General features: G+C 45.4%; 4 protein-coding genes, 1 long non-coding RNA gene, 1 other non-coding gene and 2 pseudogenes across 6 annotated transcripts; 6 read left to right on the top strand and 2 right to left on the bottom strand.

Moving 5' to 3' along the window:
• Positions 1-11229: 11229 nt before the first annotated feature.
• On the top strand, positions 11230-12662 carry LOC136455191 (uncharacterized). Its single transcript, XM_066455323.1, has 2 exons — positions 11230-11811; positions 12264-12662. Exons 1-2 carry the CDS (start codon positions 11230-11232, stop codon positions 12660-12662), a joined length of 981 nt encoding a protein of 326 aa, XP_066311420.1.
• Positions 12663-19422: 6760 nt separating this feature from the next.
• LOC136453210 (uncharacterized) lies at positions 19423-29655 on the top strand. The gene is made up of 3 exons (XR_010758970.1): positions 19423-19661; positions 26827-27376; positions 29465-29655. It is a non-coding gene; the product is annotated as an uncharacterized lncRNA (long non-coding RNA).
• Positions 29656-35119: 5464 nt separating this feature from the next.
• Positions 35120-39402, bottom strand: LOC136455188 (uncharacterized). The gene is made up of 5 exons (XM_066455321.1): positions 39298-39402; positions 37995-38423; positions 37831-37902; positions 37042-37744; positions 35120-35200 (listed from the first exon to the last, which is right to left on the bottom strand). The coding sequence occupies exons 1-2, from the start codon at positions 39400-39402 to the stop codon at positions 38043-38045; spliced, it is 486 nt and encodes a 161-aa protein (XP_066311418.1). The 3' UTR covers positions 35120-35200; positions 37042-37744; positions 37831-37902; positions 37995-38042.
• LOC136455190 (uncharacterized) lies at positions 35180-36724 on the bottom strand. Its single transcript, XM_066455322.1, has 2 exons — positions 35279-36724; positions 35180-35200 (listed from the first exon to the last, which is right to left on the bottom strand). Exons 1-2 carry the CDS (start codon positions 36722-36724, stop codon positions 35180-35182), a joined length of 1467 nt encoding a protein of 488 aa, XP_066311419.1.
• Positions 39403-40692: 1290 nt separating the features above from the next.
• On the top strand, positions 40693-42525 carry LOC136455187 (receptor-like protein 52). The gene has a single exon (XM_066455320.1). The coding sequence runs from the start codon at positions 40693-40695 to the stop codon at positions 42343-42345; it is 1653 nt and encodes a 550-aa protein (XP_066311417.1). The 3' UTR covers positions 42346-42525.
• A 664-nt stretch (positions 42526-43189) lies between these two features.
• On the top strand, positions 43190-43326 carry LOC136455757 (small nucleolar RNA Z247). The gene has a single exon (XR_010759229.1). It is a non-coding gene; the product is annotated as a small nucleolar RNA Z247 (small nucleolar RNA).
• A 6420-nt stretch (positions 43327-49746) lies between these two features.
• LOC136453209 (receptor-like protein kinase HSL1) lies at positions 49747-51632 on the top strand (annotated as a pseudogene).
• Positions 51633-52468: 836 nt separating this feature from the next.
• On the top strand, positions 52469-59274 carry LOC136455186 (DNA-directed RNA polymerase II subunit RPB1-like; annotated as a pseudogene).
• The last annotated feature ends 4828 nt before the right edge of the window (positions 59275-64102 follow it).

The raw sequence follows: 64102 nt of genomic DNA, 5'->3' as shown, positions 1-64102 counted from the left end.
CGGGGAAGGTATAACTCTCCTCACAATTACCGGAGACGACCACGAACAATCACCAACTCGTGCCGATCCTCCACCGCTGCACCAAGCCGTCTAGGTGGTGGCAACCACCAAGAGTAACAAGCGAAATCCACAACGCAATACGAATACCAAGTGCCTCTAGATGCAATCACTCAAGCAATGCACTTGGATTCTCTCCCAACCTCACAAAGATGATGGATCAATGATGGAGATGAGTGGGAGGGCTTTTGCTAAGCTCACAAGGTTGCTATGTCAATAAAAATGTGCAAGAGAGTGAGCTTGATCCGGCCATGTGGCTTAAATAGAAGCCTCCACGAAATAGAGCCGTTGGGCTCCTCACTGCACTGAACACGGGCCGACCGGATGCTCCGGTCAGATTGACCGGACGCTGGACCTCAGCGTCCGGTCGTGCAATGTGCGCCACGTGTCATCGGCTTCAAACGCCGATCGTCCGATTTCAACGGTCAAGTGATGACCGGACGCGTCAGTTAGAAATTGACCGGACGCTGGACCTCAGCGTCCGGTCGTTTCCAGTAAGCTCCTAGAGACGCATTTCTTCGACCGGACATGTCCGGTCACACTTGACCGGACACAGCCAGCGTCTGATCAGTTACCCTAACTTCTGTACAGCTACGTCAGCTCTGATCGGACGCTGCCTTCCAGCGTCCGACTAGTCAGAGGCCCAGCGTTCGGTCGCATGACCGACACCAGGTATTCACTGCCACGCCTGACCGGACGCGTCGGTCCCTCTGAGACCAGCGTCCGGTCAGTTGTAAAACAGCGAGACTGACACTCTTTCATCTCTATCTCCTTCACCCTTGCTCAAATGTGCCAACCACCAAGTGTATCATCTTGTACGCATGTGTTAGCATATTTTCACAAATATTTTCAAGGGTGTTAGCACTCTACTAGATCCTAAATGCATGTGCAATGAATTAGAGCATCTAGTGGCACTTTGATAACCACATTTCGATACGAGGTTCACTCCTCTTAATAGTACGGCTATCTATCATAAATGTGATCACACTCACTAAGTATCTTGACCACTAAAACAAAATGGCTCCTACATTTTATACCTTTGCCTTGAGCCTTTTGTTTTTCTCTTTCTTCTTTTCCAAGTTCTAGCCTTTGATTATAACCATGCCATCACAATTGTCATGATCTTCATCATTGCTTCATCACTTGGAGTAGTGCTACCTATCTCATGATCACTTTGATAAACTAGGTTAGCACTTAGGGTTTCATCAATTAACCAAAACTAAACTAGAGCTTTCAATCTCCCCCTTTTTGGTAATTGATGACAACCCTTATACAAAGATACGAATTAAAGTTCATTTGAATCCATGTTACTTGTCCAAACATATTTACCATGTGTAAAGAATATGGACAAGTTTCATGAACTCCATATGGTAGCAATTGCTCCTCCTATATATGTGCTAAGAGTTTGGATTGTAGCTTTGCATATATGCTTAGATAGGAAATATATGAGACAATTTCTACCAAATGATGCTAAGGTATAAGAGATGGACCTTTAAAGCGTGATATCAATCGGAGTGCACCATTATACCATCCTTAGCACCATTAGTAACTAGACATACATAAAAACTAGAATACCCCATGAGATCAACATTACAAGTAAGGGTCTAATTTTCATATGATGAACATAAGTCTAGTTATTTTAGCTAGATACCACTTGATAGCTAGATACCACTTGTAAATACATGGGAATGAAATCATTAGATGACCTATGCCTGCTAGATTTTCATTTCATCATTCAAATCTACAATTAGCATATATCACACAAGCATGGATCTTGAACTTTAAAACTTATGCTATGCAAGCAAATATATGAAATGCACATTCAAATGCATCATACAAGTTTATGAGCTTGCTCCCCCTACTTGTATGCTCAAAATTTTTAATTGATCCTCTTTCTTTGTCATATTTTATCTCACCCTTATCTTTCCATCTTTTCACTATCTTTGTACACTATTTGTCATATTTTATCTCACCCTTATCTTTCCATCTTTTCACTATCTTTATACACTATTTCTCTCCCTTTGTCATTAATGACCACAAAGGCTTAAAGTATAGATAGGTTCAAATTATAGATAGGTTGGGGTGAAAACCATGTGAAATGAGGATCACTTTCAAATTTGGTTCAATCGAGATTACTTGCAAAAGATATTTAACTCGGTTTAATCTAAGGATAAGCTTCTTCACACCTCCAAATAAGGGTTATGTTGTACCATATTGAGTTAAAAACTTATAGCTCATTTTATAGATCAAACACTAGGTTTACAAGCCCACAAACATGTCATATGCTACCACTAGATCATTTCAAACATACAAGCAATAGTGATACCATAAAAGCATCAAATTCATTTGATTTTTATGAATGAGCCTATTCAAATATGAAATATGTCTAGATGCACTAATCATGTCCTTAGCAAGGATGTATGCCATGTCAATCAATTTATACCTTGAATTGCTCGAAGAAGAGGCATGTCATATAATGGGGGTGCATCAACACATATTTGAGAAGTCAAGTATGTTCAATTCATTCCTTAGCTTGCAAAACCTCTTCTCATCAAGTGGCTTGGTGAAGATATTGGCAAGTTGATCTTCGGTGCCCACACTCTCTATGCAAATGTCCCCTTTTTATTGGTGATCTCTTATAAAATGATGGCGGACATCAATATACTTTGTTCTTGAGTGTTGAACTGGGTTGTTGGTGAGTTTAACGGCACTCTCATTGTCACATAGCAATGGCACTTGCTTGATCCTAATTCTAAAATCACTCAAAGTAGCCTTCATCTAAAGTAATTGAGCACAACAACTACCGGTCGAAATGTACTCCGCTTCGGCGGTTAAAAGTACTATACTATTTTGCTTCTTTGATGACCAAGACACAAGTGATCTTTTCAATAGTTGACATGTGCCCGATGTGCTCTTTCTCTCCACTTTGCATCTCGCATAGTCGGAGTCCGAATATCCAATCAACTCAAATCTTGCTCCTTTGGGATACCACAATCCAACATTTTATGTATGCTTTAAGTACCTCAATATTCTCTTTGTTGCTTTTGAATGACTTTCTTTTGATGAGTCTTAGAATCTAGCACACATGCATACACTAAATATCACATCTGGCCTTGATGCGGTCACATAGAGTAGGCTTCCAATCATAGACCGATACATCTTTTGATCTAAGCTTCCACTTGTCCCCATTGGTGTACTAATAGCTTTACTATCATCTATTCCAAACTTCTTGAGCATGTCCTTGATATACTTGCCTTGACTCACAAATGTGTCATTCTTCATTTGCTTGATTTGAAGACCAAGGAAGTAGCTAAGCTCTCCAATCATGGACATCTTAAACTAACTTGCCATCATCTTGCCAAACTCCTCACAAAAATCTTAATTTGTTGACCTAAAAATGATATCATCAACATAGATCTGTATTACAAACAAGTCATTTCCAAGCTTCTTGGTGAAGAGAGTGGTGTTAACCTTTCCCAATTTGAATCCCTTAGAGAGTAGGAAATCCCTCAATTTCTCATACCATGCTCTTGGTGCTTGTTTCAATCGATACAAAGCCTTTCTCAACTTGTAAACATGATTGGGTTTCTTCTCATCTTCAAAACCGGGAGGTTGCTCAACATACACAAGCTCAATGATGTACCCATTGAGAAATGCACTCTTCACATCCATTTGATATAACTTGAAGTTGTGGACACAAGCATAAGCTAACAAGATCCTAATTGCTTCTAATCTTGCAACCGAGGCATATGTTTCTTCAAAGTCAAGACCTTCAACTTGAGTGTAGCATTGAGTCACTAATCTTACTTTGTTCCTTATCACTATCCCATCTTGATCTTACTTGTTCTAAAAAACCCACTTGGTTTCAATTACATTATGATCCTTAGGCCTCTCAACTAACTCCCATACTTGGTTTCTTGTAAAGTTGTTTAGCTCTTCATGCATAGCATTGACCCAATCAACATCATTCAAAGCTTCTTCTATATTCTTAGGACAAATTGGATGACACAAATGAGAAATGCTCACAAAATGAAGCTAATCTTGATCTAGTTTGCACACCTCTTGAAACATCACCAATGATAGTGTCCAATGGATGATCACTTGCAACATTGGTTGGTTGAAGCACTTGTACTTGATTGCTAGCATTTGATTGATCACTTGGTTGAGATGATGAACTAGCCATTTGTTGATCTTGCACATTGCCATCACTAGTGCTTGCTTAGATTTGATCATGAGAACCACTAGCTTGCACATTTGAGTTAGAGAGCACTTGATTCTTGTCATCTTCAACATCAATCATCACACTAGGCCTTAACTCATCAATGTCCATGTTTCTCATTGCCTTGACCAATTGAGTGTCTTTCACATCATCTAGATTCTCATCTTCCTCTTGGAACCATTTGTTTCATCAAACTCCACATCATGAACCTCCTCAAGAGCACCACTAGCTAAATTCCAAACTCTATAAGCCTTACTAGTAGTGGAGTAACTAAGCAAAAAACTTTCATCACATTTCTTTTCAAACTTGCTCAATCTAGTGCCTTTCTTCAATATATAGCATTTACAACCAAATACCCAAAAATATGCTATGTTTGGCTTTCTTCCATTCAATAGCTCATAAGGTGTCTTCTCTATCATGGGATGACAATAGAGTCGGTTGCTATAGTAGCAAGCCATGTTAATTGCTTTGGTCCAAAATGAATGACTCACATTGTACTCACTCAATATTGATCTTACCATATCAATCAAGGTTCTGTTCTTTCTTTCAACTAGCCCATTTGATTGAGGAGTATACTTGCCCGAGAATTAGTGTCTAATTCCAAATTCATCACACAACTCATCAATTCTAGTGTTCTTGAATTCACTACCATTGTCACTTCTAACTTTCTTGATAGTTGTTTCAAACTCATTGTGAATGCCCTTGACAAATGATTTAAATATAGCAAACACATCACTCTTGTCAACAAGAAAGAAGACCCATGTATATCTAGTGAAATCATCCACAAGCACAAATCCATATTTGTTTTATCCAATGCTAGTGTATGTGGTTAGTCCAAACAAGTCCGTATGCATTAACTCAAATACCTTAGATGTGCTCATCATACTCTTCTTAGGATATGTGTTACCAACTTGCTTTCTGGCTTGACATGCACTACATAGCTTATCTTTTTCAAAAATGACATCTTTCAAGCCTCTAACTAAGTCATGCTTGATTAACTTGTTTAATTCTAACATGACCAAGCCTTCTATGCCACAACCATCACAAGCTAGACTTAGTGATCAAACATGTTGACAATTGAGCTTCTCTACCATTGAAATCAACTAAGTATAGATTCTCATATCTAAATCCTTTGAATATCAAGTTAAAGCCATCTACACTTATGATTTCTATATCATCCACACCAAATATGCACTTGAAACCAAGATCACACAATTGAGCTACCGATAATAGGTTGAAGTTCAAGCTCTCTACTAGTAGCACATTGAAAATGCTCAAATCATTGGATATTACAATCTTACCAAGCCCTTTGACCTTGCCTTTGTCATTGTCACCAAATATGATACTATCAATCACATTGCTCTTGTTTTCAATGATTGAATTGAACATTCTTAGATCAACGGTCATGTGTTGTGTGTACCCACTATCAAGCACTCAATGCCTTCCTTCGGCTTTACAATTTACCTACAAAAGAAGATTAATTCTTTTTAGGTACCCAAACTTGCTTGGTTCCTTGTAGGTTAGTTACCAAGCTCTTTGGTACCTAAATAGCCTTCTTCTTTGGGCCCACAATTGGTGTACCAATGAACTTAGTATTCACACCATTGACACCCTTATAAAGCATGTAACAAGAATCAAATTTGATTGAAGATACATTAGGTAGCTTGTTCTTGTTAGTCTTGCACTTTTGCTTTATATGCCCAACTTGCTTGCATCTATTGCAAAACCGACCATTGCCCTTCAGAAAGCTAGCTTTGGGAGTGACAAAGGCCGCCTTGCCTTTTTTGGGGTTATAGCCTAATCCCTCTTTGTTGAGAGAAAACCTTTGGCTACCCAAGCACTTTAGCAAGCGGGCATCTCCACCATAGGCATTGCCTAAGGCACGAGTGAGCTCATTCACCTCCTTCTTGAGGGACTCATTTTTCATTTTTAGTGAGGCATCACAAGTGATTCCATCACTCAAAGGTAAAGTAGAAGTGGTAGTGCTACAAGAGAGGTTAGTGGGAGCAACTAAAATGGACTCATCAATAAGATCACATGTTAGTCCCACATCACATGATACGATCACTTGCTCCTTCTTGGCTTCCTCCACTTTGACTTGCTCAATGAGAGATGGGTGAGCCTTTTCAAGCTTAGAGTGAGCTTTGCCAAGTTTCTCATGGGCTTCCATTAACCCATCATGAGTGGCATTGAGCTCATCAAAGGATTGCTCAAGAAATTTTACTTTCTTACGCAATTCTTTGCACTTCTTTCTCTTCATCTCATTGCAAGCGTGCACTTGCTCACACATGTCCAAGAGTTCCTCCTTGGTGTACTCCTCATCATCATCACCATCATTATCATCATCCCTACAAGAATCACTTTCACATTCATCATCAACATCACTCTCATCATATTTTACTTTGGTAGGCTTTGCCATGAGGCATGTCGATGGAGTGTCGAAGATGGAGAGCTTCTTGTTGATGGCGATGCTTGCTAGTGCTCTCTTGATAGATTTCTTGTCATCATCACTAGAGCTATCACCATCCGAGGAACCATCACTATCCCAAGTGACTACATAGCCTCCACCTTTCTTCTTCTTTTGGAATGTCATTCTCTTCTCCTTCTTCTCCTTCTTTTCTTTTTTATCCTTTTTGAGCTTCTTCTTCTCATCCTCATCATTGTCACTATTGTAAGGACAATTTGCTACAACGTGATTGGGGCTCTTGCAATTGTAGCATCTTCTCACATACTCTTTGCTCTTGGTGTGATCTCTTCTCTTTCTTGCACCATAGCCCTTCTTCTTCATGAATTTGCCCATCTTGCGCACAAATAGAGCCATGGCTTTATTATCAATGTCACTAAGATCATCATCATCACTTGATTCTTTCTTGGATTTGCCCTTATTCTTGGATGATGATGAGTTAGCCTTAAATGCTACAATCTTCTTCTTCTTGTCCTCTTCTTCCTTCTTGTCCTCCTTGTCATCCCCCTCCCTTTCCACATGGTACGTCTTTTGTGTTATGACATCACCTAGTACTTGGTTGGGTGGGAGTAATGTCCTTCAATCCTCCTCTTATGATGAGCAATCTCAACATCTCAAATCTTGAAGGTAAGCACATCAAGAATCGATGAGAGACATCATCATCCTTGATCTTTTCTCCTAATGCCTTCAAGTCGTTGACAATGACTTGCAATCGATGGAACATCTCCGGAATGCTCTCATCATCCTTTATCTTGAAACTTGTCAACTTGTCCTTGAGGATGTACAACTTGGTACTCTTCACCGCCGGTGTGCCCTCATATGTTTCCTCTAATCTCCTCCACGCCTCATTTGCTCTTTCACAATCTTTGATTTGCTCAAACACCTTGGAATCAATAGCATTGTATATGGTGTTGAGAGCCATTGTGTTGCATTGCTTGTTGATCTTGTCTTGGTTGGTGGGATCATCGGGATCAATGATAGCATAGTCATTCTCGGTCACATCCCATACTTGATTATTTATTGAACCAAGATACATTTTCATCTTTCTCTTCCAATAACCATAGGATGTGCCATCAAAGAACGATGGTTTGCCCCCCACATGGTTGAACACAACTTGAGCCATAATTTGACACCGAGGTTGTTAAGCCTTTAATCAAACGATGACCACAGCTCTGATACCAATTGAAAGGTCCTAATATGGCTAGGGGGGGTGAATAGCCTATTTAAAAATCTACAAATCGACTAGAGCAATTTGATTAGTATGACAAAAGGCTAAATGCAAACTTGCTCTAGCTCTACAAGGATTGCAAGCCACCTATCCTACAATTCTAGTTGCAATGATAGCTAGACACACAACTTGCTATGATACTACTCACTAAGAGCTCTCAATCTTTCTACTCTAAAGAGCTCCACTAAGCGAACTTAAATAGCAAAGCAAGCTCTCAAATCTAATTACACTAAAGAGCTTGCTACAACTAGTTCGCAAGAATATAAATGAGTGAGTAGGATGGTTATACCACCGTGTAGAGGAATGAACCAATCACAAAATGAATATGAAACCAATCACCGGAAGAATATCAAATGGCAAGAGACAACCAATTTTTCTTCCGAGGTTCACGTGCTTGCTAACACGCTAGTCCCCGTTGTGTCGACCAACACTTGGTGGATCGGCGGCTAAGAGGTGTTTCATAAACCTCGTCCACACGATTGGACACTGCAAGAACCTACCCACAAGTGAGGTAACTCAATGACATGAGCAATTTACTAGAGTTACCTTTCGGCACTCCACCGGGGAAGGTACAACTCCCCTCACAATCACCGGAGATGGCCACAAACAATCACCAACTCGTGCCGATCCTCCACCGCTGCACTAAGCCATCTAGGTGGTGGCAACCACCAAGAGTAACAAGCGAAATCCACAGCGCAACACGAATACCAAGTGCCTCTAGATGCAATCACTCAAGCAATGCACTTGGATTCTCTCCTAATCTCACAAAGATGATGGATCAATGATGGAGATGAGTAGGAGGGCTTTTGCTAAGCTCACAAGGTTGCTATGTCAATGAAAATATGCAAGAGAGTGAGCTTGAGCTGACCATGGGGCTTAAATAGAAGCCCCCACGAAATAGAGCCGTTGGGCTCCTCACTGCACTGAACACGGGCCGATTGGACGCTCCGGTCAGATTGACCGGACGCTGGACCTCAGCGTCCGATCATGCAATGTGCGCCACGTGTCATCGGCTTCAAACGCCGATCGCTCGATTTCAACGGTCAAGTGATGATCGGACGCGTCAGTTAGAAAGTGATCGGACGCTGGACCTCAGCGTCCGGTCATTTCAAGTAAGCTCCCAGAGACACATTTCTTCGACCAGACACATCCGGTCGCACTTGACTGGACACAACCAGCGTCCGGTCAGTTACCCTGACTTCTATGTAGCTACGTCAACTCTGACCGTACGCTGCCTTCCAGCGTCCGGTCAGTCAGTGGCCCAGCGTCCGGTTGCATGACCGATGCTAGGTATTCACTGCCACGCCTGACCGGACGCGCTGGTCCCCCTAAGACCAGCATCCGGTCAGATGTAAAATAGTGAGACTGACCCTCTTTCTTCTCTATCTCCTTCACCCTTGCTCAAATGTGCCAACCACCAAGTGTATCACCTTGTGCACATGTGTTAGCATATTTTCACAAATATTTTCAAGGGTGTTAGCACTCCACTAGATCTTAAATGCATGTGCAATGAATTAGAGCATCTAGTGGTACTTTGATAACCGCATTTCGATACGAGTTTTACTCCTCTTAATAGTATGGCTATCTATCCTAAATGTGATCACACTCTTTAAGTGTCTTGATCACTAAAACAAAATGGCTCCTACATTTTTATACCTTTGCCTTGAGCCTTTTGTTTTTCTCTTTTTTCTTTTCCAAGTTCAAGCCTTTGATCATAACCATGCCATTACAATTGTCATGATCTTCATCATTGCTTTATCACTTGGAGTAGTGCTACCTATCTCATGATCACTTTGATAAACTAGGTTAGCACTTAGGGTTTCATCAATTAACCAAAACCAAACTAGAGCTTTCAGTTGTGTGGCTGTAGATTTATTCTAACTGGTGTATTATAGGGTAGGGTAGATCCCTATAGATAAATAGAGAGAGACCAAAGTGGACAATTCATGTGTGACCAATTAGGGTGAAGTCTTCAGAGTTTGCATAGACTTGGTCGTCCAACACGGCAACATGGCGCGGTTCAACACAAACGTTCGAGATGGCGGTGGCGGCTAGCTACGCAAACAAACCCAAGGGCGACGACTGCTAATGGATTACCGCTAACGCCCCTATTTAGCCTATTGATGAAGTCAGGCTTTGCGTCACGCTGAGTTTGCTATTGAGTGTCGCCGGGTGCACGTCGTATTAGATAATCTACTACTTCAACACATAGCAGGGGAAGGTGGCACCAAAAAGGCTCCCTGCTGTGGTACTATAGCCGCTGCAGAGGCAGGCGCCGAGCGACTCACCTACTGTACTGTAGCCACATGTAGGGGCAGGCATCAAAGTCAACCCTGACGTGTTATCTAGTCACTGTAGCAGTATGACAGCTGTACTAGGACTAGATGGATAGAGTTGTATATATAGTTTACCACTGCAACTTAGTAAAGAGAGTTTAGATTTGCCATCTCCTCTGCAGGGCTCTGGCCAACACTGGTGCTCGTGCTGTGTGTGTTCTGTTCTCCCCTCTTCTTCTATCTCTAGCCATAGCTGTGTGGTCGAACAACGCCCATCGTGGTCAGCAAGATCGGTGAGTGATCGTCTCACCTGAGCCGTGCTCGGTAAGACCAGTGAGTGGTCGACTCACCTGAGCCGGTGATCTTGTATGGGCCAACAAGTGGTATCGGAGCTGAACAAGCGTCGTTGCTGGACTAACCATTGGTGATGTCGAACGGTTTGGAGATGGGCGACAGCAGTGGTGCTGCTGTGGCTGCCTAACCGTGATACGAGGTCGTTGTTCGCACGGTGCGGGAGGTCAGTGGCACCAGTTGGCCGACGCTGACTCGCACCAACTATGGCGAATGGTCGATGACCATGAAGGTCAAGCTTAGAGCCTGATGGCTCTGGAATGCTGTTGACAAGGGCACCGAAAATGAAGAAGATGACATGTCAGCATTGGAAGCTATCATCGCTGCTGTACTGGTAGAGTACAGGGAGCCCTTAGGGGTGAAAAGCTCTACTAAGGAGGTGTGGGAGGCTATTGCAGCGATGCGCGTCGGTTCCGACCGCGCAAAGAAGACGACGACCCAGCTTCTAAAGCAAGAGTACGCCAACCTCAAGTTTAAGGATGGTGAAATGGTGGAGGACTTTTCCCTCCGCCTATAGACGCTCATCAACAAGCTGAAGAGCCACGGTGTCACCATCGATGAAAAGGAGGTGGTCTCTAAGTACCTCCACTCCGTGCCGGCAAAGTACATCTAGATCGCTCTCTCCGTAGAGACGATGCTGGACTTGTCCGCCCTCACCATTGAGGATGTGACAGACCGTCTATGGGTGGTGGATGAGCGCTTAAAGCAGGCGACAGCAACAAAGGACAGCGGTAGGCTACTGCTGATAGAGGAGTGGGCTGCTCGGAGGAACTCTGGGGTAGCCTCCTCCAGCCGTGGTGGCGACGGCAAGCGCCACGGTAAGGCTTCTTTCGAGAGGAAGAAGCAGGTCGACCCTAACGCCTGCCGACGCTGTAGGAAGATGGGCCATTGGGTACGAGAGTGCCCAAATCGTAAGCAAGAGAAGGCTAAGGCTCATCTGGCGCAAGCTGATGATGAGGATGAGGTTACTATCCTGATGGCGACGTTCTGTGCACTGCACGACGTCGAGGCTGAGGAGAAGGTAGAGGTGACGGCGGTGGAAGGGCCTGGGATGGTCCTAAAGGCTATTAACCTCGATGAACCGCGCGCCCAAGTCCACCTCGGACGTGTGGGCGCCGACCAGGAGCAGCGGTGGTATCTGGACTCTGGTGCTAGCAACCACATGACGGGCTCCAAGGCAGCCTTCTCTGAGCTCGACGACGATGTTACCGGTACGGTAAAGTTTGGTGACGTCTCAAGGGTGGCAATCCGAGGGTGCGACACCATCATCTTCAGGTGCCAGAACAGGGAGCACCGTGCGCTAACGGATGTATATTACATCCCACAGCTGCGTATACCGTAGCTGCGTTCAAGCATCATCAGCATTGGCCAGCTGGATGAGCGCGGTAGCGAGGTACTGATCAAGGACGGAGTTCTTAGGATCAGGGACCGGGAGCAACGACTTCTTGCCAAGGTAAAGAGGTCCCAGAACCGGTTGTACCTGCTCGACTTGAAGGTGGAGCAGCTGGTGTGCCTGGCAGCAAGGCACACCGAGGAGCCATGGCTGTGGCATGTCCAGTTCAGACATCTCAGCTTCGACGCACTTGGTCAGCTGGAGAAGATGGTCCAAGGGCTACCCACATCGAGCACGGAGGCGAGCTGTGTGATAGCTGCCTGGCCGGGAAGCAGAGGAGGCTACCGTTCCTAAAGGCGACCAAGTATCGTGCGACGGACGCTCTTGAGCTCGTCCGCGGCGATCTCTGCGGGCTGATCACGCCAGGCACAAATGGTGGACGGTGGTACTTCCTCTTGCTCGTGGATGATTATAGTCGCTACATGTGGCTGCAACTCCTGATGAGCAAGGACGAAGCTGTGGCGACGATCAAGAAGTTCAAGATGCGCGCAGAGGCCGAGAGCGACAAGAAGCTCCGCGTGCTAAGGGCTGATCGGGGCGGTGAATTCGCTTCGGTGGAGTTCGTTGCGTATTGCGCGGATCAGGATATGGTGCGACACCACACCGCGCCGTACTCGCCACAACAGAATGACGTAGTGGAGCGGCGGAACCAGACGGTGGTCGGTATGGCTTGATCCATGATGAAGGCCAAGGGTATGTCAGCAAGGTTCTGGGGTGAGGCGGTGACCACAGCGGTGTTCATCCTCAACCGTGCTTCCACCAAGACCCTGAAGGGCAAGACGTCGTTCGAAGCTTGATATGGGCAGAAGCCAAGCATGTCCTTCCTCCGGACATTCGGCTGCATCGGCCACGTCAGGGAGACAAAGCCGATCCTCACCAAACTGGAGGATAGGAGCACACCGATGTTGTTCCTGGGCTACACGAAGGGTACCAAGGCATACCGGCTCTACGACCCACGCGGAGACAAGGTGCTTGTCTCACGCGACGTCGTGTTCGACGAGAAGGCGGCCTGGGACTGGAACAGTCTGAGCACGGGGAAAACTGACGGCTTCACCAGCACCTTTATCGTCGAGCACTTGGTCATTCACGGGAGTGGAGACGCTGGGGAAGAGGTGACGAGCACTCCGGGAAGGGTGCCAAGCACTCTAGCACTAGAGCCGAGCATTCCTGTGGCAGTGCCGAGCACTCCTGGAGGGATGCCGAGCACTCTAGGAGTGGTGCTGGGAGGTTCTGTAGTGGTGACGACCACTCCAGGACGGGTGCCGAGCACTCCCGTAGCGGAGCCAAGAGGTCTTGCAGTGGTGCCAACCACTTCAAGACTGAGGCTGAGTACTCCTGCAGTAGTGCCGAGCACTGCAAGAATTATGACGAGCTATCCAGGAGTAGTGCCGAGCATTGCATCTGGGGTGCCAAGCACTCCAGGTGCTGTAACGAGCACTCCGGCGGAACAGGGAACTCCATCGACGCCGATCGAGTTTGCCTCACCTCCAAATGACATCACTGAGTTCGTGGATGCCTTCCACGAAGGTGAGGAGGTGCAGTTCCGCAGGCTGGACGACCTCATCGACGGCACAGGGCCCTCAGGCCTGGTGGGTAGGCTGCTCAGTGACCTAGAGCTACTGCTCGTCAGTGCAGAGGAACCACCCACGTTCGCACTGGCCGAGCACGATGAAAACTGGCGACGAGCGATGCTGGAGGAGATAAAGGCGATTGAGGAAAATTAGACTTGGCAGCTCGTCGATCCACCTCCAGAATACCGTCCGATCAGCCTGGAGTGTGTGTACAAGGTCAAGCGGAACGAGCACGACGCCGTTGTCAAGCACAAGGCGCGCCTCGTCGTCCGAGGCTTTGTCCAGCGCGAGGGCATCGACTTCGAGGAAGTCTTTGCGCTGGTAGCGCGCATAGAGTCTGTCCGTTTACTACTAGCTTTGGCAGCAGCAAAGGACTGGCGCGTCCATCATCTGGACGTTAAATCGGCCTTCCTCAATGGCAAGCTAGCGGAGACGGTCTTCGTCAGACAACCTCCAAGTTTCGCCGTCAAGGAAGAGGAGCACAGGGTGCTCTGACTGCGCAAGACACTCTACGGGCTGCGGCAAGCCCCGCGAGCGTGGAACGCCAAGCTTGACGCCATGCTGAGCGAGCTTGGGTTCACGAGGTGCGCAACCGAGCACGCACTCACCAAGCCGCTCGGACGTCTTCGGTTCACGGAGCTGAATGAGATGATCGGTATGGAGGGGGTTCAAAGGTTAGCAGTAGGATTAGGGGAAGAATTATTAGGTAATTTACTGCTACCTTGTGTTAACACACAGTAGGGAAAGGCGACGCCGAAAAGGCTCCCCTGCTGTTGTACTGTAGTCGCTGCAGAGGCAGACGCTGAACGGCTCATCTACCGTACTGTAGCCACATGTAGGGGCAGACGCCAGAGTCAGCCCTGATGCGTTATTAGTCACTGCAGTAGCATGACAACTGTAATAGGAATAGATGGATAGAGTTGTATATATAGTTTGTCACTGCAACTCGGTAAAGAGAGTTCAGATTTGACATCTTCTCTGTAGGGCTCCGACCAGCGCTGGTGCTCGTGCTGTGTGTGTTCTGTTCTTCCTTTTTTCTTCTATCTCTAGTTATAGTTGTGTGATCGGACAACGTCTGTCGTGATCGACAGGATCGGTAAGCGGTCATCTCACCTAAGGGCGCGTTTAGTTCCGAAAATTTTTGGCTTTTGGCTACTGTAGCACTTTCGTTTGTATTTGACAAAAATTGTTCAATTATGGACTATTTAGGCTTAAAAGATTCGTCTCGCCAATTACAGGCAAACTGTGCAATTAGTTATTCTTTTTACCTACATTTAATGCTCCATGCATGTGCCGTAAAATTTGATGTGACGGGGAATCTTGAAAATTTTTGGTTTTGGGTGGGATCTAAACAGGGTCTAAATCGTGTTTGACAAAATCGGTGAGGATCGACTCACCTGAGGACGTCGTGCCTGGAAGCCTGCGGGAGACCCCATGTCTCCATCCCTGCCGGCTGCCTCCCGGGACGGTAGAATAGTATACGTACGTGCTTGGACCGGCCCGCATCGGCTGACCGAGACCGACGACTCGCTCGGCGTGGCGTGCGGGACGGACTCACCGAGTCACCGTCACCGATTCCCCCTTCCTGCTACGGCCTACCCACGGGGTTTCGGGTGCTACAGGCTAGTGCTCCTGCTCCGTCGCTTGTTCTGATTACAGATCTTTAAGCCAGCTGCATTGGAGAACATGTCCAGTACTTCCTTGAGCTTAGAGACTCCACTGGTCTCATCTCTTAGGACAATTAAGGTATCATCCGCGTACTGCAGGGTCACAGCACCTGACGCCTGGTCAGTTGGATAGCTGATGGTGCTTGAAAGTCTTTTAATGAGTGCTTGTAGGGTGTCAGGCCCTATTCGTTTATTTGACTTATGCTGATTTGTTGTATGAGGAAAGCACCGTTCGTTCGTTGAAAAATACTGCTGAAGCAGTGCTGTAAAACAGGGTCCAGTAGAAGAAAAAGGTATGGCGAGATGGAGTCACACTGCCTTAATCGGTTAATCCACGTTTGCACGAAATCCATGGCCCTAGGACTCCATTAACAAGAACAGCAGATCTCGAGGAGTTGAGAATACACCCGCATATCCATCTTCTCCACTTGGAGTTGAAGCCTCGAGCAGCTAGAATAGGGTCCAATCCGAGCCAGTTGACAGTGTCGAATGCTTTTGCAAAATCCAGCTTAAGCACAATAGTTGGAATCTTCCTCTTATATCATGTTTGAACAATCTCAGCTGCATATATAAAAGATTCAGAGATGGACCGGCCCTGCAGAAATCCTGTATGCTTCAGGTCAATTCAATTCCCAATCTCTTTCTGTCATCTGCAGGTTGAAGTTTTGGATAGAATCTTGACACTGCAGTTCTGAAGGCAAATCGGCCGGAAGGAATCAACTGAGACAGCTCCTGGCCTCTTGGCGGCGGCAGCGGAAGGCCAACAACGGGCCTGTCGGGCGGTGTGCGGCGAGTGGGCGTGTGCGGCCAGGCAATGGAGCCGGAGACTGACAGGTCCAGAGTCACACGCCCATTGGCCTTCCACCGCCGCCGCACCCAGTCATCCGCTAGAGTTGAGAGAGAGAGAGGCGGGTGTTCGGCTCCATGGTCGGCTGCTTTCACGAGACGCGCGCTCGCAACGCCGGCCAAGCCGCGCGCGCCTGCGCCAAGCAGAGCCGCGTGCCTGGCTGCGCGCCCACGTCAGGCTAAGCCGCGCGCGCCCGCGCCGCTTCCTCCGCCTGGCCGCACGCGCCTGCTCGCCGTGCCCGCCCGACGGCCCGACGCTGCCCTTCCACCGCCACCGCCGCCGCACCCAGCCACCCGCTGCCTGCTAGCGTTGAGAGGGACGACCCTGAGAGAGACGACCGAAAGATAAGGGGTAAGTTTGTCTTTTTTCACAGGGTTTTTGTTAATTTTTAATTGCTTTGATCCGGATATAGATAACTGAGTTAAGAATTAGGGTAAACGGAGCCTTCGTTTTGGAAAAGTAGGGGTAAAAACACAAAGTGTAAGAAAGTGGGGGGTAAAATCACAATTGGGTTTTGAAATAGGAGTAAAAACGCAATATTCGGAAGGACAAATATGTCATCTTTCAACTTTTTAACACCGTTACCTGCTGTTCACGGAGTAGGGGTAAACTGAACCTTCGTTTTGGAAAAGCATGGTAAAAACACAAAGTGAAAGAAAATAGGGGTAAAATCACAATTAGGGTTCAAAATAGGGGCAAGAACGCAATAGCCCCAAAATAGATATAACTATTCATCATGATGATGTACCACCCATAATTCAATTATAATAAAATTCATATTTATTTTTCATGACTAAATATCTAGATATTATATAATACACAATATTAGAACAAAGAAGAACCTACATGCACTGCAAATAAGGATTTAGTCCTGGATATTCCGGGGAACCGACAATCCTGGTGCTGGCTGAAGCAAAGAAGGTCGCTAGAAATAAGCGCGTGTTTAGTTGGTCCCCAAAATCTCAAAAAGTGTTACAGTACCTGTCATATCGAATGTTTGCGGTCCGTGCATGGAGCATTAAATGTAGACGAAAAAAAATTAATTGCACAGTTTGGTGAGAAATTGCGAGACGAACGTTTTGAGCCTAATTAGTCCATGTTTAAACACTAATTGCCAAATAAAAACGAAAGTGCTACAGTAGCCCAAAATTTCAACTTACTGAAACTAAACACAGCCTAAGAGAAAGCCTACCTGAACACACATAGTATCCTTGCCAGTACATTAAGGGAATTTAAAGTGTTGAAAGATTTCTTGATGGAGGCGCCACTAAATAGCCCCACTTGCTGGAAAGTTAATCTGAAAAACCTTGCCCTCTGAGGTCCAAATTTATCTGCCTAGGATCTAAGGTCCGGAAACACTCCAATCCCCAGCTAAAGGCAAACTTGACGATGTTAATGTTGGTTGAGAATAACGTGACTATATGAAACAAAATTGTGTGAGATAAGAGCCATAAAGGAGTAAAGATCAGGTTATCCATTTTATACAGGTACAATTAACATGCAAATCCTGCAAAATTGTATACCTGAACATCTGTTATTACAAACAAGAAACTTTTGACTAATATGACCAAATAGAAAACTGTTGTGCCTCCTGTTCTACTGATTATGATTAAGGAAGAACACAAGATGACCATCTTTGAAATCAGGAAGTTTCAAAGTTATCTATATTTGCATTATTGATTAGGAAGTTTCACATGTGAGATAAAATTACAAAGAGCCTTTGTAGGAGAAGTTAAAAAAATATTTCATTTAAATGAAAATCCAGGAGCTTTGCCATTTCAGTTAAAAAGAGAACACATAAGACAACCTCTTAGCATTCACTCAATTTTAAACCAACCATCCAAATCAATCACATATTACAGAAATCAAGTTGTCAATCAAAATGACAGCAAATTAGAAGGTTGCACCTGCGGATCAACAATCGCTCGCTAATCACTCAACCACACCACAACAAAAGCAATGCAACCCTTACGAGAGACAATAACCTCAGCGGGCATGGAAAAATGGAGCAATGTAGCAGGGACCAACAAACCTGAAAGGAACCAAATTTTGATGTCACGATTCATCTCCATCTAGAATCCCTGCACAAGAGCATAAAACAATCTGAGAGAAATGTCCTATTTATTGTAACTCTCTTACAGGACTGAACTCAATGACCTATTTATTACAACTCTCTCTTACTGTACAATGTTAGTTTAGCAATAATTTCATTGCAGAGCTTGACCCCATCCGAAAAATGGAAAGGTTCATGAAGCCAATCAAGATTGCTTCTAGTTACCTCTACTTCTCTCGAACCTAAAACACTCCCCCAGGAACACTAATATGTGTTCGCCTTTTGGAGATCCAAAACCATCTGTTATAATGTGCCATTTATCTAATGAAGCTGCATCAAAATGACAAGTCTCCTACAACTAAAAAGAATAAAAGTAAGCCAAATTTTTTGTGCGACTTTTTTTTGGGTCGCCCTTCCCTCCCCTCGCTTGCGATACCGACCCGCAACGACGCCGAAGGAAGGCGCGTACGTCGCGGCTACGGGGTCGCCCTCCCCTCCCTTCCCTTGCGATATGACAAGGAGCGACGCCGAAGGAATCGCGGCCCGCAGCGACGTTGAAGGAAACCTAATCTCCTCTCCAATCAAAGCTGTCGCCCCCCGCAAGCCCTCGCTCCTCTCGTGAAGGATTCCTCCACACCCGCCCTCGCTCCTCGCGATTTGGATTTGGCCTTCCTCCGTCGTTGCCGTCGCCGGCCGGCATTGTTCGCCGTCGCACCTGCGCCATTGCCCCAGCCGTCGGTCTTGGAAGCCTTCATCGCCTCGGTCAATTTCACGCCCCAAGCTGCACGTTTCCTCCCCGCAACCGACGCACGAACCTCGGCTCCACGACCTCGCCCCGTGACGCTGACCCCGACACACGACCTCCTCCTCCCCCTGCCCCAGCCACCGCCCCCGTCGACCCCGGCACCCAGCCTCCTCCAGTCCTCCTCCCCGCTGCGAAGTGGCCCCCGACGCCGACGATGTCAGCCGCGACGCTGACAACCCCGGCACCCGGACTCCTCCTCGTCGCCCTAGCCGCCCCCGCTGATCCGGCACCCGGCCTCCTCCTCCCCGCTGCGACCGCACCCCCGCCGCAGACGGTGAAGATCTGACGGTAACCATTATTTTTTTCTTTTAGTTTTGATTTGTGGCTTGATCTGAGGTCACAAGGAACGTTGTCGACTCCTAACAGTCAATGAAAGATCCAAGAAATCGTGTTAAAAAATCAGAAACATCAGTATTGATCTACTATCTATTTTTTCCATTTGGTCAAAGTTGTGCCTTTCATTCAGGTGCTGCCCATATGCACCAAAGCTACTGAGCCAAGGTGACATCATTTGATCTCTGCCTTGTTTTCTGCACTGCAAAATTTCAGTCATGCAGGAGTCTTTTGTAGTTGTGTATGCAGAGTTCTTGCTCCACGGGGTGGTGTTCTTTGTCCTATCCTAGGGTTGGTGCTCATGGTGGTGGCACACACATTTGAGTCTGTAGTGTTCTACTATGGTGGAGCAATGACGATCGGCATTTTTCTTGTGATACTGATTATACTCTTTCAGGTAATTTATAATCCTCTTCAATCTGCTCTATATAGTAGTAGTTGAGCACTTCTGCTCTATATAGTAGTAGCTGAAAACATGCTTGAGCCCGCCGATGAGGGTAGCTAATAAGCTAACACCCGAACAAAAAGCAAAATGGCTGAAAAGACGCCTGAGCATACCGGCCGAGAGCAAAATAGCTAAAAACATGCTTGAGCCCGCCGATGAGGGTAGCTAATAAGCTAACACCCGAACAAAAAGCAAAATGGCTGAAAAGATGCCCGAGCATACCGGCCGAGAGCAAAATAGCTGAAAACATGCTTGAGCCCGCCGATGAGGGTAGCTAATAAGCTAACACCCGAACAAAAAAGCAAAATGGCTGAAAAGACGCCTGAGCATACCGGTCGAGAGCAAAATAGCTGAAAACATGCTTGAGCCCGCCGATGAGGGTAGCTAATAAGCTAACACCCGAACCAAAAAGAAAAACGACTGAAAATAAGCCCGAACATAAATCAGAGCAATTTCAAGAAAAGACCCTCAAGCTCCTTGTTCCAAATAGCAAGCGCTACATGGTTTCGCTCAAGAAAGCACTTGAACAACGCTTGTTAAGACAAGGCTTCCAGAACTCTACCATGAAGCGCTCGGGGGCTTGCCGGTCCTAGGATACTTTTGCAACCAGAAATAGGACCAGATGCTGACCACACTACGAGCTAAGCCAAGAAGAAGAAGCTAGAGATATCCTAAGTCTTTTTTAATACTAACAAGAACGCAAAGTTTGTCGACACAACGGGCTATACCGAGTTGTTTACAAGTCACGGACGAAAGCCAGACAAGCACTCAACAAGTGAAGGAAGTCTGTCAAGACATCAATCTACATACACCGAGTTGTTTCACATGGCACAGACAAAAGCCAGACAAGTACTCGACAAATCAAGAAAATTTGTCAAATACAACAATCTACATACAGCGAGTGGTTTATACAACACGGATGAGAATCAGAACAGATAGCTACCCGAAGAAAATTCTGATCAATTGGACAACACATTTAAAGAGTAAGCAAGGATTAGACATCCAGACAAAGAAGACATCAACAAAGATAGATGATCTTCATTAAAGAAAGAGTATAAGTATTCTGTTACAAAAGCCAGAGTGTAGGGGTTGATTACATTCAAGCATTGTGATCAGGAGTAGAAACATCAATATTAAGATTATCTACAATCTTCCTGGCTAAGTCATCGACCTCAGGCTCTAACCTCTCGACAGCATCGAGGTACTCTTGTCTCTTGGCTTCGTCAGCAACCTTGGACAAAGGAAAGTCCGGAGAAAGAACCCAGACCTGGGCAAGGACGTTCCTGGTGCAAAGATGGGCACAACGCTTCACGAACTCCTAGAAACAGGTCGGCACTTGGGGAATGAATTGAGCCCAAGAATGACCATCGTCTGCTGAAGTCCGAAGAAGGTCAGCTACTGACCGAAAAGACTTCCACAAAGCTTTCCAGTTTTCAGTAGCCGTTGCCAACTTGCCAGTCAAGTCCTCGATGGTCTTTTGGGCCTGCACAAGATCTCTGTCAGCTCCACGCCTAATTAATCTAGCAAGTGCGAGTTCTTCTTCAGCTTGAGCAATTACCTCATCAGCCTTGTTGTGGCTAGTTCGAGCAAGCGTCTTCATCTCCTCGATACCCTCCGAAAGCTTCTACTTTTCAACTTGGAGAGCTAGACCAGGCAACAGAAACAAGTCAGCGGAAAAGAAAATCATAGTACAAAAGAAAAAACGAAAAGTCAGCAGAAAGGGAAGCCAAAATACAAAAGGAAACAAAAAGAACCCGCAATACCTTTGCACTCGTTCTTCGCAGCATCCTTCTGCTTCTCTACCTCTACCACCCGGGCACGAAGAGTTTTCTCCTCCTTTTGATGCATCTGACGCTCGATCTCCAACTCGGCCCAGAGGAGGTCAAGCTCGGCCTTCAGGGCGCTTACCTCAAAAGACAACTTCTTCTCGTTTTTGGACGAGAAAAAGAAGCCGGTATGATCTCGAGAGAAAGACTGAACAAAGAGAGAGAGAGAGAGAGAGAGAGAGAGAGAGAGAGAAGGCATAAGAAGAAAACAAAGATTGAACATCCAAAGAAAGAACTCCAGCAAAACTCACCTGAAGCTTTTCACTAAAGGAAGTCGAAAGGGCCCCCTAGGCAGTAGTCAATTCTGACAGACGATGGGTGACGTCGAACTGCAGCAACACTTCGTCGTCCAAGCACTGACTACTGGTTCCAAGGAGAGCAGAGGGAGAAGCTGGCAAAGGCAAAGATGGCAGAACTAGGGCTATATCCTGGGAAGCCCCGGCTACCTCTCTAGAAATACCCACCGCCGTGGCCACGGTCACCTCCGGAGCAATAGGATCAACAGCGGCAGGGGACCCGACTTCCCTCATAGCTACCTCGCCGATCGAACATCCCAAGTCCAGAGACTCAGCGCACAGAGGCGGGTTAGAGGACTGAGAAGAAGTAGGCGAAGGGTTAAGGGAAGGCGAGGGTCTACAAAATCACAAGAAAAATCAACGATAAAGAATATGAGCGAGGGAAGAACAGAGAGAGAAGCAAAAAAGCTTAACAAGGAATCACTTACTCAGCTATCTTCTTCCTCATAAGACCGAAAGAAGACCTCACAGGGGGAACCACGGCAGCAAAGACATCCCCGCCACTCGGCAGCGGGAGCAGCGTAGCCGGTACCGGAGCCCCGGAAGAACTCGGTACCGGAGCTATGGAAGAACTCGGTACCGGAATCTTAGAGGAACTCGGTGCCGGTGCCCCAGAAGAACTTGTACCCGACGACCGCTTACTACAAAGAGATCAAGACCAAAGTTAGAACAAAAAGAAGGTTTCAACTACAGGAAAGCAAGAAAACAACTCACCGATGAGTAAGAAGGGCAGCACCATCATCCTCTTCCGCCTCACTCTCGACCAAGGTTGCCAAAACACCAGCTGAAAAAAGGACAAAAGTACTCGGTTCAAGATAAAAACAAGAAGACAAAGGGACAAAGCGCATTAATATGCTCACCTAAGAGCATGCTAGCTATAACTGGAGTACCTGGACAAGTACTTGACTGGCGGGACTTCTTGGCAGAAGACAAACCAGAAGAACTTTCAGCTCACCCCCTCTTTCCGACACTACGAGGGCCTCAGGGAACTGAATAAGGAACATACTCTACATATACATCAGGGTTTGCGGAAGAAACACCAGGAAGCATTACGACGGTTTGCGACTTACTAGTTAAAGAAGCCCCAGCAAGACTACCCCCAGCCCCCACAATGGCAGGGAGGTCGTGAAGGGGAATCGGGTCGATGAAGTTACGCCCCAATCCCTACGAAAAGAATAAGACAACAAGACAAGGAAGATTAAGTGAAAATAGATACAGCAAAAAGAAATACAAAAAGTACCTGCACAAAGAGAAAACAACTTACAGCTAGAGGTGGATTCTTTGCACAGAACTCAGAGACGGAAAGTGGGACAACGCTTGCTCCTTTCAGCATCTTCTGAAGACGCTCGAGTACTTCCTTGTCGGTCAACTCAAGGGCCAGGACCATGCATGAAGGATCCTTAGCCCTAGAGTACTCGAAGCCAAAGTTCTCTCGCTCCTTCAGAGGCTGAACACGACGGCAAAGAAAACTTGAGACAATTCTGAAGCCGGTCAAGCCCTGCTGCTTCAGAGTGCCTATCCGCTCAAGGAATGGCTGGATCGCCTGGAGCTCGTCCGGTGTCAGGGAGTTCTTTTCCCACTGGTCGTTAACCGAGGGACCAGATTCAGAATAAACGACGAGAGAAGGAATCAAATTGACGGCATAGAACCAGTCAGTACGCCAATCCCTCACAGAGTCAACCAGGTCATAGTCAAAGAACTTACTTTTAAGACCCTAGTGAAACTGAATCCCGCAGCCGCCAAGAGCATTGGTGTCTTTGTGGCGGGGTTGAGGCTTCAGACGAAAGAAGTGACGGAAGAGAGAAAGAGAAGGAGGAATTCCAAGGAAAGCTTCACAGAGATGAACAAAAACAGAAAGATGGAGAACGGCATTGGGAGTAAGATGGTTCAAACTAACCCCAAAATAACCAAGAAATTAATGAAGGAAGGCGGAAGCAGGAAGGCAAAGTCCAGCACGGATAAAGGAGACGAAGAGAATAATCTCACCAGGGCCTGGAGCAGGGACCCGATGCTCGTCTAGAGCCCTCCATTCAGCAATGTCCTTGCTCTGGATCAGACCATCGCTAACAAGCTCGCGAAGCTGGTCTTCAGTCGTTGTCGGAGCCAGCCAAGACTTCTGGGCAGCCCTCATGGCCACGAACTCCTGGTTCTCGATCACGGAAAGAGATGACTCCTCATCCATGAAGGTTGCCTAGGACTTGCTCGCGGCTTTCTTCCTACCCAGGTACTAACAGAGGCAAAAAGCACTAGGGAAAGAGAAGGCACGGACGGCGGTGCTCAGATGGTGGTGGCAATGGCGATGGCGGAGTTGCAAAGGCTAGGGTTTTTTCAAGGCGAAAGGCGAAGGCAGGGTACCAAAGAAAAGGAGGACAAAGGCCTTTAAATAGATTTTACATCGGTAAAAATGCGGCCCACCAGGCCCGTTTTAACGTGGCATGAGAACGCAACGGTCCATTTACTGACAGAGCTAAAATGACGGAAGGCACAAATCCACACAACGGTATAGTTCAACGGGCAGATTTCGGACTTATCCATCCAGCAAAACGACAGAGTTACCATATGGCTGCAAAAAAGAACTCATCAGCCATGAAGCAATAGAAGGTTACCTCACAAGGAACATAACAACCCGGTTCTGACATAAAAAACTCGGGAATCTCACAGACAACCAGGACATCAACAGAATAAAGAATGACAACTCGAAAGACAAGATTCTCTCTATTACAAATGACTTCAAAAGATACAAGATTACACATCTTACAAGACCCAACGAACTCAGAACTGCGATAGGCAAGTAGCAAAAAGGAACCCGAAAACAACTAGGCTCTGGAACGACTACGTGTTCCAAATCGCTACTCGGTAGAACAAACCGCACTCGGCTACACTATTTTCTTCAAAGGACGGACGCAGAGAAGGACAACATGGAGCAGAGAACGGCAGGCATCTGTCTACCCAAGACCGATATGATGCTGGATATGGTGTTGATCTGCACCGGATAGTCTCAGGATAGGCGACGAGGATCAACCCAGAACTACCAGATAAAGGAACGAAGCCCACATCATAAGACTTCCTCCAACTACCGCCATGTATATCCTGGTATATTGCTGCTGCGGGATTAGCCTACCTCTAATCCCTATCGCAAGACTCCCTCCAGCTACGGCAAGACGTGCAAGAACTACAAAATATGCCAGGGGGCTGCTCTACTTTACAAACTACCATATTCACGAGTACAGAGACTTCAGAACAAGCAACAAAACGCTCAATGAATCAAAACAGCACCCTAGAAGGGTATTTATAGACCGAAGGAGCGGTGCACATGGACCAGGAGCACAAACGAAACAAGCCTAACAAAGGACACAGTAAAAAGGCAGAATTCAATGAAAATGACTCAGGCATGAAGGAACAGTACTCAAGGACAAGCATATTCGAAAGGATATACCAACACTATACAACTCATGAACAAACAGCATTCACACTCAACCACCACCATACAACTACATCTGACAATAGCAGACTACCAGAGAATATGCCAACACCCTGCACCCGATTTCTTCCTGAACAAAACAACCCGGATATATGCTCGGGGGCTGCAACAGGAGAAGTTCTCAGTTCTTTTCAAATAACATAAGATTCAAGACACTCCAAGACAACTACTTCGAGACAACAGTTTTTCAAACAACATAAGATTCAAGACCCTCCAACTTTTTGTTCCAAATAGCAAGAGGCTCGGGGGCTACACTCAGTGAGTGCACTTTTTCCTTCAAAAAGCGCACATCACTCAGAAGACTTCTTCAAGACAAATGACTTCAAGACCACACGACAAAAAGAACCCGGACATAACTATATCCGAGCTCTTTTCGACAAAGAACCCGGGTATATGCTCGAGAGCCTTTCGACGAAGAATCAAGACGATTTCAAGAAAAGACCCTCAAGCTCTTTGTGCCAAAACAGCAAGAGGCTCGGGGGCTACATCCAAATGGGAGTACTTTTTTCTTCAAAAAGGTACACACCACGCAAAGATCTCACGAAGCGCTACATGGTTTCGCTCAAGAAAGCACTCGAACGACGCTTGTTCCTGCTCGACGAGGCTTGAAGGAACAAGACGAGGCTTCCAGAACTCAACCATGAAGTGCTCGGGGGCTTGTCGGTGCGGGACCCACGGGATACCCCGCACGGAAGGGAGAACTAGTCTAACTAGGATTCTTTCCCTGTAATCTTAGTAGTAGTATTACTCTGTAATCCTACTAGGAACTCTCATTGTAAACCGACTAGGACTCTGGCCTCCTGACTATATAAAGGAGGGCAGGGCTCCTTGGATCAGGAGTTCAGAGAACAATTGTACAACACAACACTTTACGATCAATCCAACGCAAAGGCTAACGCCGACTGGACGTAGGGCTATTACTCGATCAAAGATCGAGGGTCCGAACCAGGATAAATTGACTGTCTCTTGCGTTTATCATCGAGTTCTGCATACACTAAAGCCCGAACATACTGCCCCGGGTACCCCCGTGGTAGGCTATCGGTGGTCAAACATCGATAGGTTGGTATTGGTAATGGTGGTTGGTGCCATTCTTGTAATGGTTTGATCGAGCTCACTTACTGTCTTATTTGAAACTACCATTTGGATTATGGAATATTTAAAGATTATATGCGAATTTGCATTGGAAAAATCCTCAATCAGCAATATACTTAAACTATTACAATTACAATATATACCTTTGGCAAAAGGCTTCCTCAGTGTCAATAGGGATTTGTACCTCCTCTGTTTCTTTTTTTTTGTTTTCAGAGGACAGTACTACTGTAGTTGATTGGCAATGATGGGTGCCACTAGCTACAGTCACAAAGTCTAATCTTTCCTTAGCTTGATGCTATGTAATTCAAGTTATTTTATACCAGTTGTATGCAACATTTCCACATGAATCTTAACTTTTGGCCTGTTCAATAGGAAACTTAAGTTGCTGCTTACCTGACCTTTTTTTCCCTATCTACTTTCAGGGAATGAAGCTTTTTCCAACTGGTAGAAAGAGTTCTCTTGCTATTTTCGCATACTCCTTGGTTGTAAGTATTGTTTAAAATAATGACAGGATCCACTTTGGTTTCTACCCTACACCTCTAGATCACTCATGTGGCAATTTTTCAACAACATGTTGGCATGACGACACGGGTATGCTGCGCTCAGTTCTTGTAGAAATTCTATTTTGAGAAGAAACTTGAGAACGGCACCAAAGATGCTATAGCAATACAAAATTTGGGGAACCCATGTATGCCTATGCATGATTCACTTGCAATTCTATTTGTTGTAAGGCTCTTCTCATGATTCTAAACTGCATTGCAGAGTAGCAACAAAATCCAGCAAGCTGAAGTGATGTTCAGTTTTCTAGGTTTTTGAAAGTTCATTTTCACTCTTTCAGGATTGTTGAAAACAGACTGTGTTCGGCTCTGTTGCTGCTACTGCTGCTTCCAATCAGATCAAAAGGGTGGAAAGGAGGCAGTGGACCTCGCAGGTCTAGGGGTTGCTGCTCTAGCCTCCTCTATGCGCTCGCCGGTAACAACTCATCTGAAATCTTGTTTATTATTCAAAGTTTCAAACTGGAAGTTTTTTTCTGTCCATGATCATTACTTCAGTTAGAGACCATCTATCCTTTTTCCTGTATTTCCTCCACTGCATTGCCATGTTCACACAGAAGGTGGATTTAGATGTGTGTGCCATATATTGATTAATCAGAGGTTCCTATATGGTTTAAAATATAAATTAAGCATCTAAGGTAATATGCATGTGCAAAGAAATCTGAAGTTGTAAATAAATACTCACTGATAATGGATTTCAAAATTTTGAGTTAGTAAACCGTTTATGATGCCTCTGGTTGCAAAACCTTCTAATGAGATTAGGGTCTCAATTTTTGCTTCATAAATTGCATAAATCCAAGTAGGGAGTTGAATTGCTGCGACATTTATTCTTCTCTATATAAGAACTGATGTCGACTGTTACTATTTTGCAACACAGATTTGTTTTTTTTTCTTAATAGCAAAACAAGTGCGTTACTGCATGTTTTTTTTGAAAGAACAGCACTACTGCAATTAGAAGCTGGTTTCAAAATATGTTGGTAACCTGCATTTAGTCTATGACAAACTCTGCTATCATTCCTACTCTGATATAGGGAAGGTTCATTGTCAAGATATACTTATTCTATTTCTCAGACTGATTAAACATATATCATCTTTTTCTTTCAGACTGATTAAACATTGAACTGAAAAGGATTCTGTCGGGGACCCAATACCAGGGTACCCAATGAGGTAGAACTAAAAACCATCGAACGTTGACACTTCCGGTCAGACGAGAGCACTACTGCGCTTCTTGCCCGAACGACAAAAGACTGGTTCCGCCTCGATCGACCACCGAGGGCTAGACTCCGTCTCGCCCGATGGCTAAAAGGGGGCTCCGCCCCGCCCGACCCCCGAGGGCTAGACTCCGTCTCGCCCGATGGCTAAAAGCGTACCTCGCCCGACGTCCAAGGGCGGGCTCCGCCTCGCTCGACGTCCGAGGGCAGGCTCCGCCTCGCCCGACCCCCGAGGGCTAGACTCCGTCTCGCCCGATGGCTAAAGGCGGGCTCCGCCTTGCCCGACGCCCGAGGGCGGACTCCGCCTCGTTCGACGTCCGGGGCGGGCTCCGCCTCGTCCGACGGCTAAGAGGCAAGACTCCGCCTCGCCCGACGACCGCACCCTGATCCTTCATAAGGACAAGCACAGGGTGAGACAGGACATTCGAGTCAACCATGATATCGAGGGCCATGCCCTGTGCGCCTGCAGGAAGGTACCGTCAGACTACGATGGGACGGGTGTTTTCCGCCTTTTCCATCATAAACAGTGCCCAAATAGTGTCGTGGACGCCAACTTTTGTCCCACAGTGTAGTATGCGCCGCCTTTAGCCCTCGGGCGCGGATACTAACACAGGCATACGACAGCCACTATGGTCCAAGACAGAACTCACGTCATCTACAGTGACGGACGTGTGGTCACTTCCCCGATTACTCCCCGAGGAGTCATAGCTCGGCTCTCCGGCACGCCGCACCATCCGCCGGCATAGGATGGGACGCACCCACTTGCTAAATGGGGCCAGGGTATGGTCTACGAGGATCAGCAAACACGCCACCTCAGACACGGTCTGCCATGTTAAAACAGGGTAGGCACAGGGAAAAAGGAAGACTTTTCCTTGAAGGACCTTCTATACCTTTGGTATTTTCCTCTTTCTCCCATCTGTAACCCCTGCTCCTCCTTGGTCTATAAAAGGGGGATAGGGCCTCCCATTGAAGGGACCGACTTTGGACGGACCAGTTCAACACACAATACATCACGCATACAACCAAGCAGCGACCAAGCTCTTGGCATCCTTTCGACCATTCCTTCAGAGACTTGGGACCTTTCCCTCTCTCGATCGTTTGTACCCCCTACTACGAACCTTTTCGGTACTGATAACACGAGCAGCAGCAGCAGACTGGACGTAGGGACATTTAGCCTGAACCAGTATAAACCTTGTGTCCTTCAGTGCATCATCCGGGCCTAACGCGCAATAATTATAAATTCACTAGCCGGTGTTTGTTCGAAACACCGACAGATTCCTTTCGCATGGATTGAGGAAAAGGTGCAACTGGAGATGAAGGCATCAGTCATTCCCAATCTAAGTGACCACGAGTGACGTGCCGATAGTCTTTAAGTCATGATTCTGTTTCTTTTTATTTTTCCAATTTAGCTTGATTCGTTTTGTTGAATAAGTTAATGGTACTATGTGCATCCATTGATTAAGTGCAGAATGAAATGTGACTTGTGGATGACATCAGTGCACCACGTAACAATTCTTTTTATAACAATTCTTTTTATGAGGATGTGTGATCCATCACCGGGTAAACTAGCTTCTGCGAGAGCAGAGTCATTCCACGAGGACAAGGATGTGATCAAGATCGAAGAAAGTTGAGTTGCCTCTCACTGTTCTCATATGTCCATCCACTGCAGAATCAGTTTTAAAACGGTACGGGTTATAATCCAATCTGCGCCTTTGTATGAGGAGAGCGATGACAGTGATTCAAGGGCTGTGTTACTGTTACATGTGTTTTTTTTTCTCTTTTTATTCATTACTATGCTAGGCAGTGCCAAACCATGCCACAATAAATACATCACTGAATATCTGAATCAATTCCTCTTTATGAATAAATGACTGAATAAATTCTTTTTATTCATTACTATGCTAGGCAGTTGTTGTTATCATCCAAGAAATAAGGAGATGTACGTGGATTATGTATCTTTTCTTTTAACTTTCAGAAAAGCCTGAAAGTCAAGCTCATCACATTTATAATCTTTTTCTTTATGTGCTCCTAGGCCTAGCTGGTTTATCTCGTCAGGTGGCAAAAAAGATGAAGATGAGGTCCTTTTCACTTTGATTTTTTAAAAAAAATTACTATGCAGCTTACAATTGCTTGCAAGTTCAGATTTTGATATATGCGACAAAGGAATTTGCTCTCAGTTTGGGATATAAGAGATTGAAAAATTTTACAGATTGAAAGTTGGTTAAATGGTCTGCTCTCTGCATATATGCACATGATATGTTGTGGGTTGCTAGCTATTTTACCTTTGCCTACATGATATAGGGTTTAAATAAACTTGTCAGATGCTCCTTTTGAACGTGGATGGACCTATTAACTCTTTTATTTTGATGCTCAATCACCCTGTTTTTGGATGATCCATTTAGAAGAAATTAGTTGACAAAAGTTGTATTTTTGTTTTTACTGAGGTTGCATATATTAATATCTAGATAACTAGATTCTTAATAACTAATAAGTATATATTTGCTTGAGATGTTGAGGAAGAACCAAAAACCTTTGCTTGAGCTGTCGATTAAACAGTTTGCCTATCTCCTTTTGTAGAAAGTGAAAAGGACTCTCCTTTGGTTAAAGTTGGAGTCAGTTTGTTGAAACTGCATAGTCTTTTTGGATTTTACGGTCCGTTCCTAATCCCAAATAGGTACATACATACTGTATTTTCGGTTTCATGCACCGAGGTCCACTTGAGTGTTAAAACAGATTAGGTAACGTCAAGTGGGGTACTGATGTCAATTTTTAATTCTGCCAGGATCTGAGATGCATGACATGGCGTTCGGCTGGTAGCCTTTGGGCTGGTTTTGGATGATTTTGGATGGTTGAATAGTATTCTGTGAGAGAGAATAAACTGAAACAAGCTGAAACAAGCGGAAATGAGCTGGGACCCTACCAGCCGAACGAAGCCAGATCTGTTTCTAAAATAGTGTGATACTGCTTTTATAATTATAAAAGAAATATATACCACCATTAAAAGAGTAGTATGATACTCCTGCTACTAAAATATATACTCCTTTGTTTTGGGATTTATTTTGTAGTATATACTAACTGCAAAATAATATCATACTTGTTTTTGCTGTAGAACAGTAGTACATACCCCTAATGAAGCAGTATATACAATTCATGACCCGGTTTTGTTATCTGAAATATACTCTTTCTCTTTTTTTTGTTAACCAATTAAGTGTCAGTGATCTTTTAAAAGGTGCTCTCTAAAATAGTTGGATGGTTCTCGTTGGATATTGCAGTGTCTACTTCAATTGTCATTTAATTTCTAGAACCAAATAGCAGCTGATGTTGTATTCTCTTGGGTCAACTCAAGTCCTATACTTCTGTTAGACATATATGCCTTTTAGTTATTTGATTTGTCTGGTTATATGTTGTCGTAGCGTTAACACGGACATTATACTGTTTAATTTCACAGTATTATTATCTTATCGTGCGATCCATGTGTCTGTAGTATAAAAGTTTAGATGTCCCGTAGCAACACACGGGTAGTAAAAAAAAAGATAGAAGGGCCACATGCATGGCACATAATCGGACGAGCGGGTGCCCGACGCTAGCATTTCACCGCAGTGCTGCCAATCATGTTGTCCTCCCATCTAGCCAATTACTTGTCGTATGTGTTGTTTTTATCGTAAATATATAATACATAACATGTATGCCGTATCTAATTTTTAACAACTTCGGTGTCGCGTCCAAGCCGGTTCTTGTTCTTCTCCCGTCTCTGTGAACTATATGTTATGTATAATATAATAACTATCACTCTCATTTCATGATGCATATGAACAAGATGTGCTAAAAATAAATCCAAGAAATTTTCTCAAAAATCAAAAGCACCAAACCATTGATATGGTATCCTAAATCAATTACCTCTGTCGTTATTAAAAAAGAAAATAACATCTAAATCTGAATTTAAATTACACAATTCACCATTATGATAGAAAAAGTAAAGTAAACCCTTAGATCTGTATATGAATTAACTATATTTGCTATTTTAACAATCTATGGAACCCGAATATACATTACCTACCTCTATCGTTATTAAAATTAAACTAAAATATTTACTCAAAAATTTTGAATGAAGGGAGTATATCACAAAACAATGAGAATAACTCAGAGCACACCATAAAACATTTCATGAGTAATATGCAAACAATCCAAAACATAACATGGAACATTTCATGGTACGATTAATATGTGAACAATCAAAAAAAATTGTAGGACATCTCATGGATAATAAAGGAAAAGAAAAGAAAAAATAAATATGAACAAATCCTGTATTATAGGAAAAGGAAAAGAAAAAAATAAAACAGTGATGACGCCTTGAAGAATATAAGATGAAAAAAATAGAAGGTGGTGCAATGGGAGAAAAGAAAAAGAAAAAGAGTCCGACGGGCCTAAACTTGTGCATCATGGTATATTCCTTCATTCTTTATGGACGTACCATGCTGTGAAATGGCTAACTGGAAGAGAAGACAGCTTCTATAGGCCGAACATGCAGCCAATTAACTAGTTGGGTGGTGGGCCTTGTCATATACTCCCTCTGTCAAGTCGTTCTCGTTTTTCGAGAAGTCAATATTTTTTAACTTTGATCAACTATATATAAAAAATATAAATATTTATAATATATAATTAGTACAATTAGATAGATCGTTAAATATATTTTCATAATAAACTTATTTAAAGATATAAATGTTGCAAGTATTTTCTATAAACCTAATTAAAGTTAAGAAAGTTTGACCTGCACGTATTCCATAATGACCTTCTTCTAAGACGGAGAGAGTACGAAGATTGACGTCATGGACCATGGCCAGTTTCTGGTCAGAAAAAATCTATTTGACCCCTCTTAACTTTTTTTTCGAAGGCAAGTGGGACTTATATTAAATTTTGCTACAGTACATCCTCAAATTACACATGGAAGAAATCTAAAACAAAAAATATAATATTCTATTCATACCTTTTCATCTTCTTCCCTAATGGAATCCATTGAACGTGGGAGCTAAGGTGCAGTCCATATGCCGAATCCAATGACCAACCCTAAAACATTGGACACGTTGCAAGATCCAACACTTCAGAACCAGTCCAAAAGTATCTAAATCGTTGAAAGAATATCGACGGTTGCATCGTCGGGTACGACATAGGCTGCAAATACATCACCTTGAGACCTTGAAATCCTCTCCGCGACCATCGACGATGAGATCGATGACCGCGACGATGAGATCAATGACCTAGAGTCGCTGTCCTCGTAGGGGGCTCCCAGAAGCATCCCCTTGCAGATAAAGGCCATAAATTGGCCACCTACCAATGAAATCGACGCCTGCAACGACGATCTTGTCGTGGCAATCATCGAAGTCATCGCAGGAAACACGATCCTGACCGAAAATCATCTGATTTCGTTGGAAGATTAATTTGTACTAAACCCTAAACAAACTAGAACTAAAAACTGCAAAAAAGAGAGATGGTCCCCTCTTCTTCTTACCTCCGGCAGGTGCACCGGAGAGGAAGAAGGAGAGGGGCCCTAGATGGGCGTGGCAATGGCGAGGCCCTGGGAGCAAGGGCGGCGTCGTTTTTCGGTATACCCTAGGCGGCGGCTCCTCTTTTAACTTTCATCGTAGTCTGATTTACCTTTCACCACCACTCAGTTTTAAAACCATCCAAGTTTACTTTACGGGTAGTTTTGGAAGTGGTTTTGGTTGATGTGGTATTCTACATGGTGTTATGCCAGCTACAATGTATAAAGACTATGTTGATAGTCCATGATCAATTAGACTTTACCAAAAAATATAGAAATAAAATTAAAAAATTGTCCAAATACTTTTTTCTGGGAATAATATACAATTAAATAAAATCCTAAAATCAGATTTGATCTTAGAAAATTGTTTCAGCTAAAAAAAATATGACACTAGTTTCATTCTTTCAAAAATCATTGTCTATATTATAGCACCTAGCATAGAATTGTTCGAATCTTATATGATCTCTATTGTTGTTGTTTTAGTAGATGCTCTTTTTATGTGTTATAATTAGTATATGCTGATGATACAGAGCACATAGAAATTCAATTGACTTTGGTGCTAACACATGCTCACAACATGCATCCACACTCAAAATATGAACATACACATTCATACCCTTCTCATTTGAGGATAGATCTTGAGATTAATTAACAAAGTCATTACAGACATTTCATTGAAATTTTGTAATATTTTGTTAACTTGATTCAACAACATTCTCTCATGTGTTTGTGTTAATTTTGTGCTAATAATTCAAATCTCATCAAGTATAATTCATTTGCATGTTTATAAACAAGAAACAGAAAAATAAAAGGATGTTTCTTTGTATTACTGTGGTATTTAGATGACGAGGCATGTTTGAGTCAACACATACTAATTATAACATATATAACTCGACCATCTACTGGCAAATAAACATGGGCATGGCTAGCGCCCGGACGCTAGCCCCCCGTTCGGACGCCCACGCCTACCCACTCACGCCTCGCCTGCTGCGCCCATCCGCAAGCACGTGGGGACCACCCTGCGCTAGTGGGGATCGCCTCTGTCAGCGCTCACTTCCCGAGCCAGACATTGTGCTTTCAATCGTACGCGGCGTTCCCGTCGACAGCGAGTCGCCTGCGGTGACTTCGTCAATCTCGAGATGTGCCGGCATAGTCTTTTGGAGGTGCTCATATGGATAGGGTTTGTGTGCATGTGTTCATAGAGGTGAATGTACGTGCGTGTTATGAGCGTCTACGTATGTACCTGTGCAGGGACGAAGCCAGAAAAAATTTTAGGAGGGGCTGAACAGGGACGAATCTAGGAAAAAATTTAGACCCGACTGAACAAAAGTGCTACACCGATTTAAAAACATTGGTTAACGATGAAATTCATAAAATACATCATGAAAAATAAAGGAAGCTGTTCATTCATACCGAAAGGCCAAATTACGAAACTAATAGACGGCGCTTGAGTGCTTGACGTTGACACACATTATTCATCCGAAGTAGCAATCTACACAAATAGACATAATTGATTAGTCAAACATATTCGGACCGCCAAATTATGAATTTAGAAGAGAATAGAGCATACCACTAATTTTTTAGGCAATAACATACGACGCTTTTTCATATCTTGAAACCGCTTTTTGATCTTTTCATTATCAATCTTTCTAAATTTCTCCTTCTCATTATAGCATATCATCAAGTCATTGAGCCAGTCATCACCCATTTTACTACGCAAATCTGTCTTTATAATAGACATGGCTGAAAATATCCTTTCAACTGAAGCCGTTGCCACCGGTAGTATCAAGGTTAGCTCAATGAGACGATAAACCAATTTATATGATTCGTGCATTTTAGTCTTCACCATAATTTCAGCAACTTTTCCAAGTTCAGTGCATCCAAGAAATTCTGGAGTTCTTCTAGCACGGTTCACAAACTGTCTAAGTTGATTTGGCAAAACAACAAGTTCACCAATGTCAAAATCCTCAGCATAAATTTCAGCAAGCCTCACAAGTTTGTCCATATCAAAATTAGAGAAGGAGTTCCTTGGATTAAAAGCAGCCATACATACTAATAACTCTGAACTAATTTCACTAAACCGATGATTCAACTCCGTCAAGATGGCATCAATGGCGACAAGAAAAATCTCAACATGATAGTAATGCATGTTTGTTACCTTTTGCTTTCTTCGTCTAGATGTCCCTCTAACATTTATTTCCTTACCCATATCTGGCACTTCAATCTCATTCTTCTCACAGAATGTTTTCACTTTTTTGAGTAATGGCTCCCATCCATTTTCCCTCATATCCTGCAAGCTATCTTTCACATCCGTGATCAAATGCATTGCTTCAACTATGTCTTGATCCTTCCTTTGCAAAGCATGTGACAAAATATCTGTCATGCTCAACAATTCTATCATCAAATGCAGGATGAACACAAAATCAAAGCTCTCCATTTTTCCAATTAAACCTAAAGCTCCACCATTACATGTTGGTTTAATAGAATCTTTCTTCACTATCTCAAGGACATCTATGATAGCCTCCCACATGACCAAAATGCGAAGCAAAGTTTTAAGATGTGAACCCCATCTAGTATCTCCAGGCCTAGCTAGGCTGCTTTCTTGATTTAAACCTCTTCCAGTCATAATCTCACCATTCTCAATCTTTTCTAGCAACACATCATGATGCTTTGCAAGCAAGGCATCTTTTCTCATGCAACTTGCACCCACATTGTTGATTATTAAAGGAATATAGTTAAAGAAATCTGCAATGTCTGCACTAGAAGTCGAAACGGTAACAACCACTAGTTGCAATTGATGGGCAAAACAATGCACATAGAAAGCATAAGGATTTTCATCACGAATCAATTTTTGCACCCCATTAAATTCACCTCTCATATTAGAAGCTCCATCATACCCTTGCCCACGGAGCATAGAGATAGACAAATTGTGACTTGAAAGCATACTAACCAAAGCTTCTTTCAATGCAATAGCTGTACAACTCTGAACATGCTGAAGTCCAAGAAATCTCTCCATCACTTTCCCTTCATCATTGACAAACCTATACGCCACATTTGTTTATGTGTTAGTATAATTGTAGAAATAATTATAAAAAATCTATGCACAAAATTGCAATTGTAAAGTACTAACCTTAGAATCACTGCCATTTGCTCTTTTATTGATACATCTCGAGACTCATCAATAAGCACCGAGAATTTTCTACCTCGAATCTCATCCATAATGACAGCTATGACTTCCTCTGCACAAGCTTTTGCAAGGTCCTTTTGTATATCAGGAGATAACATTTGACAATTTTTAGAACCTTTGTCATATGCGTCCTTCACAATCTCAACCTTATCTTTATACCAATCAACCATCTCTCTGAATGTACCCTTGTTGAGGGAAGTAGAACTCTCATCATCTCCACGAAAAGGTTGCCCTTGTGATATGAGAAATCTTGCAACATCTAAAGAAGATGTCAAACGAATCTCATATCGTTTTTCTTCCTCCGTGCTTACCTCAACTAATTTTCGACCCACACTTGTCCTTTGGTTCATAAAGTCATCACACTTCAGCCTAGCATCTACATGAGTCTTGCAAGCACTGTGCTTACTAAAAGCATCCTTAGCTTTTTTCCAATTCACATAACCTTGATGTGCAAAGACAGAACTCCCAAATTTTTCAGGCTTTCCCGAATTAAAGAAGAGATAACAATATAAGCAAAAAACTGCATCCTTGGACTCACTATATTCTAGCCAATCAAATTCATCAAACCAAGTCTTTTGAAATGATCTCCATTGACCACCAATCCATTTACTAGGAAATTGAAATTCACGAGGTTGGGTTGGACCACTCAAAGCATATGCTCTCTTTACTTGGTCTCTAATTTCAGGTTCATAATCATCAATTGGTTTGCGATTTCCAGGGTCTGCAATCATGTTCGATTGACTAAACTCTGCTCTAGGTTTCTTTGGTTGAGTTGTGCTCTCATTAGTTGATGGACCACTACCACTAGAACTTGAAAAGTAATTGCGCAGAGTTCTTTTCGACGACATACTGAAAATTTAAAAATTAAAATCCATCAAGAATCAAACCATTTTTCAATCACAGTCACAGACTTAATTTCATAATTATAAAATCACCTGGGCTGCCTGCTCCGACGCTGCTCGGCTGCTCCTACCGAGTCAAAAAGAAAACACTGCAAGTCTGCAAGTCTGCAATCACATCGTCCTCAGTAGTCACTAGTCAATACTCAGGACTGTCAGTACTGTAAGATTGACAGTAGTAGGTAGTAGTAGTAGATGACCTGCTCAGCTGCTCTGCTCAGACGTTTGATGCTCGGCCGGCCGGCCGGCTACGCGATCAGCGAGGCGAGCGCCTGCAGCTCGAAGAAGCCGCCGGCACCGCAGCTCCAGTCTCCAGACGCGGACACGGATGCGGCATACATCTGGCGCAGCGCGAGGGCGCGGCTAGCGGCGGCGAGGCGGCGGGCGAGGGCGCTGGCCTCGGCTTCGGCGCGCAGGCGGGCGTTGGTGAGGCGGACCAGCGCGGCGCGGGCCTGCACGCCGTGGAGCCGCGCGGCGAGGTCGCGGTTGCCGGCGTGGAGGCGGGCGGCGCGGCCCCGAAGCTCCTCCAGGTGCCGCTCGAGATCCGGCGCCGAAGCCGACGCTGATGCCTGATGCGGATGCGGACGGCCGCCAGACGATGTGCTGCTGCTCGCTGCTCGCTGCTGGGCCTAGGCGTGCGGCGTGCTGGAGCCGCCGAGGAGCCGCGTAGAAGCAGGCCGCCGCCTCCAGGTCTCGGGAGTCGCCGATTCGGTTGGGCTTCTAACTTCTAACCAACTAAGCTATTTTCTCTTTCGGTCCAACAAGGAATAGAGGATTTTTTATCTTCTCTTAATCTCTTAGCCCCTCCTACCTATTATAATATGCATAAAATTTTAGAAAAAACTTAGGGGGGCTCCACTTATCTGGGATCGGTAGGGGGGGCTGGAGCCCCCCCAGCCCCACCGTTGCCTTCGTCGCTGTACCTGTGTAACTCTCTCAAAAAAAAGAAAGGCGAGGAGGGAGATGCAACACCTGGTCTAGTTTTGAAATATTCAGATGCAACAATTGCAACATACGTCTGAAAACAAATGAAACATTTGAAACATGTATCTAAAATAATTGCAAAAACACCTAAAAACACTTGAAACCATTATAAACATACGCAATATCTAGATAAAACACTTGTATCATATGTGTGAAAATATATGTAACGTCCAGATAAACACACTTGCAACTTACGTCGAAAAAACAGATGAAACATTGAGAACAGGAGTTTGCAACATACGTGTACAACCATTGCAACATCCCGATCTAATTTTATAACATTCATACAAAACACTTGCAACATACCTATAAAGCATCTGAAACACTTTAAACATACATTTGCAACATGGGGGAGGCCGGGACCGGTCGATTCCAGCCGTCGGGGTCAGAGAGCGCAACATCTTCTTGCTGCTTGGGAGAATAAAGACTCGTCGGGTGTGGAGTTCACCAGTGTAGATCTCGTCGTTCCGCTGGGGAAGGCCACGGCAGGGCGTCATGAGCTAGGAGCAGGCGGCACACGAGTTCCGCTCCAGCCACGGCGAGCTGGGCAAGTGAAGCGCGAGACGTGGACGGGCGGGCTCCGCCTAGGCTGCGGTGAGCTGCACGCGGGGCGAGCTCCGCCATGGCTGCAGCAAGCTGGGCACCCTCTGCCCCAACTGCGGCGAGCTAGGCAGCCTTCGCCCTGGTCGAGATGAGCGCAGGCGGCCGCGGCGGGCACGAGATGAGCACGGGGGCGGGCGGGAGGCACGACTCTAGCGGTGGAGCCTGGCGTCGTAGAGGCGAGCGAGGGCCCCTGAGCGAAGGAACAGAGGTGGTCGCCGCTGGCGGCGGTGGCGGACCGGGAGCGGGGCTTGGGTGAGCGTGAGAGGCGGAGTGGGAGTTATTTCTTTTTGTTTCCGGAGTAGCAGCATTATTGAATAAACATCAAAGGACATATAAAAGATTCAAATAATTCTAAGCTAGGTACAATAATATGGAGCATGATCTTTGAATTTTTTTTGAAACTGGTTTCATATTTTTCTAAGCTAAAACAATTTTTTCTAAGATTAGTTTGGATGTTTGGATTTTAATTTTCTTATTTTCTAGAAAAAATATTTGGACAATTTTCTTGAAAAAATCTATATATTTTTTATAATAAAGTAATAGACTCCTGACGTGTCATGTCAGCTAAAATCACTTTCATCTTAGGGACAACTTCGGGCGGTTTTAAAGGTTGGATGAGATAAAAAAAAGGAATCTGTTTTTTTGGTTGGACGAGGTAAATCGAACGGGTAAATTTGAATTAGGTTAAATCGACTTTTTCTGTTATATTTTTAGTGGGTTTTTTGTATTTTTGTTTTTATTTTTTTGAGCAGAGAGTGGATTTTTTTTCTGTTTATATGAAAACAGACCCTGAGTCTCCGTCGCTCAGGCCCACGGACCACACTAATTGCGTGTTTGACGGAGCACTATTACGTGTGAAATATATGCAACCAGTCTCCGGGGACCGTCAGAATGAAGATTTGGAAAGGGGCCACGCGACCCCCAAATTTCGTTGTTTGTAATAAATGGGGCAGTGAGGAACAGGTGATTCCTCTAAACTGGTATCAAACCACGTACTGTACTTGCGGATACTACCGCAAAGACTTCCGGAATCCGGAGCACTTCCCATCTGAGGTCGGTCTTTCAAGTTTCAACCCTCCACCGTATGAATCACTCCTGATGGACCAAAAAGCCACGTAAACTTAAATGGAAGTCATTTTGAAAGCTTAAAAAAAAAACCGGACTTTTGTGCCGTCAACGGTAGAGTTGTGTTAAACAGGGGAGTCCACTTCCCTCTGCACTTTACCGAACCACCTCCACTTCCCGCGTTCACCGCGGCGGCCGTGCCCGTGCACCACCGACGCCACGGCACGAAAACAAGCCCGCCGAGGCATGGAGGCACCACGCCCGTGCCTCCCTGACCTGCTGCTCGCGCTGCTTCCCTGCTGCTGCCTGCTGCCCCGCGCGGCCCCGCAGTCCTCCCAGCCGGCGGCGGACGAGGCGCAGCTGCTGCTCCAGATCAAGCGCGCGTGGGGCGACCCGCCCGTGCTCGCCGGATGGAACGCCTCGTCCGCTGGCGCACGCTGCGCGTGGCCATACGTGGGCTGCAACACGGCAGGCAGCGTCACCAAACTCACCCTCGCAGACGCCAACGTCTCAGGCCCGTTCCCAGACGCCGTCGGCGGCCTCGCAGGCCTCACGCACCTCGACGTCTCCAACAACAGCATCACCGGCGTGTTCCCGACCACGCTGTACCGCTGCGCTTCGCTGCGGTACATCGACCTATCCGAGAACTACTTCGGCGGCGAGCTCCCCGCGAACATCGGCAACCGCCTGGCGGCGACCCTGACCACGCTGGTCCTCAGCGGCAACGAGTTCAACGGCACCATCCCGAGGTCGCTCTCCAGCCTCCTCAACCTCCGGCATCTCGAGCTCGACAACAATCGACTCGTTGGCACCGTCCCGGCTGGGCTCGGTGAGCTGACGAGGCTTCAGACGTTGTGGCTGGCGTTCAACCCGTTCGCCCCTGGCGAGCTGCCGGCATCATTCAAGAACTTGACCAATCTAGTCAGCCTCTGGGCGGCGCACTGCAACCTCGTCGGCGACCTCCCGAGCTATTTAGCGGATATGCAGGAGTTGGAGGTGCTGGACCTCTCGAACAACTCGTTAACAGGAAGCATACCTCCGGGGGTTTGGAGCCTGAAGAAATTGCAAAAGATGACAGTGTGGCAGAACAAGCTCACCGGCGACATGGTCGTCGACGATGGCTTTGCTGCAAAGAGGTTGACCATAATTGACGTCTCCGGGAACAACCTTAGTGGAGTCATTCCGGAAGTCTTCGGGCATTTACAAAACCTCAGAAAATTACACCTCTTCAGCAATAACTTTTCAGGCGAGATACCAGCGAGCATTGGCCGGTTGCCGTCTCTATGGACATTGAGATTGTACAGTAACAGGTTTACCGGCACGCTTCCGCTGGAACTCGGGAAGCACTCGGGCTTGGGTTATGTAGAGGTTGATGACAATGAGCTCACCGGCGCCATTCCAGAAGGGTTATGCGCCGGAGGCCAGTTCCATTACCTCACCGCTGAGCACAACCACCTGAACGGCTCCATCCCAGCGGGCCTTGCCAACTGCGCAACTCTGGTAACCCTGGATCTAGACAATAACCAGCTCACCGGCGAAGTGCCAGAGGCTCTATGGACAGCCACGCAGCTTGAGTTCCTATCACTACAGAGTAACCATCTCACCGGGAGTCTTCCGGCCTCGATGTCTGCCGTCCTTACGACGCTACGCATAGGGAACAACCAATTCGGTGGCAACATTCCGGCTTCAGCAGTTATGCTCCAGGTGTTCACCGCCGAGAACAACCAGTTTTCTGGCGCGATACCGGCGAGTCTTTGCGACGGCATGCCGCTGCTGCACATACTGAACCTGTCGGGCAACCAACTCTCTGGCGCGATACCGGCGAGTCTTGGCGACGGCATGCCGCTGCTGCGGAGACTGTTCCTGTCGGGCAACCAACTCTCTGGCGCGATCCCATAGGCGGCCAGCTAGGTGGATATGTGGTCCCTGGACCACACTAAAAATTAGTAAAGGTTAAATTATAGGATCATATGACCGCAATATCTAGTTGATTGATATCTCCTGAAGATTGGTTGGGCGTTCAGACTTGGATTGCGGGTGAAGGCAAGTATCACGGCTTCGGTTAGATAGGATAGATATCTCCCGATTGATGTAATCTAGAGTTACCAAATTAGTTAGCTTTTTTTTGTTGTACAAGTTGTACCGCCACGCCAGGGGCTCTTCCTGGTTATATTAACACGAAGCCGTGAGCCTGAGAGGGCATCACGTTCCAACCATTTTCATATGGTAATCAGAGCTAGGTTAGTCCATAATATTCTCGATGGCTTTCTCTTCCGCGCTTCAATAATCGTTCTCTCTGATCGGTTGTCCCGTCACCGAGAAGCTGGGCAAAGGGAATTTTTCCCTATGGAACGCCCAGGTGTTGTCTGCTCTTCGCGGTGCGCAGATAGCGCACTATCTCGAGCCCGACATTGTGGTTCCGGCGAAGCAGATCCCTAAGGCGGCCGACAAGCCGACTGAGCTCATCCCCAACCCTGAGTATGAAACTTGGGTTGCGAAGGACCAGCAGATCGTTAACTATCTGCTCTCTAATATCTCTAAGGAGATCCAGGTGCAAGTCTTCAATTGCGCCACATCGGCCGAGATCTGGAAAGTGATCTCAGAGATGACGGCTTCCCAGTCTCGGGGCCGTATCATCAACACGCGCATGGCGTTGGCCACAGCGCAGAAGGGCTCGTGTACAAACGTCGACTACTTCAACAAGATGAAATCTCTTGCTGACGACATGGCGGCCGCCGGCAAACGTCTTGAAGATGAAGAGATCATCTCCTATGTACTAGCCGGACTTGCCATGGATTTTAATCCGATTGTCTCGGTTGTCACGGCGCGCACGGAGCCGTTATCTTTGGGCGAGCTCTACACCCAGCTAGTGAGCTGGGAACAGCGGATGGAAATCCCGCACGGTGGATCCGGTTCATCTGCTAACACGTGGAGGCCGTGGCGGTTTCAACCGCGACGGTGGTGACCGAGGACGCGGGCGCGGCCACAACCGTGGCAACAACAACAACAGCAGGCGCCCCCGGCAGAACTACAATGGCGATAAACCCATCTACCAGCTCTGCGGCAAGGAGGGCCACACCGGACTCCGCTGCTTCAAGCGTTTTGACGCTTCCTTCACCGGCCCACCAGAGCAATCCTGATCTACCCCCTCTGCGTCATATGGGATCGACACCAACTGGTACACCGACACTGGTGCTACCGACCACATCACGGGAGAGCTGGAGAAGCTCACCGTGAGGGACAAGTATCATGGAAACGATAAGGTTTATGCTGCTAATGGCGTAGGTATGAGAATCAATCAAATTGGTCGAAGTTTTGTTCGTACCTCAAATCAAAATCTCGTCCTAAACAATGTTCTTTACGTTCCTGAAGCTAACAAAAGCCTTGCATCTGTTCATCGTCTTATATCCGATAACCATGCTTTTATTGAATATCATCCCAACTATTTTTTGATTAAGGACCAGGCGACGAAGAAAACCATCCTTAGAGGGGAATGTGAAGGCGGCCTCTACCCGTTGAAGTCTAGGCCGTCGTCGAATAAAGGGGCGTTTGGTGCTGTAAGTCTCCTTCGTCCAGGTGGCATAGTCGTCTCGGCCACCCTTCTTTTGCAGTCGTTCAGCAAGTCCTTAGCAAAAATAGTATTCCCTTTGTTGCCGATTTGAATAAAGAAACTGTTTGCGATGCTTGCCAAAAGGACAAAAGTCATCAGCTACCCTATCCTAGATCCACGAGTATCTTATTGAGTCCCTTAGAACTTGTGTTTTCTAATGTATGGGGTCCTGCGCCCACTTCTGTTGGCAAAAACAATTATTACGTTAACTTCATTGATGATTTCAGCAAGTTTACATGCATTTATTTGCTTCGTCATAAATCTGAAGTTTTTCAAAAATTTCATGAATTTTAAGCTATGGTTGAACGCCAATTTGATAGAAAAATTCTCGCTATGCAAATTGACTAGGGAGGGTGTAAGGGTCGAGATGGCGACTAGAGGGGGGGTGAATAGTCTTTTCTAAAACTTAATCGCGTCGGCTAACCGATACAAATGCGAAATTAAAACTATCGGTCTAGCCAAGACTATACCCCTCTATATATGTTCACTAGCACCTTGCAAAGATAACAATTATGCAACAAAGGTGCCGGGCTAGCTAGAGCTCTCCTAACCAATTCTAGGAGCAAGGTCACACAAACCTATGCCACTAGTACTTTAAGCAATGGGGAGCTCCTACATATGCTAGTAAGCAAAAGCACAAAGCTAACTAAGCTCACTAGCAATGCTCAATAACAAGGCAACTTATGCCTAATTAGAGAGCGCAAATACTTAGCTACACAAACTAAGCAATGTGACTAACAAGGTTATCCAAACCAAATTAGCCACGCAAGGGAGCCACTTCTATGCTACACAAGCAAGAAGGTAATTAGCAAGCTACACAAGCTATCTAATTACAAGAGCAACTACACAAGCTTAATATATATAAAAGTAATTGCAAGCTTGTGAAATGGGGATGCAAACCAACGGGAAGAACAAGGTTGACACGATAATTTTTCTCCCAAGGTTCACGTGTTTGCCAACACGCTAGTCCCCGTTGTGTCGACCGCTCACTTGGTGGTTCGGCGGCTAATTAGCATCACCCGCTAAGCCCGCACGTCGGGCGCCGTAAGAACCTACCCCTTAGTGAGGGTAGCTCAATGACACGCTTTACTAGAGTTGCTCTTCGCGTCTCCCGTGGGGCGAGCACAAGTACCCCTCACAAGCTCTTCTCCGGAGCCCCGCACAAGCTTCTTGCGGGCTTCGACAGAGACCACCACCAAGCCGTCTAGGAGGTGGCAACCTCCAAGAGTAACAAGCACCACCGGCTTGCAACTCGATCACCTAGTGCCACTCGATGCAACCTCACGATGCAATCGTACTAGAATCACTCACTCACACAATCGAATGATCACTATCAAGTATATGTGTGATGGAGGGCTCTCAAGCACTCACAAGCATGGACACTAAGTCCCTTTAGGTGCTCTGCAACAGCCATGGCCGAAGGCCACTTCTATTTATAGCCCCAAGGACTAAACTAGCCGTTACCCCTTCACTGGGCAAAATTCGGGTCCACCGGACGCTCTGGTCGTGTTGACCGGACGCTGGACCTCAGCGTCCGGTCGCCCACAGACGGCCACGTGTCCCGATTCCAACGGTCATTTGCCTTGACCGGACGCAGAATCAACAACTGACCGGACGCTGAGCCTCCAGCGTCCGGTCGTTTCCAGTAAGCTCCCCGAGGCGTATTTCTTCGACCGGACGCGTCCGGTCCACCTTGACCGGACACAGACCAGCGTCCGGTGCAATACCCTCGGTACTGTGCAGACCCGTCAGATTGACCGGACGCACGCTGCCAGGGTCCGGTGCTTTCAGACCCAGCATCCGGTCAGTTGACCGATGCCAGCGTCTTCGCGACCAACTCGTTTTCACTTCTAACTTCTTCACCCTTGCTCCAATGTGCCAACCCCAAGAATTTGCATCCGGCGCAATAGAAAATAGGCATTCTATTTTCCCGAAAGCGCCGAATCCTTTGTAAATGTACCAACACCACCAAGTGTACACCACCATGTGTATGTGTGTTAGCTTTTCACAATCATTTCCCAAAGGATGTTAGCCACTCAACTTGCCACGCCACTCGATCCTAGCGACGATGCAAAGTTAGATCACTTGAGTGGCACTAGATGACCGATATGCAAACAAGTTTGCTCCTCTTGATAGTACGGCCATCTATCCTAAACCCGGTCATAAACTTCTCTACACACCTATGACCGGTGAAATGAAATGCCCTAGGTTATACCTTTGCCTTGCGCATTCCATTCCATCTCCTCCAACGTCGATGCAACACATGCACCAACACGATCAACAATGATATGATCCACTTCATATCATCACGTGATCATATTGGTTCATCGATCTTGACTTCACTTGCCCTTCACCGTTGCCATCGTCCATCGGCGCCAAGTCTTGCTCAAGCTTCACCGCCACGCGGTCCATCACTCCAAAGCCTTCGACTTGCCCTTCACGCTTGCAACCGGTCCATCAAGCCAAGTCTTGTCTTGATCTTCTCCACCTTGATCACATGACTCAATATCATGTCTCATGTGCATTAAGCTCCTTCATCATCACATGTGTGAGCTTTGCAACATCTCTAAGCTATTTTCACCTTCATGGCATATGTTGCTCACACATATGTACCTGTGGACTAATCACCTGTGTATCTCACATAAACACAATTAGTCCACCTAAGTTGTCACTCAATTACCAAAACCAAACAAGGACCTTTCAGAGGGGAATATCAAAAGCTGAATGCCTTATTTCAGCGCATTGGCATCTCGCATCATGTCTCATGCCCTTATGCACATCAACAAAATGGCTCCGCTGAACGCAAACATCGCCATATTGTTGAAATAGGTCTCTCGCTTTTAGCCCATGCTTCTATGCCCTTAAAATTTTGGGATGAAGCTTTTATCACTGCCACCTATCTTATTAATCACCTCCCTAGTAAAATTATCAATAACCAAACTTCTCTTGAACGCCTGTTTCATCAAACACCAGACTACTCCTCTCTTCGTACTTTTGGCTGCGCATGCTGGCCGAATCTACGGCCTTATAACACTCGCAAGTTGCAATTTTGCTCCAAACGTTGTGTCTTCCTAGGATATAGTAACATACACAAGGGGTTTAAGTGTCTGGATGTCAATGAAGGGCGTGTCTATATTTCTCGAGACGTGGTCTTCGATGAACATGTCTTCCCCTTCGCCGAACTCCACCCAAACGCCGGTGCTCGATTACGATCTAAAATTCTCCTCCTTCCTCCAACTTTGACAAATCCTTCACATGATTTTAGGGACGACAATTCTTCCGATCATTTTGATAATGATTCCCTGCATACTAATACTATGTCTAAGCATGCAGCACATGAAAAAATTTGGCGTCAAACGAACTAAATCTGGCTGGAAACGGATGTCATTTCATGCTCCCCAAGCAATTTCCCGTTTTGGCAGGAACAGGCGACGATCCCCAGGCTGATTCACCTACACCTTCCACCGCGGAGCCGACAGGATCGGTCTTGGATTCGGTGGCGTCAGATCCTACGCTCGCGACGAACGTGTCAGCTCCACCGGCATCCTCTCAGCGTGCGCCACCTGTCTCGAACTCGCCTCGCCTGGCTCCGCGGACGGAGGGACAGGATATTTCGACCGGTGGTGGAGAATCTCCCTTGGGTCCGCCGCTCGCCGGATCTTCTGCGCCAGCCACAGATCAACCCACCGGATCTTCGCTCACCGGATCTTCTGCGCCAGCCACAGATCAACCCATCGGATCTTCTACATCGCCTGCAGCACCGGCTCTCCAGCGACCCACCACACGTCTACAACAAGGTATACACAAACAAAAAATTTACACTGATGGAACTATTCGATATGGTCAGTTAGCAGCCACCACTAAAGGACCTATTGATTTGCAACATGCCTTATTCGATAATAATTGGAAGCGTGCTATGGATGTTGAATTTGATGCATTGATCAGGAATAAAACTTGGCATCTAGTTCCACCTCAAAAAGGTAAAAATGTGATAGATTGCAAGTGGGTCTATAAAATCAAAAGAAGATCAGATGGGAAAATTGACAGATATAAGGCACGCCTAGTAGCAAAGGGGTTCAAACAACAATATGACATTGATTATGAGGATACTTTTAGTCCTGTTGTGAAAGCAGCCACAATTCATCTTGTGCTCTCTCTAGCTATGTCTAAGGATTGGTGTTTGAGGCAACTCGATGTTCAGAACGCTTTCTTGCATGGTTTTCTTGAAGAAGAGGTATACATGAAACAGCCGCCAGGTTATGAAGATAAGACCAAACCACATCACTTATGCAAACTTGACAGATCCCTGTATGGTTTAAAACAAGCACCACGGGCCTGGTATTATAGGTTGTGTGGTAAACTTCAGAGTCTAGGCTTTGTTCCCTCCAAAACTGACACATCATTATTCGTTTATCAGAAAGAAAATCATGTCATCTTTATGCTTGTATATGTTGATGATATAATTGTGGCCAGTTCATCACAGGAAGCAGTGGATGCTCTTCTTCGAGATTTAAAGGACTTTGCAATCAAAGATCTCAGGAACATTCACTATTTTCTTGGCATATAGGTTCAAAGAAAGAAAGGTGAATTGCTTTTGACACAGGAACGGTATGCCTCTGATATTCTCAAGAGAGTTAATATGCAGCTGTGTAAATTCGTCAAAACACCCCTTAATACTACCGAAAAGCTTTCCGTCACTAGTGACACTCGGTTAGGAGTGGAGGACTCAATTAGATATAGGAGCATTGTTGGAGCTCTCCAGTATCTCACCCTCACATGACAAGATCTGTCTTTTTCGGTCAACAAAGTTTGTCAATTCCTTCACTCGCCGACGACCGTTCATTGGAAAGCTGTGAAGAGAATATTAAGATATGTACAAGGAACAATCGGTCTAGGGTTAAAAATTAGAAAATCTAACTCTATGCTTGTAAGTGCTTTTTCAGATGCTGATTGGGTCGGTTGCCCTGATGACAGACGATCTACAGGCGGCTTTGCTGTATTCCTAGGTTGCAACCTAGTGTCATGGTGCGCAAGAAAACAGCCTACGGTTTCAAGATCAAGTACAGAAGCTGAATACAAGTCTTTGGCCAATGCTACTGCAGAGGTAATATGGGTACAAAAATTACTTGATGGGTTAGGTATTCCACATCCTTTGGCAGCATGTTTATGGTGTGATAATCTTGGCGCAAAGTACCTATCGGCTAACCCTGTATTTCATGCACGCACCAAGCATATAGAGATCGATTTTTATTTTGTACGCGAACAAGTTACAGCAAAGCGCCTGGACATCAGATTCATCAGCACTACGGATCAGATCGCCGATGACTTCACTAAACCTCTTCCAGAGAAGCAAATGGTCATGTTCAGAGACAATCTCAATCTCGCTGATAAGTTATGATTGAGGGGGGATGTTAAGAATATCCAATAGGATCACATGACCGCAATATCTGGTTGATTGATATCTCCTGAAGATTGGTTGTGCGCTCAGGCTTGGATTGCGGGTGAAGGCAAGTATCACGGCTTCGGTTAGATAGGATAGGTATCTCCTGATTAATGTAATCTTGTGATGTAATCTAGAGTTACCAAAGTAGTTACCTTCTTCTTGTTATACAAGTTGTACTGCCACGCCAGGGGCTTTTCCTGGCTATATTAACACGAAGCCGTGAGCCTGAGAGGACATCATGTTCCAACCATTTTCACATATAGTAGATGACCTCTCTAAAATCATGAAAATTGTATATGAATCAATTTATAATTTCATTTTACATCTAAAATAGACCACCTTGCTCTAGATCTAGTTACGCGCGATCCCCAAGAGCGTTGCTAGCCTGAGGCAGCTGACGTTTATGGACATGAGCAGGAACCAGCTCAGCGGCGCGATACCGGCCGAATTGGGCGCCATGCCGGTGCTCAGCGTCCTTGACCTTTCGTCGAACGAGCTCTCCGGCGCGATACCTCCGGAGCTTGTGAAACCAAACCTCAACGCCCTCAACCTGTCCTCCAACCACCTCAGTGGCCAGGTCCCGATCGGGTTCGCCACGGGGGCCTACGACAACAGCTTCCGCGACAACCCCGGCCTTTGCACCGAGGCTCCGGTACCCGCCGGCGTGCGCTCCTGCGCTGCGGCGGGATCACAAGACAGGGGTTCTTCCCGAGGCGTCTCACATGCACTCCGCACGGGCCTCCTCGTCGCTGGCGGCGCGCTCCTCGCCGCCGCGGCCTTCGCCCTGCTACTCGTCCGCGACATCAAGAAACGGCCGCGCGTCGCGGTCCGGGACGAGTGGAAGATCACGCCTTTCGTCCAGGATCTGGGCTTCGGGGAGGCATCCATACTCCGGGAGCTGACAGAGGAGAACCTCATCGGCCGCGGCGGTTCCGGCCACGTGTACCGGGTCACCTACACCAACCGTCTCAACGGGAGCGCGGGCACGGTGGCCGTGAAGCAGATATGGATCGCCGGGACGCTGGACAAGAAGCTGGAGCGCGAGTTCGAGTCGGAGGCGGGCATCCTCGGGAACGTCCGGCATAACAACATTGTCAAGCTGCTGTGCTGCATCTCCGGCACTGAGGCCAAGCTCCTTGTGTACGACTACATGGACAAGGCAGCCTGGACCAATGGCTCCACGGCCACAACGCCAGCGCTGATGGGCTCCTTACGGCCAGGGCGCCGCTGGACTGGCTGACGAGGCTCAGGGTGGCCGTCGGCGTCGCGCAGGGGCTATGCTACTTGCACCACGAGTGCTCGCCACCCATCATTCACCGCGACGTCAAGACGAGCAACATCCTGCTGGACTCGGAGTTCAGGGCCAAGGTCGCTGACTTCGGGCTCGCCAGGATGCTGGTAGAGGTCGGGGCACCCAAAACGATGTCCGCCGTCGCTGGGTCTTTCGGCTACATGGCTCCCGGTATGGATTTCGGCCCTGTCCATTTTGCTGGGTTCTGTTCTGTACAGAATTTGGGGGCAGTATTTGCTGTATCAAATCAAACGCTGCATGTGCTTACCTGCAGAGCGTGCTTACACGAACAAGGTGAACGAGAAGGTTGACGTCTACAGCTTCGGCGTCGTTCTTCTGGAGCTCACCACCGGAAAGGAGGCCAGCGCCGGCGGCGAGCACGGCTGCCTGGCGGAATGGGCGCGGCACCACTACCAATCCGGGGGGAGCATCCCTGATGCCATCAGATACGCAGGGTACTCTGAGGAGATCCAGGTCGTATTCAGGTTAGGCGTGCTGTGCACCACAGATATGCCGTCGTCGCGGCCAATCATGAAGGACGTGCTGCAAATCTTGCTCAATTGCAGCGAGCAGACGCGCCAGAAGAGCAAAATGGAGAATGGCCAGGAGTACGAAGCGGCTCCTCTCCTGCTGCCGCAGCGACGCAGTCGCCGGAAACAGCCGTCGAAAGGAACAGGAATTGACATGGAAGAAAATAGTGACTTCGATAGCACGGTCTAAGACTAAGAACCGAACATTGCACATGTCAGTACAGTAAGTCTGGACAGCGTCAATCAACAGATACAGAGATACTTCTGTTAGTACATTTTAGCACACTATAGCTCGAGTCATGCATCATAACTTGTCACCATGGCCTTTGTGGGGGTTCACACAGTAAATTTCTATTAAATCACACATACATTAGACCAATCAAACATAACAAGCAAATATTACTATTGTAGTTGTTTCTGAAATAAAGGCAGGAGCTTTGCACATTCAATAAAAAATGAGTCCCCCACCTCTCTCTCTTTATTTTGGAGGGCAAGATCACACAGATAAGAACCGGTTGTTTTGTGATATCGCATCAAAAAAGAATCGGCAGGAATGGAACGGCTTATTCCGACATCAGACCTCCGCTTCCACTTTTTTCTGCCGTTGCTAATGCTTGTTGCTAGTGATAATGTACTCCAAGCTCAATGGCACCATCCTAGCTATACCCCGCTGCTGTGCCAAAAAGAAAAAAAAAAAGAAAAAAAAAAGATGCGAATCGCACATTTGCACGAGGGTGTCTCGCGATTGAAGGGGAAAAGGGAGGAAAACAGAAAAAGGCTACACTAGGAGCCGAGCTCCTAGATCTATGCAACTTCAGCATACTGGCAGTGTGAGGCTGCAAGAAGTGCAGCTCCGATTCCTGAGCCGTCGTTGGCCAACTTGACAACAACCGATGAGGCAACCTCCTCACCGGCACATAGAAGTACTGGCAAAAGATGCAGATTGGCGTATGCACATATTACAAATAAAGTACTGACAAATAAAGCATGGCATCATTCAGGCCACTACTGAAGAAGCATCAGCAGATATGCGTGCAGTAGCGCTCACTTGCTGTTTTTTTTAAAAAAAAATTATTAACTAGCTGCAGCAATCATCTGTACTGCAATGTCAAAAAATATGTAGAGTGGAAAGGCCTGACACTGCATCAATGGTACAGGGAAAATATCCAGCACTTCGGTTCAAGCAACAGTTGACAGCATATGTCGAGAAGGTATATGGGATAATCGGAGATAGCCTAAAGAAGGAAATAAGTCCATTCTTGACTATGTGCATACAAGTACAGCAACTATGTCATTTCAGCTATGAGGAAATACAATTTTCTAACAATTGTCAATTTTCATAGGCTCCATGAGCTAACCGTGTGAGACCATCTCGGGGATCACTAAAAAAGCATACACTCTAATGCGCTAGCTAGGCAAGCATCAAGTCTACATTGGCAAAACATTGTTCAGTGCCTGGATCATACACGGGAAACAATGAAAAATAATTATGTGAGTCTATTCTTAATATTTTTCAGCTGTCTTACAATTAGGGAACTGCACAAATGCATTGCTGCATTCCTAAGTTGAATATATGAGATAAATCAAATGCAAAACAAGTGCAGATGACGGGAACCTTGGCCTTCTGCGATTGGAGCTCGATCCGATCCAGATCAGAGAGTTCTCCACGGGGACGGAGGTGGACGCTGAGCTCCAGAAGGGACCTATACACGGGGGCGACCAGGCGAGCGTTGTCCACGGCGGGGACAGTGTCGAGCGTAGTCGACGGAGGGCATGGGCCAACCGACGGAGGCCAAGCACGTCTCCTCAGCAGCTGCGATGACGGCGCGGGCAGGGGGGGGGGGGGGGGGGGGGGGGGGGGGCCAGGGGCCGCTCGCGTCAGGCGGGGGCGCCGGGGAGGAGGGAAGAACGACGGGCTCGGTGCCGCCTCTCGAGCGACGGGGGCGGCAGGCGAAGGCGGCGGCGCCGTGCGAGGGCGTGGGCGAGGCGGCGCCGGCTAGGGCTACAGCGTCGGCAGGGCTACGACTCGCGTAGCCCTTCGGCGTGGGGGCTGGGGGTTCGGGTGCGTGGGCTGTCGGGTGGGGGAGGGAGGGGGCAGCAATTACCACACTAACCTTCAACGCATAAAATTAATTAGAGCTAATAACTTGCCTTGGAACCAAGAGGCACCAAGAAGCACCCCCAACCACTGTAAAAGAGCTCTAAAGAGAATATACGATGCTTGCAAGACCAATAAGGTCTGTGGTGAGGGTGATGACCTTGATGTCCAGCAGCAGCAAGATACTGATGAGCATGTAAAGAGAAGAGGTGGCTGTGGTGCTCAGCAGCCAATTATTACAGTTGATGGTATGAAGATGCTTGTGGAATTCAAAGCACCAAAGAAGAAAAATGATGATCGAGAGCAACTCTCTGAGTCAGTGGAACCGAAGCAGATTCTCTCTGCTGAGAGGGTATTTATATGATCTATGTTTATTTAACAAATTAACAAGTTGTTCTAAGGAAGTTATTGGCCCCGTTCGCTGGTCTGAAACTTGGCTGAAAAACACTGTTCTGACTGGTTTGTTGTGAGAGAAAAACACTGTAGCGGCTGAAACTGGCTGAATCTCCAGAGGAGAACCAGCCGGCTGGTTCGCTGGAACCAGACCAGCGAACATCTCCATTGTAACCATGCGGTTTGCTTACATGGCTTGTTTGACCAGGTCCTTAACGTTCTCAAGCGTATATCTGACGAGGAGTGTCTTCTGTTGGGCTTACATCCCAAATTGGCCCGTCCAGATTGGATGATACTCCAAGTTCTTCCAATTCCTCCACCCCCTATTAGACCTTCTGTCATGATGGGCACTTCTTCCAAAAGCGAGGTGAGCCTACTACTACTATTACAGTAATTATGTTTTGACTTGTTTGCATGGATGGATTGGAATGCTCAGCTCACTGTTATTCTTCTTGGTCTTTCATCTGTTTCTGCAGGATGATTTGATTCATCAATTAGCTATGATAATTCGGCATAATGAGAACTTGAGGAGGCAAGAGAGAAACGGAGCTCCAGCTCACATTATAGAGGAGTTTGCTCAGTTGTTGCAATTTCACATTGCTACATACTTTGATAATGAACTTCCTGGCCAACCCAGGGTGAGTAGTCTAGAAAGATGTCTTGCATGTCACCTATAGATACAAGTCTAAATTATCCTTTATGTTTGTTTTTAAATGCTCAGGCCACACAACATTCTGGAAGGCCAATTAAATCAATTTGCAGCAGGCTGAAAGCAAAAGAAGGCCGAGTTAGAGAAAACTTGATGGGGAAGCGAGTTGATTTCTCAGCCCGTACTGTTATCACACCAGATCCAAATATTAACATTGATGAATTGGGTGTGCCATGGAGTATTGCTTTGAACCTGACATATCCAGAAACTGTCACTCCATATAACATTGAGAGGTAAACCAGTTTACTGAAACGTGTTATGGAAATGTTCTTTTGCTGAGCTTACAACTAACTCCAATGATCTCAGGTTGAAGGAACTTGTACTAAATGGGCCTCATCCTCCCTCAGGGAAAACAGGTGCAAAGTACATTATCAGGGAAGATGGTCAGAGGCTTGATTTTCGTTATGTGAAGAAAAGCAGTGATCAGCATTTGGAGCTTGGTTACAAGGTGAGCATTGTATTCATTGTAACTGTAGCGGTAATGCTTTTTATAATCTCATCAGAAAATTTCTTTACTATTTTTGTGCCTCTGGTCTGTGGTATCCTCAGGTGGAGAGGCACCTCAATGATGGAGATTTTGTTCTTTTCAATCGGCAGCCAAGTCTTCACAAAATGTCTATCATGGGGCATCAATTATTATTAACTCGGATGTTTGCTTCCATTTTTTCAATCGGCAGCCAAGTCTTCATAATCGGCAGCCAAGTTCCCCACCTGATTTATATAGTTATTTGGTAATTATGCTTCCATTAGCGTTCCGATTCAGAAGTTGCATCACAGTTTAGTAATTTCTTTTTTCTCATTTCTTTGATCTAGTTTCATTTTAACTTGTTCTTTGCAGGGAAGAGGTTGGTCCAGATGCTGCACTCAAGTTCTTAGGTTATATACAGTGGCTTGTCAACTACTGGCTTCTTCAAAATGGTTTCAGTATTGGAATTGGAGATATGATTGCAGATGCAGACACAATGAAAAGCATTAATCGAGCAATTTCTAGTGCTAAGGATAGTGTGATGAAACTTATTAAACAAGCACGCGACAAGAAATTGGAAGCTGAGCCAGGACGCACCATGATGGAGTCATTTGAAAATAAAGTAAATGAGGTAATTGTTTGTGTCTTTGATTATGGATTACCTTTTATTTTATATATAGGTCTTCCAATCAAACAAGAAAACTATCACTATCAGTTGAGTTGTTTAACATCAAGTCCACTCTCTTTTTATTCCAGGTTCTCAACACGGCTGGTAATATGGCTGGAAGCAGTGCGCAGAAGAGCTTGTCTGACAGCAACAATTTGAAGGCTATGGTCACTGCAGGCTCAAAAGGCACTTTCATTAACATTTCGCAAATGGCTGCTTGTGTTGGACAGCAAAATATTGAGGGCAAGCGGATCCCATTTGGTTTCAGTGGTCAAACATTGCCACATTTCACGAAAAATGACTATGGTCCTGAAAGTAGTGGATTTGTGGAGAACTCTTACCTTCAGGATCTGACAACGCAAGAATTTTTCTTTCATGCTATGGGTGGTAGAGAAGGACTGATTGATACGACTGTGAAGACTTCAGAGACTGGGTATATCCAACGGAGGCTTGTGAAAGCTATGGAGGACATCACGGTGAAGTATGATGGCACTGTAAGAAATTCCTTGGGAGATGTCATTCCGTTTCTATATGGGGAAGATGGTATGGATGCTGTTTGGATTGAAGAACAGAATTTGGACTCTTTGAAGATGAAAAAGGATGAGTTTGATACTGTATTCCAATATGAACTGGATGATGAGAATTGGAGGCCTAACTACTTGCTGCTTGCCCATTTTGATTATTTGAAGACCATCAGTGAATTCAGAAGTGTGTTAGAGGCGGAGGTTCATAAGCTAGAAGCTGACAGGTTCCAGCTTGGGACTGAGATTGCTACAAATGGTAATCATACATGGCCTTTGCCTGTCAACCTCAAGCGGCTTATCTGGAATGCCCAGAAGACATTCAAGATTGACATCAGAACATGTTCTGACATGCACCCAATAGAAATTGTGGAAGCAATAGATAAGCTGCAAGAAAGACTGAAAGTTGTGCCTGGTGATGATGCTATAAGCATTGAGGCTCAGAAGAATGCCACCTTGTTCTTTAATATCCATCTTCGTGCCACATTTGCTAGCAAGAGGGTCTTGAAGGAATACAGGCTTACAAGGGAAGCATTTGAGTGGATTATCGATGAGATTGTTTGGAGGTTTTCACAGTCTTTGGTGGCCCCTAGTGAAATGATTGGATGTGTTGCTGCACAGTCCATTGGGGAACCAGCAACTCAAATGACTCTGAATACCTTCCATTTTGCTGGTGTCATGTGCCAAGAATGTTACCCTTGGAGTTCCCAGATTGAGCGAGATCATTAATGTCGCCAAGAAGATAAAAACTCCATCGAGCCTGGGGTGAACAAGACGAAAGAATTGGCTAAGAGTGTCCAATGTGCTTTAGAGTACACCACACTGCGCAGTGTGACTCATGCCACTGAAGTATGGTATGATCCTGATCCTATGGGAACCATCATTGAAGTGGATTTGAATTTGTCCGGTCATATTATGAAATGCTTGATCAGGATATTGACCCGGATAAGATTTCTCCTTGGCTGCTGCGTATTGAGCTTAATCGTGAGATGATGGTTGATAAGAAGTTGAGCATGGCTGATATCGCCAATAAGATCAACCGTGAATTTGATGTCGACTTATCATGCATATTCAGTGATGACAATGCAGATAAACTTATTCTTCGCCTACGCATCATAAATGATGAAGCTTCAAGAGGAGAAATACTAGATGAGTCTGCTGTGGATGAAGTTTTCCTCAAGAAGATAGAGAGTAACATGTTGGCAGAGATGTCTCTTCAAGGCATTCTGGATATTAACAAGGTGTTTATAAAAGAGGTGAAAGTTAACAAATTGGATGTGAATGATGGTTTCAAAGAACATAAGGAATGGATGCTTGATACAGAAGGTGTTAATCTCTTGGCTATCATGTGTCATGAGGATGTTGATGCTACAAGAACAACAAGTAACCATTTGACTGAAGTGATTGAGGTTCTTGGAATTGAGGCTGTTCGTCGAGCTCTCTTTGATGAACTTCGGGCAGTCATATCTTTTGATGGATCCTATGTAAATTATAGGCATCTGGCTGTTCTTTGCGATACAATGACATACAGAGGTCATCTGATGGCTATTACAAGGCACGGTATCAATCGCAATGACACTGGACCTCTTATGAGATGTTCTTTTGAAGAAACTGTGGATATCTTGTTCGATGCTGCTGTACATGCCGAATCTGACTACTTGAGAGGTGTCACTGAGAACATTATGCTTGGCCAGCTTGCTCCTATTGGTACTGGAGGCTGCGCACTATTTCTAAATGACCAGATGCTGCAGCAGGCCATTGAACTTCAACTCCCAAGCTATGTGGATGGTCTGGACTTTGGCATCACACCAGCACCTTCACCTCTCTCTGGGTCACCATATCATGAAGGATTGATGTCCCCGAGTCATCTCCTGAGTCCAGATTTCAGGCATTCCCCCATTGATACATATGCTTCATTTTCGCCATATGTCAAAGATATGTCATTGTCACCTGGTCCTTCACAAGGTGGTTACTCGCAATCGTTGTTGTCAGGGGGATACAATCCCAGGTCGGAAAGGTACATGGATGTATCACCGATATATACTCCATACAATGCTGCATCACCAATTAATGCTTCTACTTCAACACCATATAGTCCAGTAAGTCCGGTTTACTCAGCCACAACTCTAGTTTACACGCCCATAAGTCCAGTTTACTCCCCTACGTCAAGATATAATCCTTCTTCTCCAAGTTATAGTCCCACTTCGCTTGCATACAGCCCCACATCACCATCGTATAGCCCAACCTCACCATTCTATAGCCCTACTTCTCCATCATACAGTCCTTCGTCACCCTCATACAGCCCAACATCACCTACATACAGTCCTACATCACCAGGTTACAGCCCTACATCACCTGGTTATAGCCCGACCTCACCAATTTACAGCCAAACATCGCCAAACTACAGCCCGACTTCACCAAGCTTCAATCTTTCGTCTGCTGAGTACAATTCTTCCAACACTTACTCTCCAACCGGACCAAGGATGACTCTAGACGGCCAGACTCCTCCAGACTACAAGTACTAACAATTCTACAGAGTTGCAAATTTATCCTTGACAACTGACAGTGGCAATCTGTGTTCTAATATTTATGTATTGATTGCTTGTATTACTGGTTTAAATTTCAGTCCAACTTCGCCGACTTACTCACCGACTTCACCATCATATTCATTACCAAGTCTGTCATACAGCCCAACCAGGTGAGCCCTATTCAGGCTTCATCATCTGTATCAAGCATCTTCACATTTGTGTCCCAGAGCCAGAACAGTGTTCCATTTCACCCGTAATGTCCCCCTCCTTGAGTTTTGTGGATTTTTTAATGGATTGACTAACTTGTGTAGGCCAATTGATGACTCTGGAAGACCTAGCCCAGATTATAGTCCAACATCTCCAAATTTCAGGTAAACTGACACGACATCAGGGATACATTACCTGCCTGTCAGGCATCATTAATCACATATTTTTCATTTAACATTGTGCACAGCCCTAGCAGAAGTGACTCCCCCACTGCGGCTAACTACTCCCCATCCTCCGCTGGCCAATCCATTGACAAGGACGGCGAGATCAGCCAGTGAAAAGACGAGAAAAGATAGATGATGGCTGCTAGAGGAAGAAATGAATCCATTGCAATATTCCATTTCTTTCTGCTTTTGTACAGTTGAGCGCATGATTTAGACGAATGGCTGGTTCTGAACTCTTGTAGCAAATGTAAATGATCAAACGGTGTCTTGCAGGAATTCCAAATTTTAATGGCTAAACTGTGTCTGTAAGTGATTTGAAGTAAATATGGCCTTGTGGAAAGCTATATTATCCAGAAATGCGTCTGAAATTCATTGGGAAATATCTGTTACATATATATGCCTTTTTCTGCTTTCATTGTATATTTATTTAGGTACCATAATGAGAAAAATAAAATCACCGCATAACACCACAACTTCCTGACGATAATCAGAGTTCATATGTTTCGAAGAGCTTCACAAGCAGAGAATTGCTGAATTGAATGTCAGAAAACTCTATTAGGTCAGTACCAATTTCAGATGAGTTATTTATATTTTGTTATTATGGTATATTATCCTAGAATACAATATGTGTTCATTATTTCCCTCCATTATGTCATTCTTCTACTGCATAGAAGTTTCAACAGTTTGCATCTTTGCACTCTGCAGGAGTCCTCTAACTGATGGATCAACATGGGCACCTGGCAGGTAAGGGAAACAAATACCCCATCTCACAATTGAACAGATATTCAAGCTTATATCCTGCATTGCCCCAATTTGTATTCGGAAGATCATAATTTGGTAACACCTGGAAAATGGATGTGAGCTTAGAAATAGGGCAAATACTTTTGAAGCCTAAATGTAAAATTAGGACTGTTTCAACTGTATCATGTGCTAAATTGAGTTGTAACATATGAATGGACTCTTGCTTTGTAACTGAATGACAGAGCTCCTGGCTTTCCATTTTAATCCTTTTCTTTCATGTGTTAACGACTCTTAGCGTTGTGTTCAAAATTCAACCCTTGCTGTTGGGCTACAATTACATGCAATGTTGATATGACATTTTAGTTTACATATGTTGTTGGGTTGAATGCGAGGATCCTGGAACTCTACAAGAGAAGGTTAGTGGTCTACATACGCATATCTGCAGCAAAATGATGCAGACTCAGAAATTTCGAACTGTAAATTTGCATGAATAAATAAATATGCATGGCTAAACATATGCAGGATGGATGCCCTGCTGCGGAGAAAAGGCTGAGGTGGATCGGACAGTGAAGGACAAGCTTGTCACTAAGGAGAACGTGAGGCAGTACCAGCTCGAGTTGCTTGAGAAACAAGGAGCAGGAACGCAATTGATTGCTTTCTATGATAATGGACATTTCATTCATGTCATATTATCTAGGTGAAGAATGACAGCACTGGATATGATGGCATTCGTGCTTCAATAAAGGAAGCAAAAGGATTTAAAGACAAGCCAAATCTTAGTCCAATTGGTTAGAGTTCCCCGACGGGGTTCGACTCCATGTGGGAGCGAATTTTAGGCTGAGGTTAAAAAAATGCCACCGTGTAAGGGTAGGGCGGGGGTTCGGGGGTTTTCTCGGCCTGGTGAGAAGGTCTTCTTCTTATTTGGAATGCTATGGGGGCAATCTTAACCGCTTCAAGTCGAGTTTTATCAAGGTAACACAGACCGGTAATAATATTTATTTATTAGTTTACTTGTCATTTTGGTGCAGCTTCATTAGATAAATGGCATATTATAACAGATGGTTTTGGATCTCCAAAAGGCGAACACATATTAGTGTTCCTGGGGGAGTGTTTTAGGTTCGAGAGAAGTAGAGGTAACTAGAAGCAATCTTGATTGGCTTCATGAACCTTTCCATTTTTCGGATGGGGTCAAGCTCAGCAATGAACGCCCTGTTCGTTTGGGCTTGTTTGGCTGATAAGCCACGGCTGAAAGTACTGTTGGCTGATTTAGTGTGAGAGAAAAATACTTGTTCGTTGGCTGAAAAAGTACTGGCTTATAAGGCCAAACAAGCCTAAACGAACAGGGCGGAAAATTATTGCTAAACTAACATTGTACAGTAAGAGAGAGTTCGTAATAAATAGGTCATTGAGTTCAGTCCTGTAAGAGAGTTACAATAAATAGGACATTTCTCTCAGATTGTTTTATGCTCTTGTGCAGGGATTTTAGATGGAGATGAATCGTGACATCAAAATTTGGTTCCTTTCTGGTTTGTTGGTCCCTGCTACATTGCTCCATTTTTCCATGCCAGCTGAGGTTTGTCTCTCGTAAGGGTTGCATTACTTTTGTTGTGGTGTGGTTGAGTGATTAGCGAGCGATTGTTGATCCGCAGGTGCAACCTGCTAATTTGCTGTCATTTTGATTGACAACTTGATTTCTGTAATATGTGATTGATTTGGATGGTTGGTTTAAAATTGAGTGAATGCTAAGAGGTTGTCTTATGTGTTCTCTTTTTAACTGAAATGGCAAAGCTCCTGGATTTTCATTTAAATGAAATATTTTTTTAGCTTCTCCTACAAAGGCTCTTTGTAATTTTATCTCACATGTGAAACTTCCTAATCAACAATGCAAATATAGATAACTTTGAAACTTCCTGATTTCAAAGATGGTCATCTTGTGTTATTCCTTAATCATAATAGATTTGAACAGGGGGAGAGATGTTCCCTGATTTTCATCTTAAGAAGCTGGTGCCGTGACTCGAACCCGGGCTGGCTCAGCCAACCGCTTCTTTGGCGTGTTGTGCGGACCAGTTGCACCGTGAGAGTGTTGGCTCCTTAACCATAATCAGTAGAACAGGAGGCACAACAGTTTTCTATTTGGTCATATTAGTCAAAAGTTTCTTGTTTGTAATAACAGATGTTCAGGTATACAATTTTGCAGGATTTGCATGTTAACTGTTATGCATTATCGTCACAAGCAGCTTCTCTGCACAGTGATTTGCATGTTCAGGTATACCATTGTACCGGTATCAAATGGATAACCTGATCTTTACTCCTTTATGGCTCTTATCTCACACAATGTTGTTTCATATAGTCACGTTATTCTCAACCAGCATTAACATCGTCAAGTTTGCCTTTAGCTGGGGATTGGAGTGTTTCCGGACCTTAGATCCTAGGCAGATAAATTTGGACCTCAGAGGGCAAGGCTTTTCAGATCAACTTTCCAGCAAGTGGGGCTATTTAGTGGCGCCTCCATCAAGAAATCTTTCAACACTTTAAATTCCCTTAATGTACTGGCAAGGATACTATGTGTGTTCAGGTAGGCTTTCTCTTATTTCTAGCGACCTTCTTTGCTTCAGCCAGCACCAGGATTGTCGGTTCCCCAGAATATCCAGGACTAAATCCTTATTTGCAGTGCATGTAGGTTCTTCTTTGTTCTAATATTGTGTATTATATAATATCTAGATATCTAGTCATGAAAAATAAATATGAATTTTATTATAATTGAATTACGGGTGGTACATAATCACTGATGAATAGTTATATTTTTAATTGACGTATTATAAAGTATATCATTATTGCTATTTTTGTATGATTTATCAATCACAATCTATCACAATCATAAGCACGTGCATGGCTACTAGTATAATATAAATATATTTATACTTTCCCCCAATCCATAAATTCGCATGAGTCTGCAAATTGAAAGGATTAACAGGTCATTCATGGTTGTACTGCCCAAGAGGCCAGGAGCTGTCTCAGTTGATTCCTTCCGGCCGATTTGCCTTCAGAACTGCAGTGTCAAGATTCTATCCAAAACTTCAACCTGCAGATGACAGAAAGAGATTGGGAATTGAATTGACCTGAAGCATACAGAATTTCTGCAGGGCCGGTCCATCTCTGAATCTTTTATATATGCAGCTGAGATTGTTCAAACATGATACAAGAGGAAGATTCCAACTATTGTGCTTAATCTGGATTTTGCAAAAGCATTCGACACTGTCAACTGGCTCGGATTGGACCGTATTCTAGCTGCTCGAGGCTTCAACTCGAAGTGGAGAAGATGGATATGCGGGTGTATTCTCAACTCCTCGAGATCTGCTGTTCTTGTTAATGGAGTCCTAGGGCCATGGATTTCGTGCAAACGTGGATTAACCGATTAAGGCAGTGTGACTCCATCTCGCCATACCTTTTTCTTCTACTGGACCCTGTTTTGCAGCACTGCTTCAGCAGTATTTTTCAACGAACGAACGGTGCTTTCCTCGTACAACAAATCAGCATAAGTCAAATAAACGAATAGGGCCTGACACCCTACAAGCACTCATTAAAAGACTTTCAAGCACCATCAGCTATCCAATTGACCAGGCGTCAGGTGCTGTGACCCTGTAGTACGCGGATGATACCTTAATTGTCCTAAGAGATGACCAGTGGAGTCTCTAAGCTCAAGGAAGTACTGGACATGTTCTCCATTGCAGCTGGCTTAAAGATCTGTAATCAGAACAAGCGACGGAGCAGGAGCACTGGCCTGCAGCACCCGAAACCCCGTGGGTAGGCCGTAGGCAGGAAGGGGAATCGGTGACGGTGACTCGGTGAGTCCGTCCCGCACGCCACGCCGAGCGAGTCGTCGGTCTCGGTCAGCCGATGCGGGCCGGTCCAAGCACGTACGTATACTATTCTACCGTCCCGGGAGTTCAGACGGCAGGGATGGAGACATGGGGTTTCCCGCAGGCTTCCAGGCACGACGTGCACCCGGCGGCACTCCGTAGCAAACTCAGCGTGACGCAAAGCCTGACTTCATCAACAGGCTAAATAGGGGCGTTAGCGGTAATCCATCAGCAGTCGTCGCCCTTGGGTTTGTTTGCGTAGCTAGCCGCCACCGCCATCTCGAACGTTTGTGTTGAACCACGCCGTGTTGCCGTGTTGGACGACCAAGTCTATGCAAACTCTGAAGACTTCACCCTGATTGGTCACA

Source organism: Miscanthus floridulus, chromosome 5 (genome assembly GCF_019320115.1).
Source record: "Miscanthus floridulus cultivar M001 chromosome 5, ASM1932011v1, whole genome shotgun sequence".
NCBI classification, from domain to species: Eukaryota; Viridiplantae; Streptophyta; class Magnoliopsida; order Poales; family Poaceae; genus Miscanthus; species Miscanthus floridulus.
This window is presented reverse-complemented; position numbering and strand designations above follow the sequence as displayed.

What these genes read in the sequence shown, in the direction of transcription:
- LOC136455188 (XM_066455321.1), bottom strand. Translation starts at nt 39,402, where the DNA reads ATGGCGGAGCTCGCCCCGCGTGCAGCTCACCGCAGCCTAGGCGGAGCC. An exon ending in CCGTGGCTGGAGCGGAACTC is followed by an intron (nt 38,424 to 39,297) that starts GTGTGCCGCCTG and finishes CCGCACGCCTAG; the next exon opens with GCCCAGCAGCGAGCAGCGAG.
- LOC136455191 (XM_066455323.1), top strand. Translation starts at nt 11,230, where the DNA reads ATGCTGGACTTGTCCGCCCTCACCATTGAGGATGTGACAGACCGTCTA. An exon ending in ACGACGATGTTACCGGTACG is followed by an intron (nt 11,812 to 12,263) that starts GTAAAGTTTGGT and finishes GCCGGGAAGCAG; the next exon opens with AGGAGGCTACCGTTCCTAAA.
- LOC136455190 (XM_066455322.1), bottom strand. Translation starts at nt 36,724, where the DNA reads ATGGAGAGATTTCTTGGACTTCAGCATGTTCAGAGTTGTACAGCTATT. An exon ending in TATTGCCTAAAAAATTAGTG is followed by an intron (nt 35,201 to 35,278) that starts GTATGCTCTATT and finishes CTATTTGTGTAG; the next exon opens with ATTGCTACTTCGGATGAATA.
- LOC136455187 (XM_066455320.1), top strand. Translation starts at nt 40,693, where the DNA reads ATGGAGGCACCACGCCCGTGCCTCCCTGACCTGCTGCTCGCGCTGCTT.